This window comes from Apium graveolens, chromosome 9, assembly GCF_009905375.1.
Source record: "Apium graveolens cultivar Ventura chromosome 9, ASM990537v1, whole genome shotgun sequence".
Taxonomy (NCBI): Eukaryota; Viridiplantae; Streptophyta; class Magnoliopsida; order Apiales; family Apiaceae; genus Apium; species Apium graveolens.
The window spans coordinates 158,662,512-158,734,600 of NC_133655.1; the positions used below are offsets into that span (position 1 = coordinate 158,662,512).

Here is a 72,089-nt window from a genome sequence, read left to right on the forward strand (position 1 = left end):
TTATTTGTTTTACGGTTCGCTTATCTTTCGTTCTCGTTTATCGTTTGAGGGATCATACCCGGGATCTTATTACTTAGGTTCCCTTAACCTTTCTCAATATATTATATTCCTTTTATGATCCTCTCCTATAATCCTTTAATTTAAATCCTTTTTATCCTGTTACCTTATACTCAATTCTCTCCGTATCTTGTGAATTTCCGGGAAAAATCAAAGTGTTCGGAATTGGATTCTGACGATCTTTACATACACTTATTTACTTTATGGAATACTAATACGATCTTAGAATATCCATAACAGAACCCCTACATAGTGTGGCATGAAAAGTTTTCTCATTCAGCAAAAACACTATTCATAAGGGTTTCAAAAATTTCCAAAAATTGGGGTTATTACAGAAACCCCCAGGATAAGGAAGGAGAGATAAGTGTTTCCCAAGCTAGCCAAACCACAGTTTCTCAAAAAGCTGTGGTGGTTGAAAAGGTTACTAGCACATCCCTAGCTGCATTCTCCCAAAAGGATGTAACTATTGAAAATAGTTCCCAACCAGGAACACAGATCAAACGAGGGAGGGACACAGAAGCCAAACACTTATCAACAAAAGCTTTTATTAGAAGAAAGAGGGCTAGAACCCAATCTTCTACACAGGGTGCACACACTGCACGGATACATTCATCTGTATCTATGCCTTCTCAAACTCAGTTTGATGTGGCTCCAACAAATATGGAGTCACAGCCCCATTCTCTCACAATTAACACACATCAATCACCACACACTTCATCACCATCTCTGGATGTGGATATGTTATTCCCATCAATTCCTGATTCTCCCTCTTTACAACTCAGGGAGGAGCCCCACTCAAATACAGGTGATCATCATCTTTTAGATGATTTGTTGGATCACCCGCAAATTCTTTCAGATGTAATTGAAGGATCTGTGTCACCAAAACTCAAATCAATCCACACAGATTCAACAGTTATATCACTTTCAATTTCTACTTCTTTTCCTTCTTCAACGGATATCACTCATCCGTTGACAAGTGGTTGTTCTTCAACGGATAAGCTTAACAGCAGTTATCCGTTGATACCATCAGTGTCACCTTCAACGGCTATTTCATATTCGTTGATAGTCTCTACACACACAACTGAAACAATTCCAAGTGTAGAAGACATGATTACTGTACAATCACTTTTAGGACTGAGGGAAGGGAGTGACAATTTGAGTGAGAGGCTGGGTTGCACCCAGGCAAAAGGAGAGATTGAGAGCTCAAATATGCATGCTATTTCTTCCAGCATGACAAAAGTAAGTGAGAGGAGTACCACCTTAGTAGGTGAAGGTGAGGAAGTGAGGAGTGTGAGCCAGGGGGAGCCCCTGATGCAAGAATATAGAGAAAAAGAGAGAAAGGCAGGTACAGCAGATATAAGGGTGGATCCAGCCATTGCTAGTGAGTCAATGATTGTGGATGATGCTAAAAAGGAAAGACAATTTCAGCAACATTACAAAGCTGTAATTGATAACATTTCCTTGGATGCTAACACTTTTACTCATCCTGTGTCAGCCTATCAGTTGTTGGCTGCTCAGGGCAATGAGGAGGCAGAAAAGACACTACATCTAGTACATACAACAGAATCTCTTCAAAGGGATAAAGCTGCTATTAACAAGATGCCTTCTACAGCTGGTGAGTCATCTGAGGAATTTGGAGTAAATTCTGATGATGATGACTCTGTTTCTTTTGATGGAAGCATGAACTTAGGGGGAGATGAAAGCCCTAGTTCTATTCCAAATTTACCAGAATGGGCCCTGACAAAGGAGTCTACAACAGGGCAATTCAATGTCTCCTTAGTCAAACAAATCAGTACTATCCAACAGGCCATTCAGAAAACTTCACATGCTGGTACCAAGGCAATCCTTACAGCTCACCTGGACTCACTGCATCTCATGAAGTTGCAGCAAGTAAGACAGAATCTGAGTGTGGATGAACTCAAGAAGGATATTGCTGACTTGAAATCCTACAATTCTGAAAAATTGGATTTAGTCATGCCCTATGGTACAATGAAGGACTTATTGTTGAGATTGAAAAAGGATTCAAATACTGAAAAGAGGCTGGCTAAGTTAGAAGACAGAGTCCAAGTTATTGAAAATTCTGTGGCCAGCATTCTTCACAACCAACAATCTCAAACAAGTCTACTTATGCAGCTGACAAAGGCACAAGGGTTGACCCCTCTCCTTGATGATAACAAAAAGGGGGAGAGAAAAAGGGAAGGGGAAGGAGAGCCATCTACAAAAATCCAGATATCTAAAGTGCTAGTTCCTGCCATCACTACTTCTCCAATTATGCAAATCAAAGGAAAGCCTGATGGAATTGACCTAATCCAGCTAGCAGCAGCTGAAATTCAAGTGAAAGAGCAAAGGAGGAGAATTGATGAAAGGGTGCAATAAGTGTTTGGCTCAACACAAGATAAATCAATATCTGTGAAACATAGCACAAAGGTTGAACCAATCATTATGGAGCACAAGCCAGAAAGGAGGAATAAGGTTGGAGAGACTTCTTTCAAGAATCTAAAACCTATAGTTCTCAAGCCCAACACTAGATCCAGCAAGGACTCCACAAAGAACCCCCTAGACTTTGCTCAGATGAAAGAAGTGGACTTTCCTCTTCCAAAGCCTGATGAAGACAAAGTTTTGGGTGCTAACATCAAAAAGCACAAGGAGACCAAGGACATAGTTGAAAGAATGAAAATGGTCATTATCTTTAGAGAGGGAAAGAGTATCTGTGTGATGCAAGGACATCCCAAATTTCCAAAGGCCAAGAGGGAAGAAACCAAAAGGTTGAAGAAAGAAGCTGAAAAACTCAAGGCTGACAAAAGAGCACAAGCAAAGCTTGAACAACAGCTAAAGTCAAGTCAAGTTGAAGGAGAGAAAGGAATTGAAGTCAGGGGTAAAGACAAGATTACAAACCTAGATGAGGTTTTTGGGAGTATATTTGGTGAGAGTATGGAGGAAAGAGAGGAATGGCAGAAGGGAAACAGAAGAAAGGCCAAGGCACATAGAAGGAGTGAAGATAACACTGAAGAAACTAAATCAATATCTAAACCACTACCTTCCATACCTGAACCTTGTGTTGCTGATCCCACTATAAACATCCATGGTGAACTAATCATCCCAAAAGAGGAACCTATTGATTGGGACACCATCAAATTGCCTACCTTTTTAACCACTCTTCCACTACCAAAGAAACAGAAAAGAAAATCCAAATCTACACCTCCCCTAACCTCTAAGAAATTCACTCAAAAACAAAAACCTAAGCCTAAGCCACCCATTTCTAAAAATGATTATGTTCACATCTGTGACATAAAAGAAATTTCAGACATTGAACTCTATCTGGATGAGCTGGAGGATGTAAGGGGAATAGCTGCCTACAGACAGCTACCAGAGAGATTGGTGTTCAGATACAAAGGAGCTGGGGAAAGAACATGGCCTCTCTACAGGATTCTGAATGAAGGCTACTCTACCTTGATCAGAGTCTTTTCAGCCATACAAAAGGATTCTGGCTTTACCAGGACTGCCAAGACTGAAATTCTCAACAAGATTGCCAACATAAGGAAAACTTGGAGGGAGCCCAATGCTTTGTCCAGAACTTTACTCATTCAAAAAGGGGAATTATAATCCACAAATCACCTCATTGGTTGATGGAATTTAGAGATGATAAAGGAGTCAGAAGATTTTTCAGACTTGAAGACCAACTCAAGATTGCCAGCAATGAAACTCTCAAGGAAATGCAATCTAAGTTGGATATCAGTGATGAAGATGAAGCTGAATTCTACAGACAACTCCAACTCCAAATTGAGGAAAATGACAAAGGGCTAGGAAAGAAAATAAGGGAACAAAGAAGAAAAAAATGATTTGCTCAGACTAGAGGAGCACCCTTGGAAATTCTGTAAATCATCAATTACCTCCTAGTACATACACTTTTGCAGCACTTTTAAATTTCTACTTAGTTTCAATTCTTATATTTGTTAAGTGTTTTGTTATCAGCAAGTTAACCCTGAATTTATGTCTACAATTCTTATAGACATAAATAGGGGGAGATTGTTAGGAATATATGTGCATTAGTTTGATGATATGTTTAACAAAACACTTAAGTAGAAGTTTAGTGTTTGTAGCCTCAACGGATAAGACCACTTTGGCTATCCGTTGATGGTGCAGCTTTACTTAGAAATAAGTCTAGTGTTGTAGCACATTTCAGTCTCTGTATTTAAGATATAATTCTTAGAAGTTGAGAGAAAATATAAGTCATGTTGACTACTAGAAGATATGCAAATAGGAAGGCCAATTGTAAATATTTCATGCCTTGTAATTTTGTATAAATGAAGTGGTATCAACGGATATCTTAAAGACCTTCAACGGATGAGAAACAAAGCTTCAACGGATGTCTCTAAAGCTTCAACTGATAGAGCTTCAACTGCTAACACATCAACGGATAAAGCCATCAACGGATGAAGGCTTCAACGGATGTTCTGTTAAATAGCAGTTGATAAGTGGTAGTTGTAACAGCAGACAGAGGCACATGGGTTGACAGAGATAACTGAAATGTGGAAGCCTAATTTCAGGAACATCAGAAAAAGCAGCCGTTCTACTCTAGTACAAAGAGGCAATAGTCAACAAAGTACTTGAGTGATATGGAGAAGAAACAAGTGGAGAACTTATTTTATTATTGTATTTTTATCTTTGTCTTCACTTGTACACTTGGTGATATATAAACCAAGTAGCAGCTAGTAATTAGATAAGAATTTTTCCAGTGCTGTTTAGAAAAATCTTGAGAGAAAAATTATCTAGTTTGTACTAGGACGCAGCTGTGATCAACATCTAGAATCACAGATTTTCTGAAATACCATCTCTGGTGGAACAACAATCCATCAGAAAAGTTTTTAAGGTCTGTTGTGTTCTTTACATTAGTGCTTGAATATATATCTGTCTGTATTAGCTTAAAGCAATTCACACACTTGTTTATCTTGAACACAAAGCCTATAAAACTGCTCAAAACTTGAAAAAGTTTTGAGATTTACATTCAACCCCCCTTCTGTAAATCTCATTGTTAGTCCACTAGGAATAACACATGGTCTTTCTACAAAATTTTCAATGAAAGCTGCCATGTCTTGGTCAAAGTATTTTCTGAAATAAGAAGGACTTTGGATTCACAAAGGTTGGTTAGTCATAAATACTAAAAAATATAAGTTAAATCAGACAAAACTGGAGAGATCCTAGTACACTACCAAGGGTTCTAACTATTCCAAATACTGAGAATAGAGTGCACATGAAACCCTACTAGATCATGGAGTTTAGAGATGAGAAGTATGTTAGAAAATTTTCAGACTTGAAGACCCTCTTAAAATTTCAAGTAATGAAACTCTCAGGGAAATGCAGGAGATGCTGGATGTCAATGAAGAAGATGAAGCTGAATTTTACAGACAACTCCAACTCCAGATTGAGAAAAATGAAGAGAAGTTGGGGAAGAAAATAAGGGAATCAAGGAAAAGGAAATGAATTGCTCAGTTTAGAGGAGCACCTTGATAATGGAATGTAAACTCTTTCAACTTTCTTTGTACAGTTCTATTTTAATACAAAACTTTGCAATTTATCTACTGTTTAATGTATTATCTTTATAAGGTATTTTGTTATAATCACGTCAACCTGAATTTATGTCTATAATTCCATTAGACATAAATTGAAAGAGATTGTTAGGAATATGTTGTATTCTTGATAATAACTCACCAAAACACCTTAAGTAGATTTAGTAAGTGTCTTTTGTAGCCTTCAATGGATAATCACAGTTTCGTTGAAGGAGTAGCTTATGTTAATAAGTATGTAGCACATCTTGTACACTATAATAGCTAAGGGATTTGGGAGTGTTAGTAGTTTCTAAGTCATATTGACTACTAGAAAGATATACAAAATGCCTTGTAAATATAAAATGCCTAGTAAATATTGTATAAGTGAAAGAGTATCAACTATTATGGAAACATCGTCAACTGCTAAATTACAAGCTTCAACAGTTGACTCTACAAGTTTCAACGGATAACTCATTATGCCTTCAACGGATAAGCCAGTCAAGCCTTCAACGGATAACATATAAAGATGTCAACATATGCTATCAAGAAAGCTTCAATGGACGACACTAATATAGTGTCAACGAATAACATGTATGAAGCCTCAACGGATAATCAACAAGATAGCAGTTGATAGTGACTTGACAAAAGCTGACAGAGTCACATGAGTTGATAGTGCACAAAAGGAACGTGACGGTCTGATTGCATGTTTTAGAAGAAAATGAAGCATTTCCATTTCTATGCAAAACAAGCCCGTTCAAAGATGTTGTATCTTACTTGTATTGCATTGAAAATAAAAATGAATAAACATGTGATGGGATCTAACTGATAGGAATATTATTTTTATCTTATTGCATATGTAATCTTGGTGATATATAAACCAAGTGTAGCAAGCATCTTAAAACTAACTAGAACGACAAGTAGCAAGCAAGATGTATCTCTAGAAACACTCTCAAGTTCTAAGTTGTAATATTAACTTGTAAGCAGCTATGTGCATTTTGCATCACAGAGATTTCTTCACCATACATCTGTGGTGGAAAGACAAAACTTGTGTTTATTTACTTTGTGTTAGTTTAATACTTTTAAAGTCTTATTTGTATTCTTGCATATTCACAAACATAGTTATATGTTTCAGAATGAGTTTTTCAGAAAAGTAAAAAGTAACCAAAATTTTATTCAACCCCCTTCTGTAATTCTGTTGTTGTAGTGTTAGGGAATAACAATATGATTTGATAATAATTATACATTTGAACAATTATTTGCAAAAACATCTAACGGAAAATATTAAATTGATAGTAAATGGACCATGACTAACAAATATTTAGATAAGATCCTACTTATACATATTATATAATAAGAATATAATTTGATATTTTTATGTAGAAGTATTTATATTTGGAAAAAAATATTATTACTAATTGAAATCTATAATATTATGGTTATTTATATGCGTGTATACCAAATATATTTTTTAATTTAAACAATAAGTTTTATCTCGGTTCAATATTATACGAATCACATTTAGTTTTATTATTAATTTAATTATCCCGAGATCCATTATACTAATCAAATCCCACTAATAATATTTAGTTTGATTTAAATTTTGTTTAAAAACAAATAAATATATACTTTTATTCAACTCAAATGAGTGGTATACATTATTTTATTTTAGTTAGTCGAATATTATTTTGATTTTAATTTTGTTTTACCGTGGATTAGTTCTATAATTTTTTTTGCTTGGATAAAAAGTATAAATTATTTTGTTTTAACCTGATGCTATTATTCCGATCGACGAATTATTAGTTCAATAACATAGTTTTTAGCCAAATCAATAATAGTTATTAATTTTCTAACCCTAAATCCATTACACTAACTAAAGTCAACTAGTTATACTTTGTTTGTTTCAAATTTATTTTTACCTAGATCAATATTATAATTTTGTTTTAGTCAAGATTAATAATGTACATTATTTTGTTTTGTTTCAATGTCATTACACCAATAAACGAATAATCTCTATTTAAGTTTTGAAAAAAATTACCATTAATAACATAGATAGTTAATCAACCCGTGTATTGTATAAATCCAATTTCTATATAAACCTAAATATGGTACCGACTAATTGACTACTAAATTTTTAATATTTCGGCGTACGATGAATGTTTTATTTTTAATTTTAAAAAGTTAATTAATTTGAAATAGTTTAAAAACAAACAAAAAAAATTACCAAGTTTTGTTTGATTTTATTTCGGCTTTATCTTTAATTCTATAAATCAGATTTGGACGATTTTACAGCCCACGTGAAGCTCACGAATTAATGTTTAATTCAATGACAGTTTAAAAATTTTGTCCAAAAAATATATTATCCAGAATTTGAAGAAAAAAACTAATTACATATTTTGCATTAATATCCTATTATTCTATTCGGTCTAGGATACTTACTTCTTTTTTGTTTAAATCATTGAAAAGGTAGCATTTTCTATTCAATTTAGAAGTTCTATTAGTTATAGAATATTTATTTATTTTAAATCTAACGGTTATTATCAATTTATTTAAGGATCTAACGGTGCATATGAAATTGGCAGTATAGAGACCATAACTACCCAAAGTTTGATTAAGATCCCTCTTTTGCATATTATATTATAAGGATATAATTTGTTGTTGTGAGGATTTGTTTATCCATATATTAGGTTTATTTTTTCTTGTATTATTTCATTATGTAGATTATTTTTATTTTTCACAAGTGTGAGTTATTGGGATAGAGATGAGTAATCAAGTTTCTGCTAGAGATGCACAAAAAATCTGAATCCAAAAATCGTTCGATCCGATATAAAAATGATAAAAATCCGATCGGAAAAAACCCCGGCCCAATTTGACCCGCGGGCCTTAATGGGCCACATATTTTTTGTAAAAATCCGACCAATCCGGTAAAAGCCCGGATTTAAGCCCGATCCGGATTTAGACCCAATCCAATTAAAAGCCCGACCCGATCCAGATAATAACCCGGTCCGGCCCGATTCGGTCTTATAAAAACCCGGATTTTATGATGATTTTTTGTAAATATTCGAATAAAACTTTGAAAAAAATTATGTTTTATCCAAATTTATTTTATATTTGAATATAATTTTGAATAAACGGTCTAAATTTTTAATATAATTTTGATTTAAAGTCATAAATTGAATATATTAAGATCGAATTACCGTGATGTAAATTTTAAATTCTAAACTAATCTAAGGTATAACATGAAGAAAATGTTCCAAATTCTAATCAACAGTGTGTACGTATAAATAAAAGTCTAACCTTGCAAATACAATTAAAAAAATATTTATAAGTAATAAAAAATTAATATTATTAATATTAAATTACTAAAATAAATCTGGTGGCCCAACCCGGCCCGATCCGCGGGCCCAAACGGGCCTAGTTATTTTGAATGAAATTCGGCCCGATCCGACCCGATTTTTAAAACAGCCTAGCCCGACGTGATTTTAAAAAATTCGGATTTTTGAAAACCCGGCCCAAATCCGGCCCGATCCGGTTTTTGTGCATATCTAACTTCTATCGTTTTACATGTATTTAGAGTTCCCGGATATATTTACAACCTGACCCAGGTAAACATCTGTTAACTAAACAAATTTTTAATCTACAGTTTAACCTCGATTATATAATATCCGATAAAGTAATAATTTCGCTTAAGTAATAAATTTTCTCGGTCCTAACTTGGGTCAAGGTCGTAAAGTAATATTTTCGCTAAAAGTATAATATAATAAAAAAATTCGAAAATTATTAAGGACCCAAGTAATATAAAAAGTTATAACTTCATAAATATGTATATATATAATGTATATGAGTTGCAAAATTCATTTTTTTAAAATATGAATTTACAGTAGCTTGTTTCTTTCTTTTTTTTTCAAAAAAATCTAAATCAACCTCATCTTTTACTTTATGTAAATCATAGTAACTCCTCGAACGTTTTACTCGTATCGTAACACGTAATTGTTTAAAGTGTTTATTGTTTTAAATACTTCATTTGATGATATCCTTGAGATAACATTACTATCGTTCGGTTCATGATCAGTCGTTTCATCAATATTCATTACAAACTAAATGATTTCTTTATCTTTATGTGATTCCATAAGCGGATAATTCTCGCTTGAATAATTTAAAAGATGTTTAACATCTCTCACATTTTTATATCGTAAATAAGAGATAGTTTCATTTAATATTTCGATGCGTTCATTTGTTTCACCAAGTTTTTATAATATATAAATACAAAAATTCAGTAAAGTAATAAAATATTATTTTATCGATAAAATAATAAATTATTATTAAATCGATAAATTAATAATAGAGGTTTAAGAAGGTTTAACTGTATAGAGGTTACAATGTCTAAAACTTAAAACCTTTTTCACATGAACAACTTTATTGAAAGTGTAAAAATACACCCACAACGGTTGTCCTAGTTGATTTAGAGTCTGATTTTAGGGGTTGTTAGGTCCCAATTTGTTTGTAGAAGGGGGGTTGAATGCAAACAATACCGTTTCGTCGAATAAAATACGGAATAAAATTGTGAAACAAAATTCAAGTTAAATAAAACTTTTATTAAACTTGAAAGGTGTTACAACTACGGTATCGATTACAAGGGTTTAATCTCAAATCAATTATTACAAATTTAGAATAAATTCGACATGAACTTTTTCTATTTTTGTAATTAAGAGATCAAATGCTAAAAGCGATTTGAGATTAAGTTCTAGGGATTTTAATCCGCTAGATTGATATACAAGAACAAGATAAGTAATTCTAGTGGTTTGGATTTAACATTAACAAGCTAGAATATTTGATCTTGAATAAGCAGATGGAAGATGAAATATTTTTCTTTTGTTCTCTGCTTTTTCTTGTTCTGTGTCTTGCTGCTCTGTATTTGATAAATGTTATGCTATTTTGATAGATGATGTCTTCTGCTTCTTTTTAAATAATCACAGCCGAAGTTGTTGAGAACTGGTGTGACAATCCATTTGAGCTTGAATGACTTTCGGTGAGACAATCTAATAGAGCTAGGAAGACAATTAAAATGAACTAGCAAGACTTTCGGTATGACTATTGATTGTCATACCGATTGTCATATTAGTTCAAATGAAATTGTTTTTCTGAATACATAATTGAATTTAATCTAAGTAAAAATTCTATCAAAACAATTAACTGAATTAGTAAGACATTCGGTATGACTATCAATTGTCATACCGATTGTCATACTAGTACAATCAGTTGTCTTTTTAGAATTATCACAGATTTTAATCAATTAATATTCTGAAAATCCTCATTATTAATTCTAAATTAATTAATCAATTTAATTCAATTAATCAATAAATTAATCCTTGCAGAGTTAATTTATTTTCTTAATTAAATTATATGACTTAATTAATTAATAGAGAATTAATACTAACCCTGAGCAGCATCCATTCTTCAGACAATCTTTGAGACTTATGAATCAATTCCGTCACTTCAATGCTGACACTCGATGTACTGTCTGGTTCATGAGTGACTAACTTTCGTGACGTTTCTTCATGTCTTGACTTTTTTCTTCAGATTAAATCCTTGTAATTAATTGATACTCTGACGAGATCTCTGTCACTTGATTAAATCCACGATCTTGACTTATAACACTGAGGCATGATCAATTTCTTGAACTTCTTCCAGTGAATTAATTCCTCAAGTCTGTAGATGAACCTTGTCTCTGAATCCTTTGACAGATATTACTTTGCGAGATCTCTCTGATGGTAGTTCCACTATTTACTTATTTGAGTTGAGTTGAATCCTCGAATATACAAATAGGCTATGACATATGACTTACAATCTCCCCCTATTTGTTTGTTAGACAATAACACACAAATACCTAGAGGATAACTCAACTAACAAATAAGAAAAAGATATAAACATACATGCAAAGTAAATAGCAGAAAAGTTCTGGATGAGATTTAACATTTTCCAGATTCCAAGTAGATGTTCCTCTAGACTGAACATATCTTCAAGTAGTTCCATCTTCATTTGTACAACCACATTTCCTGTTGAGAAGCCCATATCTCTTGCTTCTCCCCCTATGAGAATCAACTGATTAAAGAAGATCACCTTCGTTTTACCACCTCTCCCGTACAATAGGATCCGCAGATAAAAACCAATGGTACTCCCCTAACAGCTTCTTCCCTTATCAGAAAATCACCTTGTGTTTACCACCTCTCCCGTACAATAGGATCCGTAGTTACAAACAACAATGGTGTGGTGTAGTGTACATTTTTAGGATCTTTTTCTTCCTCCCTACTATTTCTCCCCCTTAGTTGAGGAATCCTCCAAACTATTTCTTAAGCTTTTATCTCCCCCTTAAAGAAGGAATGTATGCCGTCGTCTGAAGGAGTTCTCATATTTCACTTGGTTGGAAAAGAAATAACAAGTAGTTTCTCTTTCTTCCTCACTGTGAGTGTGTGATTGTGTTTTAGTGTACCTCACATGTGTTTCACTCTTCTCTCCACTCGTGTTTACACTCATTCTCACAAGTGTATCACTCTTCTCTCATAGCTCCATAATCCAGCTATACCTGCAAGGAAAATCACCTTAGCCATCCTTAAAGGAGGTCACAGGTGGTGCAATGGGAGTTCACAAATCCCCATCCTTGTTAAACTCGTCAGATGAATCTGAGTCATAATTTACAAGTTGCTAGTTTCCCTTTTAGGGTTCCAGATTTGAATTCTGGGAAGGTAAACAATGATCCAACGAATTTAGCATAAAGATCAAAGTTCCCTTCTAATGTCTGTGAAGACATTTCCTTGTGACTTATCAGGTAATATCTGAATCATTGTCAACAAGTTGCCGATCTGCACCTATGTCAGATCCACTATCCGCAGATGCATCCAGGGGATTTAAGCCTGGGGAGGTAGACACTGACCACTGACATATGGCTTTTGGATCAGTATCCTCTCCTAACACCTGTAAAGGCAATTGGTCCACTAACGAACCTTGAACAATCGAATCTGACCTTAAAATGGTCGAAACTCTTGTTTCCGTTAACTCATCCTTTGTGTGTGTAACCTCTCCTTGTGCATCAAGAATTGATTATGTTTGAAGTGGTGACACTACATCGGATACCTTGGCCGACAGGCAAAATTCAATAGATGCACCCTGTTGAGAGAATGAATCTAGTAACTGATTTTGTGCCTTTTCAACCATTACATCTTTTTGAGAAGATGTATGGGGGTTAGCAGTTGTCTCGGTTTAAATACTACTCATCTATGTAGGAGACAGAGCTACTGGGTTGACTACAGAACCTTCCTTATGTGGTGCACTAAGGCACTATCTCCCTCACGCTCATTCATATTACATTTAGTGGTAAGAGAGTGTTGGTTGGTTCTGTTTTTGTGTTTGTCTTTACAGTCTGGGATAGACGTTGTGGGTTTTCAACCTCATGACTGTCAATGAAAGAAAGTCAATGGAGACTGAACCTGTATCATAGAACATATGGTAATAGAGAGAAAATGATTTACAATAGTGATTTCAAAAGATTTTACATGAAATAAGAAATCACTAATGTAGAAAGAAGTTTAATTTTGTTTTTCAATATGAATGAGTTTTTGATAAAACATTGATCACTTAGGGTAAAGTCTAAGTAATTCTCATTCATGTCAAAAGCTTATAAATATCTGCAACATAATGTTAACAACATATCATTGACCGATACTTGTCAAGTACTTTAGATACTAATTGTTATGTTGCATTATTATGACGACTCTACTAGTTCATATAAAATTACAATTTCTGTTAGAGTGCCATACCATGTCCTTGACGATTGCTTGAGCAGTATACTAGTTCATACCAACCTGAAGTGAGATTGTGAAGAAGAAATTGCATAGTCCAATAGATCTGCAGCTACAAAGTCCATGAACTGTGGTGCATTGACTTCCTCTTTTGACTTACCAATCAAGAGTACACTTGTACACATCTTACTAGAGTACAATTCCAAGTGTAATGTGCAGCAGGTGTCTGATATGTCGTAATATTCTCAAGTCTCGTCACTGGTGCTATATGTTAGATGATGCTTCCTGATAATAACCTAGCACAATATACAAAATTACAATGATAACATTCCCAGCTTGCAAACAGCCATATCCCTCAGATAAACCTTTGCTGTTATCTCCAAAGGTAACCAGGGGGCCAGCTTTCTCAATCCACATTTGATAGCAGGGCTCTATCTCCGGTCATATGTCTTGATGATCCACTGTCAAGAATCCACACTACCGGTTACACCTGTTTAATGCCCTGCACTTCAAATGGATTAGACCTTCTTCGGAACCCAAACTTGGTTGGGCCCGGCATACTTGTAGAACTGTCCTTTATCAGGCAAAACAACATTTTTAATTTTAATTGTCTCAACTTTCTCAATGACTGAACATTTGACCTTGTAAACAGCCTTAACAAATTTCTGTTTAAGCTTAGGCACAAATGTCTCCTTTCTAGCCTTAGAAGGACTAGCAGTCTTAGACCTATCATGCTTCTTGTTATTCACATGCTGACGAGGAGTAGTCTTATCATTAGACACATGCTTACCATTAAAATAAGCATACATCATATTAAAAGCACAAGACATACAATTAGCAACACCACATGCTTTATGAGAGTGATTAACAGCAGGCAATTTATGCATGGTAGACATGGCATTATTGTTATCCAACTCATGTGTGTCTGAGTTAGTCTCAGTTGCTTTCACAACTTTGACTGGAACTTTCGACTCACTTGACTTGGAAACAATCTTCTCATTAGCATGATCTTCAGCACGTATTTCTTCTTGAATAACAGAAGAGGTCGCATCAAATGGTTCAGCAATTGATGCTTTATAGAGGGGTTCATCAACACCCTTAAGCACATGTGGTACTTCCCTCCCTTTAGCACAGACATGAGGAGGGGAGTTTATGCCTAATTCTCCAATAGCAGCATTGTAATCATATCCTATTCCAGATGTTTGATTAACAGCTTGCTTACTGTAGAACTCTTTAGCCTTCGAACAAGAATTGAAGTAGGCTCTAACCTTAGTCTCAAGACCGGTGATCTTGTCTTTGAGAATAGTTTCGAGTTTTCTATAACAGTCAACTCTATTCTCTAGAAAAGATACCTGTTCTTTTAATTTGTCTTGATTAATGTGCATAAGTCTTAATTCATTGACCTCTTTCTCAAGGTCTGTGATCTGTAAACTTAACAGTTCATTATCACGACGTGCACAATCTAAGTTACCTCTTAGATGATAAACCATTTCAGCATCAGAAAGTTTTACCTCTATTCTTGACGATGAAGCTTTTCCATCAATAGCCATAAGAGCAAGATTTCCTTCATCTTCATCTTCACTGTCAGTATCATCCCAGCTTCTTCCCTTTGCCAGATAAGCCCTTTCAGAGTTCTTTCTTACTTGCTTTGGCTTCCTACATTCTGTGGCAAAGTGTCCCAACTCATTGCAGTTATAGCATCTAATGGTGCTTCGATCAACCATCCCTGTTTTGTATCCACCACTGCTGGTGTTAGAGGATGAAGATCCACCTTTCTGGAATTTGTTGTAGTTGGACTTGTACTTAAGCTTGGGATTCCTCTTGAATCTGACATGGGAGAATCTCTTGACAATTTGGGCCATTGACTCGTCTTCCAATTGCTCCAGCTCTTCCAAGGAATAAAAATCATCACTTGATTGATTTGTAGTAGGAGGATCATATTCTGCTACTAACTCATTTTCCTCACCCTTGGAAAACTGTACCATTCTTTCTAATTGTTGAGATTGTTGTTGTTGTTGACCTTCAGCTACAAGTGCATTAGATGTGCTGACCATTCTATCCTTCCCGTAGACTTCCTTCTGTTGAATCTGCTCCAACTCATAAGTTTTTAACACTCCATAGAGCCTGTCCAAAGAAATCTCACTCAGATCTCTAGCTTCTCTAATGGCAGTTATTCTATGTTCAAGATGAGCTGGCAGTGTTAAAAGGAACTTTTTGTTGACCTCCCTGATTGAATAATACTTTCCATTGATGTTCAGGTTGTTGATCAACGCATTGTACCTCTCAAACACTTCAGTAATTCCTTCTCCTGAATTTGATTTGAAATGTTCATATTCAGAGGATAGGATTTCCAACTTGTTCTCCCTAACTTCCTCTGTGCCTTCATTAATCACCTCAATAGTTTCCCACATGTGTTTGGAATTTTTACAGTTCATCACATGTCTGTTCATCAAGGGATCAAGGGAATCAATTAATATTAATTGAAGGCTGGCATCCAAGGAGGCTTCTTCCTTCTCAGCAGGAGTAAAATCTTCAGGCTCTTTTGGATAGGTTCTAGCTTCAGTAGTCACCACACCATCTATTATTACCTCCGGTTCAATAACCATCGGAGTTTTTATACCCTTCTTTAACAAGTTTGAATATTTGGGATTTGCAACTTGTAAGAATAATAGCATCTTCTTCTTCCACATGATATAATTCTCTTTATCAAATTGTGGAATTTTAACGGTTCCAACTTTATGTGAAGTCATTATGAATTTTTGAATAAATAAAAATTCAAGGAGTTGAAAAATCACAAAAGTCTAGGATCTTGATTTGTTCGTTAATCAGAAGGCTCTGATACCAATTGTTAGGTCCCAATTTGTTTGTAGAAGGGGGGTTGAATGCAAACAATACCGTTTCGTCGAATAAAATGCGGAATAAAATTGTGAAACAAAATTCAAGTTAAATAAAACTTTTATTAAACTTGAAAGGTGTTACAACTACGGTATCGATTACAAGGGTTTAATCTCAAATCAATTATTACAAATTTAGAATAAATTCGACATGAACTTTTTCTATTTTTGTAATTAAGAGATCAAATGCTAAAAGCGATTTGAGATTAAGTTCTAGGGATTTTAATCCGCTAGATTGATATACAAGAACAAGATAAGTAATTCTAGTGGTTTGGATTTAACATTAACAAGCTAGAATATTTGATCTTGAATAAGCAGATGGAAGATGAAATATTTTTCTTTTGTTCTCTGCTTTTTCTTGTTCTGTGTCTTGCTGCTCTGTATTTGATAAATGTTATGCTATTTTGATAGATGATGTCTTCTGCTTCTTTTTAAATAATCACAGCCGAAGTTGTTGAGAACTGGTGTGACAATCCATTTGAGCTTGAATGACTTTCGGTGAGACAATCTAATAGAGCTAGGAAGACAATTAAAATGAACTAGCAAGACTTTCGGTATGACTATTGATTGTCATACTGATTGTCATATTAGTTCAAATGAAATTGTTTTTCTGAATACATAATTGAATTTAATCTAAGTAAAAATTCTATCAAAACAATTAACTGAATTAGTAAGACATTCGGTATGACTATCAATTGTCATACCGATTGTCATACTAGTACAATCAGTTGTCTTTTTAGAATTATCACAGATTTTAATCAATTAATATTCTGAAAATCCTCATTATTAATTCTAAATTAATTAATCAATTTAATTCAATTAATCAATAAATTAATCCTTGCAGAGTTAATTTATTTTCTTAATTAAATTATATGACTTAATTAATTAATAGAGAATTAATACTAACCCTGAGCAGCATCCATTCTTCAGACAATCTTTGAGACTTATGAATCAATTCCGTCACTTCAATGCTGACACTCGATGTACTGTCTGGTTCATGAGTGACTAACTTTCGTGACGTTTCTTCATGTCTTGACTTTTTTCTTCAGATTAAATCCTTGTAATTAATTGATACTCTGACGAGATCTCTGTCACTTGATTAAATCCACGATCTTGACTTATAACACTGAGGCATGATCAATTTCTTGAACTTCTTCCAGTGAATTAATTCCTCAAGTCTGTAGATGAACCTTGTCTCTGAATCCTTTGACAGATATTACTTTGCGAGATCTCTCTGATGGTAGTTCCACTATTTACTTATTTGAGTTGAGTTGAATCCTCGAATATACAAATAGGCTATGACATATGACTTACAGGGGTTTAACACCCAATATCACAAGTTCGAACCCTCCGGAAAACATGGAAGTAAGTTTATTGTCATGCTTAGTGGATATGAGTGTGCTAGCAGTCATCCGGATTAGTTGAGGTGCCCGAAAACTGGTCCGAACACCGAATTAACAAAAAAAAGTGAAAAAATACCTGGAAATAGATTAATAAATTATTACTCAAAAAAAGAAATTAAGAAAAAAAATAAAATTCTGCCAGTATACAGATATTTTGGTGTTTCGAGTCGAGAGCAGGGAGCGGAAGGCAAAGGGGGGGGGGATAGTATGTATGTAAATGTTATCCACAAGGCAAGCAGGAAACAGAAGTAGCGGTTCACCAATGGAACTCAGCAGCTCTCTACTGCTCTCCTCCTCCTCTTGTACTTGTTACTTGGCAAGACCTCAGTTGAATTCTATGTTTTTATTATCTTCCTCTTCTACAATTTTCAAACCCAATATTATTAATAGAACTAGTAGTAGTTTGATACCTGAATTCATTAGATTACCATCAACCAATTTGCTACGTACTCACGCCATTGCTCTGGACGCCCTAACTACTCATGTCTCCGCACAAACTGATACTGATAAACAACAACAACTAGCCGCCCACTTGCCTAAAGTTGATAAGAGCGGAAGGTTTTGTAGTCCTAGAGCCGCCCGAGAACTTGCTCTGTATGTTGCCCCTTTCTATCCTCTACTTTATACATCCCCCAAACTATCCATTTACATATATGCAGCTTTGTGGATTCATATCATTTCTGCACCAATTATATAAGTGAGGTTTATGTCCTGTATGTTAGGTCAATTCTATATGCTTCTTGCCTACAAGGTTCAGATCCTGTTCGTCTTTTTGACCAGCGTGTTAATGCCAGAAGAGGTGGGCCTTTTCTTTTACTTCATAGGCTTGTACGTTTTTGGAGCTCGGTTATGTTCATTATTGTGTATGGACCGTGGAATTTGTTTTTACAGACGCAGGATATGAGTTTGATAAAGCCACATTGATGGAGTACAATCCTATGAGCTTTGGTGGACCTCCGGTTTCTGCTGACACTGTTGAAGAAGCTGACAAGCTTATGCAATCTGATATCAAAGTTTCTGAATTGGGTAATTTCTTAAGATCAGTTTATATTCCCACTGCCTTTGTCATTTAGGATTGTCGATGCTTCTTCTTGTTTTTACTATGTGAGAGAGTCTCTCTCATGTGACTACCGCTTATGATCATTTTTTTATGAATATTCTAATAACTAGTAGTATTTATGTATTGGATTGTGTTTACTATCAAACTAGTACATTCACCTAATACCCTTCAGAAAAATGTACTAGTACATTCACACCTAATGCCCTTAACAAAAATATATGTGCATGTCTTGCTTGTTATAATCGTACTCACTCTCAATTATATTATTAGCTACATTTTCTAAGCAATTTTCACACTTATGGAGCTTCTTAATAAAATATTTTTTTCCTAATGGCTTAGTTTTCTATTAATAACTAAAATTTCACCCTTCGTGTTTGTGATGCTACGATTTTCAGACATAAGTTGTTTTCCATTCATTCCTATTCTTGCTTATCTGCCATAAGATTCATGTGCTTTTCTTTAAGTCTTCAAAGGACAAGTGATGAATTAGTTTAGCTATTTTTAGTAAAAAAAGAGTTTCTATTTATTTTGGCCATATCTGGTCTTTTGCATTGAAAGTTTGGATTTTGTCATTTGTGCCTGCTGAACGAATGCTTTCAGGTCACTTTTCAAGTTACCTTTTCACCAAATCTGGCCAAGTTAATTCAACTGCATGGATTTTTGAGCAATTATATAAGGTTGTTTTCACCTTTAAATCAAAATTGTGTTTTCTAAGGGCTGCATTTGCAGTAAATGTGTCCATTAATTTCTCATTCCGTCGTTAGGCATAAAAAACAATAAAAACTTATATAAAATTCTTAGGAATAAGAAAGCATAGATTTCACTTGTCCTCCCTTTGTAAGTTAATAGTTAATTGTATTATGGATGCTTCTGGATGATAGATCAATGTTCAACACCAATATTGCGAGCATATTTATCTTCCATATTAAAATGTTAAGTATTACTGAATAATGAAAAGAGAACTGCCTATCTTAAGCCTTTGTCTTGCATGCGCACAGTAAGTTTATAGTGTGTTTTGAAAGATGTGATGGTGACATTTAGTGAATGAAGCTTAAAACAATGTTGTATTGGAGGTTTAGTATTTAAAAGCATGGAACTTATTTTAGTAAGAAAACTTTGTTATCTGCTTAGCATAGTGGCACAACATTTATGAAGAATATGTGTGAAATTGGTCTTTAAGTTGCTTCATAAAGAATTATCATATCTCATATTCCGAAAAAGCATAATTAATTGTGCAATTTCTCAATGCTACATCTCAGAGGCAGAGGTCCTTTCAGCTCCTCCAAAGTTGGTCTACAGCAAACTAATCTTACGGTAGGTTCGTATTGTGTAAATTATAAGTTCATTGCTTTCCTTTTGCACTAATTACTTTACTCTTCCCTTCACCATTACAGATTTACAAGGAAACTGTTGGTGGCGGTTGTTGAGAGCTGGGATGGTCACGTGCTGGTCATTGACAAAGTTGTCCCACAGAACTGGAGGGTTAGTCTTGCATTGACTTCTATTTTAATATTCCAACTGCATTACTGTATCACTGACTATATATCTACCTTAATTAAGATACACACTTGACTTATTTAAATGTGTTAGTTGCTTATAAATTTGCAGTGCTACACTGCCATTCGTCGTGCATTGATTGATTAATTAATGATGTTATATTATGAATGATAATATACCATGATACAGAAGTAAGAGAAGAAATCTACAATTCTGTATAAACTGGTGTAAGTTTATTTATTTTGTTCTTGAGTAACATTTAGGGTAACGATGCTAGTCATGTTTTAAAAAACGTTAACTACGAAATAAGGAACAGAAAAAAGTGGCTCTACTTTCTGCTTATATCTAATCTGATACAGAATCTTTTTTGTTTTAATGAACAACTAATATTGGGCTAGCGATCAACTTTTAGACGGCCATTATACTCAATTTAAAATCAACAGTGTTCTAATTCAGTCGATCCTATATACTGTAGATAGGCCAAGTGTCTCGGTATTTGTTGAACATTCTGATGTCAGAATAGGCCAAGTGAACATTATTAAAACTAAATACGGGCTCAATGGAATGGGACCAGTGTTGATAGCCTCCCATCTTACTTCTTTTGTTTGGTCCCTCAGACTCAGAATACCTATCTTCTCTTCTTTAAGAATGAAATGTATACTCCTGACCTCCAGTTTGGAGTTTTTTCTTCGTGGCATGTAGTGACTACATTTATATCCCGTTGCATTTGCAACTAGATGATTTGTTTTTAAGAATGTTTGTGTTATAATTATAAATGAGAAGATCTTCGTTATTCGGCCTTTCATGTTTCACGGGCTTCTCCTCCAATAGATATATATGTGTTGTGTTCACTTCGACCAAGTGATAGCAGTCACTCAGCCCTAGCACATTATGGTAGAGAAGCATAACATAATAAACATAAAAATGATATTTTATGTTTACAAGAAATTAAGATAAGAAATTAAGATTATCTTTTTGGGGGAATTTTATGTTCACATGACCAATGAGCTAGTCTTCCAGCTAAAACTTAGGGAGGTGGCCAGAGGTGACAGGTTCCTTACACTATTACCTTTTTCTATTGGGATAGTGCATGATGTCATTATACAGAAAATTTTGCCTCATTCCCTTGTGCGGCATTGCGGCGTATTTGAAAGATTGTCTGGTAGTTCTATGCTTGGAGTCTAATTAGTTTTTTTTGTCTAGTTGGTCACATCTATTATTACATTTAATACGGGTGACCTTCCCCAAAGAAAAAACAATTTATGCAGAAATTTTAATTCATCCCGGTGATATTTGTATAGTGAAAGTTGTCCCGGTTTTCAAATGATTATAAATTTATTTTTTAGAATAATTGATTATTTATGCGTGCATTTTCCTAGACAGTATGTGGTTGCATTATATTTTATTTGCTTTATTATGTTTGTTATTATACTTATCTCAATATATTCATGCTTTTTATTTGCAGTCGGTGCTACTAAAAGTTTGATCCCTTTAAATTTTAACTAAATGGTCATGATATTGGTTAAGTGCTTCTAAACAAAATCTTAAAGTTTTACTAAATCACAATATGACATTTTCAAGCTTCTTTAGCTCTAAAGCTGGTATTAAATATTTACTTGCGCCTAAACTTTTACAGATTGAACCAGCAGGCAGAATATTGGAGCTTTCGATTCTTCACCTAGCTATGGCTGATATATCAGTATTAGGCACACGTCACCAAATTGTGATTAATGAGGTATTCTGCACTTTTGCCTTTTAGTCCTCTATAAATTAGGATTTCTCACCTTTTAAAAATATATATAATAATTTCTGTGAAGGCTGTTGATCTCGCAAAACGCTTCTGTGATGGGGCAGCTCCCCGCATAATCAATGGATGCCTCAGAACATTTGTGAAGGAGCTTGAAGTAACAGGTGTGCCAAAGGGTTTACTAGCTAAACAGACCAATTAAGCTTTGTATCATGATTAGGTAAAAATGCCCATCCATTTTCAACTTGAGGACAAAGTGATAAGCTTGTATCAAAGAATGACAAGATAAAAAACACGATCCCGCCTTATAGCGAGTTCCACACTTCCTCCGCCACCATGCTGCATATGCTGAGAAGAATTAAGACTACAAGTCTACAAGACTACCAACTAAGAGTAAGTTTGCAATAGCAGTTGAATAATCTGGTGATACTTTTGATGTGGGGATATTGTGGTTGTACATGCAATTAGACAATGGAAATTGTAATTCAGGCTTTCAGTGTAGTTAATGTAGCTCTGGGATGCAAGTAATTCATACATTTTTATAGATTTAGAGATCGGTATCCAGCAGCGTTTGATCTTTATATTCATTAGATATGCCTAAATTTTTTATGAGTTGAAAACCGGTTAATCCTAGATAGTAAAGGTACATGACCGATTCCATTTTTGAAATCTGATTATGAATAATTATTTATTAAGATTAAAATTCTAGTTTCATTAAATAAGAATAAATATAGAATTCATAATATTGTAAATATATATATTTGTTAATAAATAGTTATAATAATTAAATAATATTTTTTTTATCAGAAAAAAATTTCATTGATATAAATATTAAGATTACAAACCGGAGGGATAGAGTTGCCAATTCAGAGAAACAAAGTTTTTTTCATTCATCGAAAGTATATCATCTAAGTAAGTAAGTACTCCGAACACTTTTATAATATCACCTTTAAATATCCGAAAAAGGTAAAACGAAGGGGAAAAAGAGTGACCTATAACAGGGGAAAAGGAGTGTCCTATAATACATACATTCCATACATAAACTAAGAATAATATTAGTATATTCTGAAAATTCGCTGACTTTTAATCTTATTAATACTTCCAATTAATCTATTATTTTCCATTAATCTTGAATCACTAGTCAACCCTAACACCGCTTATAAGTTATAATTGTTCGGATCAAATAAAAAAAAGGTCTGATTTATATATTTGATATTTTTTAAATTCTGAGATTTAATTTGCAAAAAAAAAAATAGAAATATCATATTGGAAAGAGTAAATAATGAAGTGAGGGTAGGCGCGTAAACGAGTCAGACTGTTCGTGAGCTACTCGAGCTCGGCTCGTAAAAAATTCGAATTCGGCTCGAAAATAATCGAGCTGAGCTCGAACTCGAGCTTTTCGAATTTTTAACCAAGCTGAGTTCGAGCTTCATATTATTCGGCTCGTAAGGTTCGCGAGCCTTATTGAGCCTTTATTATTTTTAATTTTTTTTATTATAAATATATTTTTATGTAAATATTTAATATTTATTATATATTATTTGTTTTTATCGAGTCGAACTCGAGCCGAACTCGAGTCGAACCGATCATATTTCGAATTTTTTGTTAATATTTAGTGAATTAATTCGAGCTTTCGAGCCAAACTTGAGCCTACCGAACCTTTTACGAACCGAGTTTTGAACTTGAAATTAAAGGCTCGATCGAGCTCGAGCTCGAGTCCGAACTATTTTAATCGAGTTCGAGCCGAGCCTGACAGTATTCGGCTCGGTTCGGCTCGATTACACCGTAAGTGAGGGTAATTTTATTTGTTGGAAATGACTAGGAAATTCTTTTACTAGCTGGTTGACAATATTATTATATATATACACACGGAAACTATACATACAATTCATTCATATATATTCTCTTTATCATCTCACCGGAACGTATCTCTGCCGGCGCCACACTTTCTCTCTCCTAGGGTTTTAATCAATATACACATATATATTAATCCGATCAGAATTAAACTCCGATGACGTCTCCGGCGACATCACCATCACCAAACACACAACAATTTCTCAGTAGCGTGCTCTCTCAACGCGGTCCCTCATCTCTCCCTTACTCCGAAGACTGCAAATGGCTGATCCGTCAACATCTCGTCTCTCTCGCCGATTCATATCCATCTCTACAGCCTAAAACGGCGACGTTTACACACAACGACGGCCGTACGGTCAATCTCCTCCAAGCTGAAGGTACGGTTCCGATGATGTTTCAGAATGTTACTTATAATATTCCTATTGTCATTTGGCTTATGGAATCGTATCCACGTCATTCTCCGATTGTCTTTGTTAATCCGACTAGAGATATGATTATTAAGCGTCCTCATCCGTTTGTTAATCCTTCCGGGATGGTTTCCATTCCGTATTTGCAGAATTGGATTTATCCTAGTTCTAATTTGCTTGATTTGTGTCGTAATTTGTCGCATTATTTTGGAAGCAATCCGCCTTTGTATTCACAACGTAGGCCTGTGCAGAATGTTAGCCCTAGTCCGAGTGTTAGTCCGAGTATGAGTCCGAGTGTTAGTTTTGATTCGAATTCGGGTGTTGTGGCTGCACGGCCTGCAATTCCACCTGGGACTTATCCTCCGTCTCCGTATAGCAGTGGAGGGAGGGTGCAGTTTCCGGTGCCAACGCAGCCGGCTCCTCCGCAGAGGATTAGCGAGGATGCTGGTGAGGTTTTTAGGAGGAATGCGATTAATAAGTTGGTTGAGAATTTGCACGGTGATATAGGGGCGATGAGGAAGAGCAAGGAAGCTGAGATGGAAGGGTTGTTTGGTGTGCAAGGGACATTGAGGCAGCGTTCTGAACATATATCGAAAGGGGTGAGGGAAATGGAAGGGGAAAAGGAGGGCTTGGAATTGCAGTTACAAATGGTTTCAATGAATACTGATGTTTTGGAAGGGTGGTTGAGGGAGAATGAGGGGAAGAAGATGGATGGTGTTGGTATTGATGATGCTTTTTTACCAGTGGATAATTTTTCTAAGCAGATTCTGGAGTGTACATCAGCTGATTTAGCTATTGAGGATGTTGTATATGCACTGGATAAAGCTGTTCAAGATGGGTCGATCCCTTTTGATCAGTACTTGAGAACTATTCGGTCATTGTCTCGTGAGCAGTTCTTTCACCGTGCCACAGCATTAAAGGTCAGGGGTGTTCAAAATCAAGCACATGTTTCCAGTATGGCTGCTAGGGCATCGCCATATCTGGCATAGTCTGGCCATTCATTTAATTTCTGTAAGAGGACAGCCTTAAGGATGAGGAGCATGTTGAAGTGGTATGTCAATCTTGGTGTCCTCAAGAACTGAATGTTTGATAATCCATATATACTCTTAAGATTGTTTGCTGTAAAATACATTTATTAAATATAGTCTTTGTTTGTCATTTTATTTCCTAAGATGTTTTTAATGGATATTGCATTATATAGCTGATTTTAATGCACATTTAGATACTACTTTTCATGTGGTTGAGATACGGTTTTGCTTTTTCGGCTTGTGCACATGTGTCAGTTCATTCTGTGTAGTAGATCTTTTTAGATTTTTTATTAGAGAAACTATGTGTTTTGCTGCCTAGACCAGTTGAACTGAACAATAAATTGCATTTTGCACCCAAACCAGATAACTGCTTTTGCTGCAATCCTGACAAATTACTCCGCGCTTTTACGTGTACAAATTTGGCAGATTTTTCTTTTAAAATAAGATTGTGATTAGTGCCTCTGCCTAATGTAGTTGTTAATTTTGGCATAACGTCCTCATGTTCCATTGCATCTTTTTAAGGTGCAAGTAGTCCAATGTTGTTGCTCTTACAAGTTCTTGACATAGTTTTTGCTTTAGAAGTTGTAATAGTACTAGGCGCTTTCAGGATGCATATCCTACTTTTCTAGTTTATCTAGAAACAGTAGAATATATGGAATGTAAAGATGTACAGCGATGACCTATTAGTCCAAAATCCGATTAGCTTAAAAGTGGACAAGAAGATTATTAAATTCTATTTTATTGTCCTCTCAGTAACTAAGCTTTGATTTCCATTAGCGAGCATGTTCAGTCATTAACAATTATGATCATGTTAAGGTATCACTTGTTTGATAAGAATGTTTTTTGCTCAAGCAATGCAATTATTAGTTTACATTCTGATCAAAGTAAAGGTTTGATGTAATTTGATGGAAAACAACTGTGATAGATTTTGTAGTCATTGTGCAGGTTACTATGTTCACATTATTTGAATATCCTGATTATTATACTTTGGTACTTATAGTTTGTAAGTTCTTGGAATTATGTTGTTTACTATACGTCCTTGCCCTTTACATTGTTTGCATTCTGCAACTATTCATTTACTCTCTCTCTCTCTCTCTGCTTTAATTACATGATATATGTGTTAGAATTATGTATAATACATAAAAGTAGTTACTTGCAATTTGTTGCCTCGCCCCCCCCCCCCCCTCCCTCTCTGCTTTAATTACATGATATATGTGTTAGAATTATGTATAATACATAAAAGTAGTTACTTGCAATTTGTTGCCTAGCCGGCTAGCCAGATCCCATAGTAAATTGTGCAACACAATGGCTCTCTCTCTCTCTCTCTGCTTTAATTACATGATATATGTGTTAGAATTATGTATAATACATAAAAGTAGTTACTTGCAATTTGTTTCCTAGCCGGCTAGCCAGATCCCATAGTAAATTGTGCAACACAATGGCTGGCTGTGGCGTGTTGTATCTGGACATCCTCGCCTTCTTTGGGATCTACAGATTATAAGGCTTACGAAGCTTTTCTTGACAATGTATACCAGACAAGTCATTTTGCATTGTATAATTTTTAGGATTCTCTGAGAAGTGGTTGACCAGTGTATTATTTGGCTGACAGCCACTCCGCCCTTTAGAAAATTCTTTAATGTCTATTTAGAATATGTTTGGATTGGAGGTCAGGAGGGGCTCGATTGGGTTGGGAGGAGTTGAAGTTTTGAGAACCATGTTTTGATCGGTATTCTGAAATGAGGGGTTGGGTTTAGAATTTGTTTTTTTTTTAGTTTAATACATTCAGAAGGGTTTATGAAGGGTTGGGAAGGAGATAATTTCAGTTTTTCGACGGTCTCTCCAACACACCCCGTTTTGGGGTGTTGCCAAGGATTGGTGGCACGTGTTGTTTATCTGTGTTGCTGGAGCAGAATTAAGTCCTCTTTTTCGTTGTACTTTAAAGTGCTAGCAGTCTGCCAAGCCTATCTGTGAAAATATGCTAGTGTTTTGTATGTCAATTATTATATTTATATTAATTATTTAGGTATTTATCATGTATCAGTTCTGGACAATATTTATAATTTTAGTTTTCAACTCACAATTTAATAGTCATGATTTATTCTTACTTCAAATAATTATTTTTATTTCAACATTTGTCAAGTATTATAACACTTCATCCAGATGTAATTGTAATGAGTCGCTTAATGATTTCACCAAGTGTTATTTTTATCATTTGCTAAGTTGGTGCTGTGTTATTGCTCTATGACTTCTGCTGTTGAACATGGGACCTTGTTTAATCATTTTTTTATATGCTAAAGTTAACACACTATTATTGCCACGAACTACTAAAGAGCAAATAACATTGAGCTTCTTTTAAATTAAGCCCGAACTTCCAAGTTGCAACTATACTGTTTCAGCAGCTTCGTCTGTTATTATTTGGGTCTATTCATATTGTATTTGGTGGTAGACATCTTAGGATATCATCATCCAGAAAATTTTAGTTCGGGTTAAGTTAATAATTTCATCTACATTTGTACGAAAGAGAAGTAATCGTAATATAGGAAGATTAACTTTCTATGTGCTTGAAGAATAGAATATACTCCCGCCGTCTCATATTATATTTCCTATTTTGACTTTTTATATTATTCATGATAAACGATTGACTACTAATTTACGTTTAATCTATAAGATCAAATATAGTCATAAGTGATCTTGTTAGATTCGTATTTATAAGTATTTTAATACATTGAAATTTTTATATTTAATATTAATACGAAATTAAAGATATCTACAATCAAAATTATGCATTCAACACAAATAGGAAAATTTTTAGGGACGAAGGGAGTATCATTCGTCATCACTGAAATGGAGGGAGATTTACCAGAAAGGTGTCATGTCAACTACCGATTTGAGTGAGAGAGAGAGAGTCAATATTATTTACAAGTCTAACATGAATTGGCCTCTGCGCTAAATCTAGAAAGAAACAAACTTTTTGGACCAACTCAAAATTGAAGTCAGAGAACGACAATAACTCGCATTTGAAATGCTTTCTTGATCTTTCATATTACTTTCTTGTTAAACCTCTTTAAGATGATGATGCTTTAAGGCCAAAGGCCTTACGGTATAACTACCGGTCTAGGACAAAAATACGAGAATTATTACAGAACCTTCAAAGTGTTATAATAATGATTATCAAATCTTATTAAGGAAGATTCATAATACTTACTAAACAAAACTCGCGATACTTATCAAAAAGAAAAGCTTAATTTAATATTGAAAATTTGTCACGAAAATCAAGATTTTATCAATTTGACTAAGAAAACTTAACTATAAATAGAAGTTTTGCCTAGTCATTTGTACTTAAACAATCATAGAAAAATTAATAATATTTTTGAGATCACTCTCTTTCCTTCTCCACTTCCTGCTCTATAGTTTATAATTTATTTAAATATAACAAGTTATCAGCACGAGTCTCTACCAACTGAATCTTGATTCTTGAAAGCACGAGTGTCAACTGAAACTTGATTCTCGAAAGAGGTACGACTTATTTTGTCTCACGAGTCTATATCAACTAAAACTATTTCATAAAAGAGGTACGATTTCTTTTACTCATTTTATTCTAATTATTGTTACATATTTATTTATGTTACTGATTGAAAACTATAAAGATGGCTATGTCGTCAAGTAATACTATAAAGATGACTATGACGTCAAATAATACTATAAAGATGGCTCTGCCGTCAAGTAATACTACTATAAAAATGGTGCGTCTGTTAAGTAATAATCAAAAGTTTTCTGGCCGGCCATGCAGTCGTAACTTTTGTATAAAGTTATTATTTCAACTTGCTTGTTTGAATATTATGTGACATATTATATCTTGTTTAAAATATAATCAGAATGGCGAATCTTGCAAAATTAGAGTTTCATGGCTTAGATGTATCTAGTAATAAATATATATCTTGAGTAGTCGATGCTGAATTACACCTTAGTGCTAACGGGTTAAAAGATACCATAGAATCGAGAAAAACTCCAAGCGTTGAACAAAATGCCAAGTCTATCATGAAAAAATTAAAATCTGAATACTTAACTGTCAAAAACCCATTCACCCTTTGGAATAATCTCAAAGATAGATTCGATCACCAAAAAAATTGTTCATCTACCTCATGCCCGACCGGTATGACTGGCTTAACATAAGGTTACAAGATTTCAAATTTGTTGCTGAGTATAATTCTGCCTTATTCAAAATAAGTTCAAAACTGATTTTGTGTGGTGAAAATATTACTGATGCTGACATGATAGAAAAGACCCTTTCAACCTTTCACCCCAACACTATAATTCTGGCGCAACAGTATAGGGAAAGCAATTTTCGGAAGTATAGAGAGCTGATATCTCTTCTTCTTGTCGCTGAAAAGAATAATGCGTTGTTACTAAAAAATCATCAGATACGTCCCACAGGCTCTGCCCAGTTACCTAAGTACATAACACGTCAATCCAGAAGAATGGGCGTGGGAAAGGGCATAGAAGAGGACGAGGTTACAGACGAAACCGTGGGCATGGAAACTTTCGAGGCCGGTTTCGTAATCATTATAATTCTAGCCACCTGAAGTGGCAGCGTGATAATTACAATAACTCTGACCACCAGAAGTGGTAACATAGAGTGCCAAATAAAAGGAATGCACCACAAGAAAAAGATACTAGGGATATTTGTCTCAGATGTGGGGAACATGGGTACTGAAGACGTACTTGGCGCACACCGAAATATCTAGTTGACCTCTATGAGGCAAATAAAAAGAATAACGGAGAAAGGGTAGAAATGAACTTCGCTAGTCATAATTTAAGTGAAGAACCAAACAACAAGACCTCAAAATGAACTAGACACTGGTGCTAACCTTTATTATGATTTAGATAATTAGATTTCATTTGTATTTCTTTGATGTTATATTTTAGACGTGCTTATTTTAATATTCTGCTTTCATGTGCTTGTTTTATGTTCTTGTATTATGTACATTGTTTGCATAAGAAAATTGTTGTTCACTTATAGATAAACAACATAAATACGAGAGATATATGCATTGCTGACTACACAACCCCTCACACAATTTTACAAAATCAGAAATATTTCTCAAAGTTGACTAAAACCAACTCACACGTTTGGACGATTTCGGGAACATCAAATATCATAGAGGGTTTTGAGAAAGTCAGTTTTATACTACCAAATGAGACACAAATTCACATAGATGATGCCCTATACTCTAGCAAGTCAATTAGGAACCTCTTTAAGTTTTAATAATATTCGTTTTAATAATTTTCACGTGAAAACTACTAATGAGGGTGGAAAAGAATATCTCCTAATCACTTCAACTACCTCAGGCTATAAGAAAATCTTGGAGAAATTACCATGAGTCTCTTCTGGGTTGTATACCACATAAATAAAGGTCATTGAGTCTTACAATGTCACTACTCCCAAAATTATAGATCCAAAATCACTCACCCTCGGGCATGAAAGACTTGATCATCCAAGAGTATCCATGATGCGTCGAATTATAGAAAATTCTACGGGACATCCCCTTAAGAATCAAAAGGTCATGCCACGTGATGAACTTTCTTGTTCATCATGTTTTTTGGGAAAATTAATTGTTCGATCATCTCCAGTTAAACTTCAAAACGAGTCTCTAGATTTCTTTGAAAGAATTCAAGGTGATTTATGTGGTCCTATTCATCCATCATCTGGACCATTTAGATATTTCATGGTCCTAATCGATGCTTCAACTAGATGGTCTCAGGTTTGTCTACTCTCGACCAGAAATACAGCCTTTTCCAAGCTTCTTGCTCAAATAATCAAATTACGAGCCCAATTTTCTGATAATCCTATCAAATCAATTCGACTTGATAATGCCACTGAATTTACATTTGCTACTTTCAATGATTATTGTATATCAGTAGAAATCTCTGTCGAACACCCCGTAGCTCACGTGCATACACAAAATGGTTTAACGAAATCGTTAATTAAAAGACTTCAGCTTATTGCACAACCCTTACTACTAAGATCTAAATTATCCACTTCTATATGGGGTCATGTAATACTTCATGCCGCAAATAGAATTAAGATAAGATCATCTGCTTACCACAAATAATCTCCTCATGAATTAGTTCTAGGTCAAACCCCTAATATTTCACATTTTAAGATCTTTGGTAGTGCCGTATATGTTCTAATTGCACCTCCACAAAGATCTAAAATGGGACCGTAAAGAAGAGTAGGTATATATGTTGATTTTGATTCACCATCTATTATAAGATATCTTGAACCATTAACTGGTGATGTCTTTACTGCTTAATATGCTGATTGTCATTTTGATGAGTCAATATTTTCGACATTAGGGAGAGATAAATTATTGCATAAGATAAACCCTGACTTGACATGGAATACATCAGGATTAATTGCTTTAGATCCGCGAACTAATCAATGCGAATCTGAAGTTCAAAGAATTATTCATATGCAAAATATTGCTAATCAGATGCCAGATGCTTTTAGTGATTCTAGGCATATTGTTAAATCACATATACCTGCTGTTAATGCACCAGAAATGATGAAATCCCTATTTATAAATCAATTCCTGAAGAATTGATTGGTAATTTAAAATCACTCCGGAAGCGTGGTAGACCTGTTGGTGCAAAAGATATTGTACCACGAAAACGGAAATTGATTGAACATGCCCCTAAAGTGGCAAGTGTTTCGGTAAAACCCCTGAAATGGTTGTAATAAAAACACCAAAAGTGGTATTTCCTCCAGAAGAGGATATTGCCCCAGAAGTGGCACATGCTTTAATAGAAGCAAAGGTACCTGAAAATTATGAGATCTCATTGAGTTTTGTACATAACGGAAAAGTATTGGATCGCGGGAGTATTGAAATTGATGATGTATATGCTTTTTCCGTGGCATGTGATATTATTATGAACTCCGATCCAGAACCACAAAGCGTGAAAGAATGACGACAAAGAGATGATTGGCCAAAATGAAAAATTGCAATCCAAGAAGAATTGCAATCCTTGCGCAAGAGAAATGTATTTGAACCTGCAGTCCGAACACCAGCTGGTGTGGTCTCCGTTGGGAACATATGGGTATTTGTACGAAAATGAAATGAGAGAAATGAAATTGTAAGATATAAAGCCCAACTTGTAGCCCATGGATTCTCTCAAAGGCCTGAATTTGATTACCAGGAAACTTACTCTCCTATGATGGATGGAGTTACTTTTCGTTTTCTTATGGGTATGGCTTGTATGGAAAAATTAGAAATACGTCTGATGGACGTTGTGACAACCTACCTATATGGATCACTTGATAGTGATATCTATATGAAAATCCCTGAAGGATTAAAATTGGATGAGACTATGACTCGTCATTTATACTCAGTTAAATTACAACGATAAATATATGGACTAACATAATCTGGTCGTATGTGGTACAACAGGCTAAGTGAATACCTATTGAATGATGGGTATGTTAATGATAAAGTATGTCCATGTGTGTTTATTAAAAGTTCTCAAACTGGTTTCGTTATTATTGTTGTATATGTGGATGATTTGAATATTGTAGGTACTTCTGAAGATATTACTAATGCTGCAAATTATTTGAAAAATGAGTTTGAGATGAAAGATCTTAGAAAGACAAAGTTCCATTTAGGTTTACAGGTGGAACACTTACCTTCAGGAATATTTGTTCATCAATCAACCTACACAGAAAAAGTTCTTGATCGATTTTACATGGACAAATCTCATCCTCTAACTACACCAATGGTGGTTCGGTCACTTGAAGTTGAAAAGGATCCATTTCGTCCCAGAAAAGAAGATGAAGATCCACTTAGACCAGAAGTTCCATATCTCAGTAAAATTGGCGCTCTTATGTACCTCGGAAACAACACACGACCTGATATTGTTTTTACTGTGAATTTATTAGCAAGATTCAGTTCAGATCCAACTAAAAGACATTGGGATGGAATCAAACATATATTGAGATATCTTCACGGGACAATTGATCTTGGATTATTCTTTCCAAATAATTCGAAATCACAGCTGGTTGGATATGCAGATGCTGGATACTTGTCAGATCCTCGTGTTGGACGATCACAGACAGGTTACTTATTCACATATTGTGGTATTGCTATCTCTTGGAAATCTACAAAACAGACCATGGCTGCAACTTCATCAAATCACGCAGAATTACTAGCAATCTATGAAGCAAGTAGGGAATGTGTCTGGCTACGATCCATTATCCAACATATTCGGCATTCATGTAGATTATCAAATATTACAGACGACCCCACTATTTTATTTGAAGATAATTCAGCTTGCATTAAACAATTAAAGGAATGATATATCAAGGGAGATCGAACAAAACACATCTTACCAAAATTCTTGTACACTCACGAATTACAAGAGAATCGAGATATTGAGGTACAACAAGTTCGATCATGTGATAATCTGACGGATATACTTACAAAGTCACTACCGACATCAACAGTTGAAAATCAACGAAAAACATCAGAATGCGAAGATTGAAGAATATATTACATCAAGATGTCAATATGTGAGATATTTTATTCAGGGGGAGACTGTACTCTTTTTCCTTCATCAAGATTTTTATCCCACCGGGTTTTTCCTTGCAAGGTTTTAATGAGGCAGTCAATCTTTGAGATACTCACATTTGACAATCAAGGGGGAATCTTATAATAATGATTGTCAAATCTTACTAAGTAAGACTCACAATACTTACTTAGGAAGACTCGCGATACTTTTCAAGAAAAACTTAATTTAATATTGGAAGTTTGTCACGAAAATCAAGATTTTGTTAACTTGACTAAGAAAACTTACCTATTAAAATTTTTTAATACAGTTGATAAAACTCTACTATAAATACAAGTTTGCCTAGTCATTTGTACTTAAACAATCACAGAAGGATTAATAATACTTTTGAGATCTCTCTTTACTTCTAAACTTCTTACTCTATAATTTATAATTTATTTAAATATAACACAAAGCCTAGTTTCACATACATCTTTTTACAAATCTTCATCACCGAACTATACCTTAAAAGCTTAACTTAGAATAAGTTAGTATGGCAGGTAATAGTCAACGTTCACAAACTACTAATAAGAATCCTATTTCCAAGTGGCAGGTACAATTTTTTCGCATGTGTCGAGTGACAGTATTATTTTCAAGCGAGAGATTTTTTCTTTTTCTTTTTTTTATAAAAAAGGCTTCTACAAATTGGGCATGTGTTATTTATAGAACCGGAAATTTCGTACATGACACAATAACACGACACAAAAATGATACGAAAATAACGGATTTTATTTGACATTTTTGGTACACGAACACGAAAGTACACGAATAAATGTAGTCTCGGTTTTGAGTTTACACTTGAGTACACGACACGAAACGAAAGTACACGAAATAAATAAATATTTAAATAAATTTATCAAAAAATATGAATACATATATCTTATAATAATATTTTACATATAATATATACATAAAATAGATTCAAATTTAATTTCCATAAAAATTAAATACACTTAAGTCTTTATAACTTATTAACTTAACACTCGACTAATAAAAACTTAATATATATATATATATATTTTAATTACCAATTTTAAATTACACGAAACACGACACGAAACTTACTCGACACGAAATGTGCTCGAAATGAAGGTATACAAACACGAAACGAATCCTTAACAGTTGGAGTGTGGGTTGAACATTTATGACACAAAACACGAATTGCCAGCTGTACTTATTTAGCAAAAGAATATTGGACCCAGCCAGCTGTACTTATTTAGCAAAAGAATATTGGGCGATACAATAGGGTATTAAAATTTAGGAGTCCCAACTCTGTATACACACTATTGCACCGTGAAATAGTTTAAGATTTTACTCCACAATTTTTAATGATTTTTTATTTCCCACTCATTATTTTACGATTTATAATTTTATCTATTTTTGGTAAATAAGAAATTATAATTTTGATTAAGAGGCATCTACACTTTCGAACTCCAAAAATATCTTACAACCCCTACTCTTTTAATCATTATCTGTGATCTTGACGGCAAAAAAAAAATCATCATCTGTGATAGCAAATTACTTCGCCATTGTGTCATTGCAATCTAGAACCTTCTGTCTGTGGGTATAAACCTTTAAACAATTAATTGTATTTAACTACTTGTACTAAAATGCATCTTGAATTGGGGATGTCATAGAAAAATTGTAGCCATAAGATTGAGCAATATTGAGCATTTCCTGTCAGAGAAGATGAGGCTCTGTTTATGCTGTCTTAACACTTAAATGCAAGTTTAAAGCTAATTTTGAAGAAGCTTGATGGTTCTTTGCTCATTAGTAGTTCACTGTGGCTTTAATTGCGTCGAGAATCTGCATTCAATAGTGAACATGTGCATGACACTGTTAGTTAAGAGTTAAACTGAAGTTGCACCATGGTACATGTAGAAATCATTACCTTGTTCTTGGTGGGCATATAAAATGGTTCAAAAACAAGAGGAAACGGAGTGTCCAAGCCACATACTCTGGCTATTGGAGCTTCCAACTGCAATGCCATTTGAGATTGTATAAATGCAAAATTTGAATATAATTTATAATGATATGGAAACAACATTTTGTTCTACAAGTAACAAGTATGGTGTAGGTAAAAAGATATCAACTGGTGTCTAAACAAATGTAAATTGATAAGGTATATGTATGGTGAGGTGGCAATTTGGAGGTTAACCATGCTGCAAGGGCAAACTCAATGATTTAACTTTCCTTCTTACATGCATGGTCCAAAATATTAGATGATAAAGTGTTAAGTAATCGGTCCATCTAAAATCTTAAGGAATATGGCCCTTTCCAGGATCTTATAGCATGTCCAATGGTGTGCTAAACTTGGTACTATATCTAAATTATAGCACCAAAAGATAAAATTTATCAATCCAATGATGGGTTAAACATTGTGCTACTATAGTTTGTCCTATATATAGAACAAAACATAGGCGTTGTGCTCCATTTGCCACCATCTCAAAAAGTTGAAACGTAGACGTAAATAGATAAGTGATCTTGAAAGTGTGGAGTAATTAAAAGTCAGATAAAAAATGTAAATTAGTTGGAAGTTAGTTAAATTTGAAACATGATTTAAAACAATACATTGGAGACATGGTGCTATTTAACATTAAAATGTACTTTTTGGTGCTAAAATAGCAATATTTGAAGACTGGATCATGGATGCACATTTTTGAGTCGCACTTAAGTCTCCGTCAGAACTCTGATATCATGTTAAGTAACCAGCCCGTCTAAACCCTTAAGGTGTTAGAGGAAGATCCTTTCCAGATCTTATATTAATATTCTAACATTAAGCATTGCACTTAACACAGTACTTGGTGGTGTATACAATGGCTTCGAAGTACTTGTTGACAATTTTAAAATGAAAAAAGTTAATTACCCTCAAGAAACAACGTTCAACAAGAGATGCAGATATTTCGGCAGCAAATCCACCCGTCACTGGAGCTTCATGACTAATCTACATTGTGAAAATAAAATATCAGTACCAGAACTCTTTGTTTTAGAAGTCATGTTAATGTCACTACAATAATTACCAGAAGTCGTCCAGTTTTCTTAACAGAGGCTTCAACAGTTTCTTTGTCCCAAGGTATAAGAGTTTTTAGGTCTATCAACTCACAACTTATTCCATCCTGCAACTTTCAAGCTTTATATAAATATATGGTTACATCAAGTCTAATAAACATAATTACATGAGTATATATAACCAAAACTCTGGTGCAAAACAGGACAAAATGGAAAGGCCATGGGGGTGTATACATCATGTAAATGCAGCAGATTTAGGAAAACAGAAATGCATACTAAATACAGATATGGTAAGGTATATGGAAGTTTAGGAACGAAGATAAAATGGTTGACATGTATAAAATCATTCAAGTCACTAAATGATTAAATGATAAGAATTTCCCAAAGAATGCTTCTTTGCAAAATTCTGGGGACATGTTGGTACTAGAAACATCAAATTAGCTTTACAAGAGTTATAATAAATAGATAAAATTCAAATAATTGTTTCAAAACACATCAGGGTTTAGAGAGGATATTGTCAAAACAATGATGCTAAATTTTGCAATAACCTTTTGAGCATCCGCGCAAGCTTGTTCCATAACGGCTAGCTGAGCTCCCCACCCAACAAGTGTTATGTCACTACCTTCACGAATCACCTAAATATAATTACCCAATATTTAAATCAACAAACTTTGGTGCCAAACTAAGATAGCAAGAATGAGAACATATTTAAGCTGAACGTTTGAAGTTGCAAATTGGAGTATCTACTGATAACATGCTACATAGATGAGCAATATCCAAGTGTTTACATGCTTTACCCAGAAAGTTTTCCGCGTGTTCAAAATTCTACAGTACTGAAAAAATTGTATTGGCACGTGATTTTTTTCTTTCCTTTTATTCATTGGGTGTGTGAGAAAGTGGTAATGTGTGAGATTATAGATTACTGCTATTACAGATATTGCTACTAAAAGCAGGTGTCATATTAGAAATTATCTGAAGCTTGTTCTGTGTCAAGACTTCTGGAAATGAAATACTGAATAAACTTTACCTTCTCTATCATTACATGACATGAATGCATTATCTCCTAACTAGGTGACTAATAAGATTTCATATAATATTGTACTGCAGAAAACATTTTAAGACTATCATGCATAATAGTTAAATTCCAATCTTCATAGGCTTATCCAAGCAAAGCTTTTAAGCGTGACTATTTAGAAAACATGACCTATATGGTTGAAGTACAGCTAATATGTAATGTAACAGTGCTTGTGTTATTTATCTATTCACTTTTATTTTTTGCTAAATAGAATTTTACAGAAACAAAGGATGGGGGCATACACCGCACAAGGTAGCTAACTGACAAGCCAGAAGCTACTACCGAGCAATGACTATAAGCTACTACCAGTCGAACAAACACAAGGACCACAAATTGCCAAAAGAAAAAGAGTTAAAAAAGCACTAGCTGGAGTAAATTTATTATACCTCTGCCTGTGAGAGAGGCAACATGTAGTCATCCTCTGGAACCTCTTCCACCGCCAAACGGTAAAGCCACTATAAATCCAATAGAAATATTTTAAATTGATTGTTGAAGTTTCCTGGTCTTACTAAGAATCCAACTAGAAGAATCTAACACCTTTGGCTCAAAAAAGACAACAGGATTTGGATCACGAATGCATGACAATAACAATCCTTTTGCTTCCCTTGGACTTCGAGGGATGACAACCTAAAAAAAATAATAATTAGAAGAAGCCATAATATCTAGGGTTCTAGCACACATGCACAGGTACATCCCTAACCAATGAGCAAGTCTTAATCTGATAGGTTTTAATAATTTTGAAAAGGAAATGGATCAATTCAGTCTTGGGCCTGTAATGTAATGTACAGACAAGTTCGTAATGTGATTTATAAACAAGCTTAACCACGTTGTAGAATATATATGTTACCATGAAGATCAATGTGAACTATCCCACAATTTGAATATTTTAGGTTTTCTAAACATGGATCCAGAATAGGACGCCAATGCAAGGACATGGGATTGGACTCAGTTGAAACAGGTACAATACAAACTAAAGATGTCCTAAGGTACTTGTCACTATTTCTCATACAAATCAGTGGCATGAGTAGGTGGGCACTGGTTCTAGCTATTGATCAAACTGGATAGCACGCATTTTGTTTCAACTCAAATTAATTTATCTTTATATATGTTTTTTTAGCAGCATTCCACATCCAAGGGAGTCATGGTAATTTAATTCTACTGAAGGTGTACAAGAATACAGAGAGTCCGATGCAATCAAACCCAAAGCAGATACAAGTACCTTGATACCGGGAACATGACAGAAAAAAGCTTCCGGGGACTGTGAATGATAGTGCCCACCATGGCCAACTGCTCCATAAGGTGCTCTTATAGTTAAACCTGCAAAACCATGTTAAAAGCTCGAGAATATAATTGAATATGTAGGGAACAAGAAAAGAGGGCTAAGTTTATCTATCGGTCGTGCATAAGCTTACCTCCGCAGTTAAACTGATTACCACTGCGATATCTGAACTTAGCAGCTTCATTTACAATCTACAAGGAGAATCAGTCAAAACAACATGCACGTGATGGGAGAAAAAAATTATAAAAGAGGCATGTACCTGATCAAAAGCAGGATATATATAATCTGCAAACTGAATCTCTGCTATTGCTCGGTTCCCCTGCAATGTGCAATTGTATATATTTTACTCAAACACGTAAATAGAGGGAAGTACAATTAAGTGGTTTGGATATAAATTCATTAAGATTGTTAAAAATCTAAACTGAATTAGTAAGAAGCTCACCATTGCTGCCAGACCAATGCCAAATCCTACAATTCCCTGTAAAGATTAAAATAAAGAAGGGACAAAAATCATATATAACATATATAGCTTGTGTTATCATTCTTATTTTAGTGATAAAGCATCAAACAAGCCAAAAGGACTGGCAAAATAGAAACTAGAAATATTTTATTATAAATGTGAAGACTGTAGACTGAATGCCTAAGCAACTGGTGGTACATGAAAATATTCAAAAAGAAACAACACAAGTATAGCTAGAATACATGACTAACTAGGATAAATGGCAGAAAGATGAAAGCTGTGTTTGTGGATTCATGCAAGAGAGGACATAAAAACAGAATATACAGTATGTTTTTTTTGAAAACACTGAAAATAAAAGACCCTAGAACTAAAAAAATATGGGTGACAGAACAAGTGAAAACTTCAACTGGAATAAATGGCTTCAATGGTACTAGAAACTTAGTAAGGGATATTTACTGAGGAATGGCCACTTTGTATTTTTTTTTTTAAAAAGGAAAGCAGAAAAGAGTGTCATTTCACATCAATATTAGATACTACCCAATTTTCTAATTTCTCAGCCATTTTAAAACAAATATCAACCAGAAAATGCCCAAAATTTTCAATGCATTTGAAAAAGTGTTTGTGCGTGTTCATATTTTGTAATTCAGCATGTTCTAAGTAGATACCTGTTCACAGAGAGGGGTGTTGAAAACCCTCTGCTTACCAAAACGATCAGCTAGGCCAGTTGTGCAGCGAAAGACCCCTCCAAAGCCCACATCTTCCCCGAATACATAAGTACTACAAAGTTCGAGTATTTTAGTAAAGATAATTAGGATATAGATTAACACGGCAAAGGAAAAACATACCTAAAATATAAAAAAAGGAACATGTATAGTCTTCATATTTTGGTAATTTCCCTAGTCTTTCTAATGTCAATGAAGTCTAAGCTTTACAGGTAACCAAGGGCTTACTAGGAATTTTAACAAAATAGCAGTATGTAGAGCACCTACTCCGTTTGATTGTATAAACAAGATCCCGAAGCATGTAGAATATATAGCAATCCACATATAGCAAGTTAGAAGAGAAATCTTTAGCTTATCAACATATATGTTCCTCAAATTTTGACACCGCCTCGTACAGACGTCATCTATAGTGATTGGTAAACAAACTAGGAAAAACTTCACCTAGCCTTACTTTCCCCCGGAAAGGCAAATAGATATCAATATTATTTAGAAGAACCCATCAACACAAGCAGCAGGAAAACTAAGGACGGATTCTCACTAGATCATGTTTGATCCTAATGCTCCATTTAGTTGGAACAGATAAAATTAGTTGAAAATGAAATAAAAATCTGTCAGATGCTATGTGGGATAATTTTCATAAATACGGAGTCCGCCCTCCATTTGTTTCCAGCAGATCTAAACCAGAGCCAAATTAAAAGAACAAATGCTTCTTCCCTACTTGTACTCATATTCTACCTAAATACACCCCCATAAACTAAAAACGAAACAGAAGGAACAAAAAATGAAAAACATAGATATGATATAAAAGTAGCAGAAATCATAAGAAATGAAAATAGTGTAATAAAGAGAAAGATACCGAGGATGAGAATCCAAAGCAATGTGAAGGGCTTGATTTATAGCTGTAAATAAATTCATTGATTTGGTGGTTCCTCCTCCTCCTTTACTACTAGTACTAGTAGTAGTTGTGTGCAGAATTTTAGTTTCATCTCGGGTGGTGGTGGTGGTGGTGTTAGCCAACGACGTCGTCCAACGACAAATATTGAAGAAACGACTGGTCCCACTGGACCTGCCAATTTTCGTCATCGCCATTGTTTTGTGATCTGATTCTGATCACCCCCAAATTATTAACTCTACATATATATATATATATATAATATATACTGTATTTATAATTGTCACATTTTGACTTATTTATATCATCCTATCCTATCATATCCTAATGTATGTATATCTGCTGCCGATGATGGTGTCGTGTGTGCGCTTAGTGTAGGATAACGTAAACTTACACGTGTTAGTTAGGCAACGCTGTTTAATAACTCAAGGGTTTTGTGTTCTTATCATTTTCCTCGGGTGTAGGTAGGCAGATGCATACACGTGTGTTCTTAATATTTTACTCATTCTTCACCTACTTCTCTCTTCTCTGTTTTTCCCAATTCCGCTCTTCACAATTTTAACATTTTCAATAACGCTTTTTCAATCATGTATCTTTTTAGTTATCCTCAAATAATGCATGAAACTTATCATCTTAACTTTCAGCGGGCACAATACCTCAGCCACCTGAATAACTTTTTATCGACTAAATTGACTCAACTTTAAATATAAACTAACTTTATAATTGTATATTCATATTATTATTTACTGGATAAATGATATATTTCTTTGTATATATAAGGAGTAGTTTTTAGGTGTGATGTTATTATTGTATGTTATATTCATCGATATTTGACATTAAGATGAAATAATATATGATGTGATATTCATGAGATCTTTAATTGCGTATAGAAACAAAACGAACCACTTCTATTCTCGGAGCTGAGAGAATGGCTTTTTGGTCCCTTTCGTCCAATGGTTAGAACACTGTCTTTTCATGTCGAAGACACAGGTTCGATTCCCGTAAGGGATAAGTACTCATTCCCGACCGCTTTCAGTTAATGTTCATTGTTGAGTGATCGTGTAACACCCCCTTCTTAAATTTAGAAGGGAGATATTACTTAAAATCCAAAAACCTGCAAACAGAGCACTAATATATTTCTAACAATAATTTAACAGTCTAAAATCTCCAAAATAATATTTAATCTCCGAAATGTCTAAACCAATAATATAAATGCTGAAATCTCTAATAAGAAATTAAGTCTAAATAATGATAGAAGTCTGAAATCCTAATAACGAAATAAAGGGAAGCTCTCCATCACACAGTTCCAGATCCCCCTAAGCACCTGCCAGAAAAAGAATACGGCATGAGCCAAATGCCCAGTGCGGATTTGAAATTACAATTTATAAAACAAGAGATCAGATATAAATAATCAGCAATTTATAATAATACAACAATTTTAAAAATAAGTAAGGCTGAAGCAACAAGGGCTAGGATATTTCATACCGAGATCAGAACAGATATAAATACACACATCATAGGGTACCTAATGCGTGCAACAGAATGGATAACGTGTACGACATATACAACATCACCATAAATCAAATCACAAATCAAACTCTGGGTGCATCCACGTATCCTGAACAAATATCAAATGCGCAAAAGCTCCTCCCAAGAGCTAACAGAAGGATACGCCGTGACCAATTACACTGTCACGGAAGTGTCATGTCACTGGTGCCGCAATGACATGGCTGTAGTACCCCTACAGCTGGTTAACTCGGTATACCCAATATCTCTAAGGGTTCAAATAAAAATATTCCTGCAAAATTTAAAAATCGCATAAACAGATATTTATAATTTTCCAAATCAATTTTAAAATAATTCTTGGAAGTCAAAACAGTCAGATCAAATATTTAATGGAACGAGCAGAATACAGAAATGAGTGAACCAGATATATCCAAATGCTAAGAGGAGTAGCGCTGAATAAAAAGGGGACAAAATCCGTACCTCAAAATCGCAAATTCTAATATTAACAAAATTCGCAAAAGATTCTCTAAAATCCCGTCCCGCGATCTAAATATAAAATTTATAATTACGATTAGTAAACATTCTATATCCATTTATTAAATTGTTTATATTCTTGTTAATCCAATTACTATTCTCTCGGTGGGAACACTATGACCATTGTTTTTAGCATGTTAGTTAATCAGGTTGACCATATCTACTTAAACATATATAATTACAAGTCTAATGCCATGTGTTAGATATATTTGATAATGTCATGTCTAATATGATTTATGTTTAGTTTTCAGATCTTACTTAAACAAGACAAATCAGTACTTAACTGAAATCAGCACTTATGCTGAAGTCAGAACTTAAGTTATCAGTACTTAAGATTCAGGAGATATTTATCAGAAGATAATATCAGGACTTAAAGGAAACGTTCAGATAAGGAAGGCGGCTGATTGAAAGGAAAAGAAGATCAAGACAAACATAAGAAGAGATATGCATGAAGAAGGAATTCTATGAAGAATATAATACTTGGAAGAAAAGATATATGATTGATATATTTTCGGAAGCAGAATTATATTCCATATCAATTAGTGATTATCTTGTAACTGTGTAGTATATAAACACAGACATAGGGTTTACACTATAAGTGTTATCGTTATCGAGAATATTATTAATTATAATCCTAGCAGCTCTCGTGATATTTGTTCATCACTGAGAGAGGACAGTTCCATACTGTAACAGAGTTTATTGCTTTGAATAAAGTCTATTTTCTGTTACTTGTGTTATTAGAATTCGATTTGATTGTGCTATACACTGTATTCACCCCCCTCTACAGTGTGTGTGACCTAACAAGTGGTATCAGAGCCTATCTGTTAACACACAAACAGTTTAAGATCCAAAAACAATCATGTCTGAAGCAGAAACTCCAACCAAGCCCACCAAAACTGAAGAACCACCAAAGACACAAATCCATAATCGATATGAGACTATTAGAGTTCCCATATTGAAATCGTCTGAATATCCCATATGGAAGGTGAGGATGACTATGTTTCTGGAAGCTACAGATCCAGAATATCTTGACAGAATCAAGGAAGGACCTCACAATCCAACAAAGCTCGCTGTTGCAGTTGCAGGTGAAGCAGCAAAGTCTATACCAAAGGAGAAGAGTGATTACACTGCTGAAGATATCGCTTCAATTGCTAAGGATGCGAAGGTACGACACTTACTGCATAGTGCCATTGATAATGTAATGTCAAATAAGGTAATTAACTGCAAGACTGCAAAGGAGATATGGGATGCCATGGAAACAAGATGTCAGGGAACTGATTCGATCAAGAAGAACAGGAAGACAATACTCACTCAAGAGTATGAACACTTTGACTCAAAGCCAAATGAGTCATTGACTGATTTATATGACAGATTTGTCAAGCTCTTGAATGATTTGTCACTGGTTGATAAGGAGTATGATCTTGAAGATTCAAACCTTAAATTCCTGTTAACTCTTCCTAAAAGCTGGGATTTGAAGGCAACAACTATAAGAGACAACTATAATCTTGATGAAACGACTCTTGATGAAATTTATGGGATGCTCAATACTCATGAACTTGAGATGGAACAAAGAAGCAAGATGAAAGGAGGAAAGTCAAGGACAATTGCTCTTAAGGCTGAAGAAGAATCTCCCAAGGCAGCTACCTCAAGGAAAGGCAAGGGTAAAGCTCTCTTCACAAAGTCTGATACTGAGTCATCAAGTTATGATAGTGATGATGACTCAGAAACTGAAAGCCTGCCTGAGACGGATGTTGATGAAGAGATGATGAAGCTGTGTGCTCTTATGGTGAAAGGAATCACGAAGATTGCATACAGGAAGTTCAGGAAGGGAAAGAAGTTTTCCAGAAGAATTTCAGAAAAACTGAAGGCAAAGGAGGAAAGTCTGACAGAGGAGATTATACAAATGCCAAATGTTACAATTGTGGTGAGAAAGGCCACATATCTCCTGATTGCAAGAAAGTGAAGAGTGACAAAGGCAAGGCTCTTGTCACAAAGAAGAAAAGCTGGACAAACACCTCAGATTCTGAAAGTGAGGAGAATTATGCCTTGATGGCAAATGCTGATATGGCAAGTGTTGAAAGCAGTTCTGAAGCTACTGAGTTAAAGGTATCTCAAACTACTTGTGCCTTTCATACTGATGATATTAATGAGTTGAGAAGATATCTTAAAACCATGTTCATTAGCTATAGAGACCAAACTTTAACATGTGAAAGATTAACTTCTGAAAATCTTGCTTGTAAAAATAGGAATGATTATTTAGAAAAAGAGTTAGTCATGTTCCATCAAACTCATAAAGATAGAGATGCTGTTTTCTATGTTAGGGATGAAGTACTTAAAATTAATGAATCTCTAAAAGCTGAGTTAGAAAAGGAAAGAGAGATTATCAGGACTTGGACTAACTCTGGCATAACAACTCAGAATTTGTTAAGTAGTGAAAAATGGAAAGAGGGCTTAGGTTATGGAGATGATAAGAATGATAAAGGAACTGTAGATATTAAGCCTATAGTTGTTAAACAAAAGCCAAAGTTAAAACCTGTTAAGTTTGTAGCTGTAAAGTCTGATACTGAGAAATCAGAAGTTAAAAAGGAATTAACTTCTGACAAACTAAAACAGGAAAAGACAACTGAAGTAAACGTAGGCTTAATGACAAAGAAGCAACTTAAGCATAAGCTGAAAGATGTTAAGAATGCAAACAAGATAAAATCACCTAAGAAAAATAGGAATGGAAAGGAAGGTGTGAATAAAAACAATGATTATAAGCCTGTTCCTGATGCTCCTAGAAAAACGTGTCATAACTGTGGAAGTTCTAACCATCTGGCTTCTTTTTGCAGGAAGAATAAGAACATAAACTCCTTACCTTCAAAGTCAGGAGTTAAGAGTCAGTCTGTTAGATATAAGCCACAAAATCCTTGTTTTCATTGTGGTAGTTTATGGCATTCCATTTATACTTGTAAGGAATATCATAGTCTTTACTATGATTATTATCAAATAAAACCTTCTTTAAAGAAAGTTAGCATTGTTCCTTCTAGTGTAAGTTCTGATTCATAGTTTGATAGTGTAAATTCTGATAAGAAAAATGTTAACATAAACTCTGATGCTAAATCCGCTGTAAATGTTAATAAACTTAATAAGGCCAAAGGATCCAAGCAAGTCTGGGTCCTTAAAACTAATCATTAGTGGTGTTCAGGACATATGACTGGAAATAAAGCCCTGCTATCAGACTTTGTGGAGAAGGCTGGCCCAAGTGTTTCTTATGGAGATGGCAACATTGGAAAAATGTTGGGATATGGCAATATCAATCTAGGGAATGTCATCATTAAAGAAGTAGCTCTAGTCTTAGGACTTAAACACAATCTGCTGAGTGTTAGTCAAATCTGTGACAGAAGTTATCATGTGAATTTCTTTGAAGAACACTGTGAAGTTGTAAGTAAATCTACAGTCAAAGTTATTCTGAAAGGATACAGGCGTGGTAACATTTATGAAGCCAAGCTTTCAACAAGTACTGATGGTTCTGCAGTCTGTCTGATTAGTACAACATCAATTGAAGAAAGCTGGAACTGGCACAAGAAACTCTCTCATTTAAATTTCAACAATATAAATGAATTAGTCAAGAAAGATCTTGTGAGAGGACTGCCAAAGTCAGTATTTGCTCCTGATGGCCTTTGTGATTCTTGTCAGAAGGCTAAACAAAGGAAATCTTCATTCAAGAGCAAGACCGAATCATCAATTCTTGAGCCTTATCACCTACTACATGTTGATCTATTTGGTCCTGTAAATGTCATGTCTATTGCAAAGAAGAAATACGCTATGGTCATAGTGGATGAGTTCACCAGATACACATGGGTGTATTTCTTGCACACAAAAAGTGAAACTGCATCTATCTTGATTGATCATGTCAGGCAACTGGATAAATTGGTCAAAGATTCTGTGAAGATTATAAGAAGTGATAATGGCACCGAGTTCAAGAATTTGATAATGGAAGAGTTCTGCAAAAACCATGGAATCAAACATGAATTTTTTGCTCCTGGAACTCCACAGCAAAATGGAGTTGTTGAAAGAAAGAATAGAACTCTTATTGAAGCTGCAAGAACTATGCTTGATGAAGCAAAGCTTCCAACCTATTTCTGGGCTGAAGCTGTGCAGACTGCTTGTTTTACTCAAAATGCAACACTCATTAACAAGCATGGAAAGACACCATATGAGACGGTGAAGAAAAAGAAGCCAAATCTGAAATATTTTCATGTATTTGGATGCAAGTTTTTTGTTCTTAAGACTTATCCTGAACAGCTATCGAAATTTGATCTAAAAGCTGATGAAGGAATCTTTGCTGGATATCCACTTTCCACAAAAGCTTTCAGAGTCTTTGTTATTCCCAGTGGACTAACAATGAGATTTACAGAAGGGGGGTTGAATGTAAATCTCAAAACTTTTTCAAGTTTTGAGCAGTTTCTAAGGCTAAGTGTTTGAGTGATCAAATGTGTGTGAATTGCTTGAAGCTGATGCAGACAGATATATATTCAAACACAAATGTAATGAACACAAAGAACTTAAAAACTTTTCTGGTAGATTTGTTGTTCCACCAGAGATGTGTTATTTCAGAAAATCCTGTGATTCAAAGAATTAAATCACAGCTGCTTCCTAGTACAAACTAGATGATTTTCTCTTTTGATATTTCTAAACAGCTCAGGAAAATTCATATCTAATTACTAGCTGCTACTTGGTTTATATATCACCAAGTTTACAAGTGAAGACAAACTGTAAAATATAATTGAAAAGATTCTTCACATGTTTCTTCTTCATTTCTCTATCCAATGCAATCTAGGATAATCTGTAAATCTTTGAATACTTCCTTGTTTGCATCAGAATGGAAATGCTGCATTTTCTTGATTCCTCCTAGAGGCTTCCACATTCCAGTAAGTCTCTGTCAACCCATGTGCCTCTGTCAGCTTGTGAATTGTCACTATCAACTGCTAATGAACTAAGCATCCGTTGAAGCTTTCATCCGTTGATGCCTTATCCGTTGAGGCTTTATCCGTTGAAGCTTTATCCGTTGATGCATTATCAGTTGAAGTCTTTATCCGTTGAAGCACTTATCCGTTGATGGATATTATCCGTTGAAGCATTAGAGACATCCGTTGAAGCTTTGTTTCTTATCCGTTGAAGGTCTTCATTATCCGTTGACACTTCTTCACTTATACAAAATTACAAGGCATGAAATATTTACAATTAGCCCTCCTATTTGTACATCCATTAGTAGTCAACATGAGTGATTATTTCCTAACAACATCCAAGAATTACAGCTTGAAACCAGAGAGTGAAATGTGCTACAATACTAAACTTATTGCTAAGTAAAGCTACTCCTTCAACGGATAGCCAAGATGGTCTTATCCGTTGAGGCTACAAACACTAGATTTCTACTTAAGTGTTTTGCTTAACTTATCATCAAACTAATACACATATTCCTAACAATCTCCCCCTATTTATGTCTACTAGAACTGTAGGCATAAATTTGGGTTTAGCTTGATGATAACAAAATACTTAACAAATATATAAACTGTAACAAAGCAGAAATTCAAAAGTGCTACAAAAATGTATATGCTGAGATGGAATTGAAGAATTACATTGTTTCCAAGGGTGCTCCTTTAGCCTGAGCAAATTACTTTCTTTTCCTTTGATCCCTGGTTTTCTTTCCTAGCCTCCTGTCATTCTCCTCTATTTGAAGTTGAAGTTGTCTGTATAATTCAGCTTCATCTTCTTCATTGATATCTAACTTAGATTGCATATCCTTGAGAGTTTCATTACTGGCAATCTTTAGCTGATCTTCAATTCTGAAAAATCTTCTGACTCCTTTGTTGTCTCTGAACTCCATCAACCAATGAGGTGATTTGTGAATTGTAATTCCTCTTTCTTGAATGAGTAAAGTTCTAGGCAAAGCATTGGGCTCCCTCCAAGTTTTCCTTATGTTGGCAATCTTGTTGAGAATCTCAATCTTGGCAGTCCTGGTAAAGCCAGAATCCTTTTGTATGGCTGAGTAGACTCTAATCAAGGTAGAGTAGCCTTCATTCAGAATTCTGTGAAGAGGCCATGTTCTTTCCCCAGCTCCTTTGTATTTGAACACTAGTCTTTCTGGTAGCTGTCTGTAGGCAGCTATTCCCCTTACTTCCTCCAGCTCATCCAGATAGAGTTCAATGTCTGAAAATTCTTTTATGTCACAGATGTGAACATAATCATCTTTAGAGGTTTGAGGTTTAGGCTTAGGCTTCTGTGTGAATTTGATTGAGGCTTTAGAGGGTGTTGATTTGATTCTTCTTTTCTGCTTCTTTGATGGTGGAGAAGAGGTTAGGAAGGTGGGCAATTTGATGGTGTCCCAATCAATTGGTTCCTCCTTGGGAATGATTGTTTCACCATGAATATTCATGAAAGGGTCAGGTATAATTGGTTCAGGAATAGAGGGTAGTGGTTTGGATATTGATTGGGTTTCTTCAGTCTTATCTACCTTCTTTCTCTTTGCATTGACCTTCTTTCTTTTCCCTTTCTGCCATTCTTCCTTACTTCTTTCCTCCATCTCAGTACCAACCATGTCCCCCATAGCTTCATCTTCACCTTTGTCTTCAATTTCTTTCTGTTCTTCAGCCTGACTTGACTTTAGCTATTTTTCAAGCTTTGCTTGTGCTCTTTTGTCAGCCTTTAGCTGTTTGGCTTCTTCCTTCAACCTTTTGGTTTCTTCCCTCTTGGCTATTGAGAATTTGGGATGTCCTTGCATCACACAAATGCTCTTTCCCTCTCTGAAGATAATAGCCATGTTTCTCCTTACAGCCTCATCCATGGTCTCTTTGAGATATGCAATACTTCTACCTAAAAGCTTGTCCTCATCAGCTTTTGGAAGAGGAAAATCCACCTCTTTTAGAGGATTCTTTGTAGAGTCCTTATTGGATCTGTTGTTGGGCTTGAGAACCATAGGTTGCAGATCTTTGGAAGAAGTTTCTCCATCCTTATGCCTCCCTACTGGCTTGAGTTCCATAATAATTGATTCCACTTTTGTGCTATGCTTCACAGATTGTGATTGAGAAGTTGTAGAACCAAATATTAGTTGCATCTTTTCATCAATCTTCTTCCTTTGCTCTTTGACTTGCAATTCAGCTGCTGCTATCTATTGGATTTTTAACGCAGCGGGGTCGTAGCAAAACACTTTTACACATACAAAATCCAAATAAAAGCATATAAATAGTGAATAAAAATTCGAGGGATCGAATCTAACCTTTAAAAATAATTCGGAGACAACGATCAGAGATCCTTAGCAGTTGCTCCTCAAGTGTGAAGCACTCCACCGGTATCCACCAAGAAAACGATGTTAAGGAGGAGGAAGGAGGTGGAGAGAATTGGGTTTTCCAAACTTTTTGGGTTTTCGGGTTTGATGTGGGTTAGAATAAAATAGGGTCTATAATAGTGTATTTATAGGCAAAATTTTCAGCTGAAATTTTTCCATAAATATTATTATTATTATTATCCCATTTATTATTCTCATTAATAATTAAAACACCTTTTAATCATTAATCCCTTTTCAAAACACTTTAGAAATAATTCTCTCTCTTGATTTAATTTCCAAAAATTAAATCCTTTAATTAATAATATTAAGAACTTTTCTTAATTAATTTATAATCAATTAAATCTCATTTAATCAATTATTAAATTTGCCAATTAATTATTTATTTCACAAATAAATAATTATTAGCCATTATTAATTAATTCCTCTACCATTAAATCATTCTCTTTTTATGGTGTGACCCTGTAGGTTCAATATTAAGCCGGTAGTAGAAATAAATAATAATAAAACTATTTTATCATTATTTATATAAATTCTCTAATTTATTAAATATGATTAATTAATTAATCACATTTATTCTACATCGTGAGTGATGCTTCTCAACATATCGCGACTATCCGGATAATATGAATTCACTGCTTAGAATACCAAGAACCTGTCAGTGAATAGTTACCGTACAATAAACTCCTTCTACCCTACAATGTTCCGATTAAATACAAGGCATGGATCTCGTGTCAAGCCTATCTAATTCAATCACTTGCTTACCATTTACTATGCGTAGTTCTATGCAAATTAGAAACTCCTTTCTGATTTCATTCACTCTGGCCAGAGATTCCTGAACTAGCATAAGTGGACCAGCCTTGAACATTCGCTTCCTTCACTGGAAGGGGTAGATCCTTTATTGATCATACACTATCTTCGTGTACAAATTCCTATACCCAGAAGAGCCCTAATAATTGTCCCTGGAGACTAAGAACTAAACCAAAGCATAGTTCAGTGTACACAAGATGACTATGATGACCTCAAGTCTAAGGATACTTGTACAACTATCACTAAGCGAACAACTGCTGACACGTGAGTGAACTCCATTAGTTGTTCAGCTGGGCGAGTCATGTTCAGTGAACTTATTCCATAATAAGCACCTACATACTAGCTATAGTGTCACCACACAAATGTCTATGAGAACAGACATCCTTCATAATGAAGCAAGCATAGTATGTACCGATCTCTACGGATTATTAATTACCAGTTAGTAATCCTATGACCAGGAACTATTTAAGTTTAGAGTTATTATCTTTTTAGGTCTCACTATTATGATCTCATCATAATCCATAAAAAGCTTTACTCTAAACTATTGTATATCTTATTTAAACACTTAAATAGATAAAGCCCGTAATAAAAACAAAACAAGTCTTTATTAATATCAATGAAATCAAAACAGATTACATAAAAGTTATTCCTAAATCCTAATACACGATTGGACTTAGGACATATTCCTTTCAATCTCCCACTTGTACTAAAGCCAATCACTCTGGTATCTAATACCCATCTTGACGATCAAAGTGACTTTCATAAAGTAGCTTTGTGAGTGGGTCTGCTATGTTGTTATGTGTGTCAACTCTAATTCAATACAATATAAGAAATGTTACCGCGCTCCCACTAACCCTTTTGTAGACGCATGGTTCATCTGCATTTTTGATAAAATCAAACTCTTTGATTGTCTCATCAAAACGAATGTTCCATCTTTCGAGAAGCTTGCTTTAAACCACATATGGTTCGCAGCAGCTTACACACTAGGTTTTCATTTCCCTTGGAAAGAAAACCATCTGGCCATCTGCCAGATTTCATAGTCGCAGTAAGCAACATTCGCAAGCAAAATCCGAACTGATTTAACAGGGCTACAGGTAAAAGGTTTCATCAAAGTCAATCCATTGCCTTTGTTTGAATCCTTTTGCCACAAGCCTGGCCTTAAAGGTCTCCACCTGGCCATCTGCTATAATCTATCTTTTGTATACCGCATACATAGATTCCATTCTGGATTTCATGGCACTATGCCATTTCTCTGAGTCAACACTACTCATAGCCTCATTATAGGTTACAGGGTCGTTATCATCAATGATCGACAATTCATTGTCATTCTCAATGACAAGGCCATACTACCTCTCAGGTTGGCGAGACACTCTCTCTGACCTACGAATGGGCTATTCCACAAAAGTTTGTTCAGTCAGAACAGGTGTTTCCACTTGATCCGTAGTAGTTTGTGCTTCTTGAACTTCATCAAGTTCAATTTTGCTCCCCCTGTTTCCTTCAAGGATAAACTCCTTTTCCAAGAAGGTAGCATGTCTGGAGACAAACACCCGATGATCGGTGTAAAAGTAATACCCTAAAGTCTCTTTAGGATATCCCACAAAACTACATTTTACGGATCGATATTCCAGCTTATCTGGGTCAACTTACTTGACATAAGCTGGACATCCCCAAATCTTAACGTGTTTAAGACTCGGTTTCCTTACTTTCCATATCTCATATGAAGTTTGAGGAACAGATTTGGAAGGCACCTTATTCAGTAAATATGCTGAGGTTTCCAATACATAACCCCATAGGAATATTGGAAGATTTGCATAGCTCATCATGGACCGAACTATGTCTAACAAAGTTCGATATCTCCTTTCAGATACTAATCTGGAGGAGTCCACTGGGAGACTATACCATTTACTTTGAGATAATCCAGAAACTCTCCATTCAAGTATTCACCACCTCGATCTAATCGAAGAATTATAATACTATGTTTGGTTGTTTCTCCACTTCATACTTATACTCTTTGAACTTTTCAAAGGCTTCAGACTTGTGTTTCATCAAACACATATCCGAATCTAGATCTATCATCTATGAAAGTAATGAAATATGAAAATCCACCAATGGCTTGCGTAGACATCGGTCCACATACATCTGTGTGTACCATTCCTAGCAAATTTGCAGCCCTCTCTCCATGTCTACTAAATGGAGACTGCAGTGCCACAACGAAGTGAGATTTTCATCATCCCTTTTCTTTTATTAGTTTGTTCAATCTGAAGTAAATTATGTCACATATATTCAGTCCATTATTTAAAGTACCACGTCCATAAAGAATATTATCTCTAAGAATAGAACATTCATTATTCTCAATAATAAATGAAAATCCAGCCAAGTCTAACATGGGAATAATATTCCTCACAATCGAGGGAACAAAATAACAATTATTTAAAATAATAGTCTTGCCCGTAGGCATATGTAAATGAAATGATTCTACATCTTCAGCAGCAACTCTTGCTCCATTTCCATCAGTAGAATCACCTCCTCTTCCTCAAGAGTCCTACTTCTCCTCGGTCCCTGCAACAAATTGCAGATTTGAGAACCACAGGCGGTATTTAATACCCAAGTAGAAATTTGATTTAATGACATATTCACTTCTATCATGAACATATCTGAATCAGAAGCGGTAGTCTCACTACCCTTCTTCTTCTTCAATTCTGCAAGGTAAACCTTGCAGTTACTCTTCCAGTGCCCCACCTTGTTACAGTGAAAGCAAACAACTTTGCTCTTGGGGTCTTCAGCTTTTGGTGGAACCGGCTTTTCTCACCTACTTTCTTCTTCTTGGAAGAGTTCCTCTTCCTTTTCTTAGGATTGGAACCTTCACCAATTAGAAGAACATAACTCTTCTTAGGGGGAAAATTCGATTTCGCAGTCTTCAACATGTTGTGGAGTTCAGGCAGGCTGAAATCCAACTTATTCATATGAAAGTTCACAACAAACTGCGAGAACGAACTCCGAAGCGATTGCAAGACCAAGCCTTGGCTCAGCTCCCCATCCATGGCAAAACCAAGTTGTCCAAGACGTTCAATCAAATTGATCATCTTAAGTACATGGTCATTCAAAGATGATCCCTCAGACATCCTACAACCGAACAACTCCTTTGATATCTCATATCGAGCTGTCCTCCCTGCCACATCATACAACTCTTGTAGATGCATGAGGATAGTGTGAGCATCCATATGCTCATGTTGCTTCTGTAGCTCAATGTTCATGGAAGCTAGCATGATGCATTGAGCAATATTTGCATCATCTATCCACTTACGATACACAACATGTTCATCATTATGTGCATCACTAGCAGGTTCAGTAGGCTTAGATGAGTCAATCACGTATTCCAGCTTCTCAATCCTGAGAACAATTCTCAAGTTTCGAAGCCAGTCAGCATAATTAGGACCAGTCAATTTATGAGCATCTAGTATGCTCCTGAGTGATAGTGCAGAAGACATAATGTATATTGTAAATCTGTAAATGATAAACACATAACAACACTTAGCAAATATTCGATTTCATTTCAAAACACTATATGAATCGGGTCTTTATTCATAAGTGGCTCCCACTAGTTTATCTAATTTATTCAACCCCCTACGTGAAAAATTAAGCATTCATAATGCTAGTGGGAATAGGGATCCTACATTCCATTACACGACCCCGACTGTAGCACGAACCGCCATGTAATGTTCAATAGGCAGACAACTCTTGTCAATTACATCTCATGTTATTCCCTAATCAAACTTTAGCCTCTTGAATAATTGAGTGTCGGCTGTAGCACGACAAACTCAATATTCGAAGTCAAGTCTAACCCAACATTCCGTACAGTTGAATCAGTCCCCAAAGGCCCACGGCTGTAGCACGTACCGACCTTTAGATTCTTATTCAATGTACACATCTCTATGTAATAGACAAGTATTTCTTATTTCGAAATCAAAGCCCTCGGCTGTAGCACGAACCGACAATGATTCAAAAATAAGAACTACTTTCTACCATGTTGGAAGGCTATGACCGACACAAGCCCGTTGTATTATTGGCCAATTACTACTTGATATTATTTAATTTTAGAGGGATTATATTACGTTACAATCATAATCATATTATAAAGAGATTCTTCCTTTTAAATTAAATATTTCAAATCAATAATCAATAATCAGACGATTCCCAGATCGGGTGGAGCATTGTCAAGAGGCGTCACTTAATAACCCTTTCTTACAGATAGAAATCTGTTGTTGAAAGAATCATCCTTTCTCTCATATCGAAAATTCATATTCAATTACATGTTTCACAAACACAAGAATCTCATCATTGTATTCATAATATTGTTCTTAAGGTTATGAAATAATTTCACTATACTAGGTTGTCTAACAAACGCCTTATGTTTATTTAAGTTCACCTAAATCTATCATCGCATGATAAACTAAGCATATATCACATATATCAACATGAATAAATATCAAGGTAGGCATGTTGTATCATCTAGCACATTATTCTAAGCATTATACATCTCTATGTATCACATGAAGCATTTAAAATCAATTAAAACAATCAAAAACAGCTTTAAAACACTTCATGGAAATATAAACAGTTCAAAACTTTTATATAAACTAAAATTGATCACTCCATTAGATCCTTCTCGGAAAAACGAATCCAACGGTATATTGCACGCCCAAAAGGGAGTTACGAAACTCCCAGAAAATCAATTTTAATATCAACAGACGGGCTGTAACGCATTACAGGAACGCGTTACAAGCCCTGTAACGCATTCTGGTGATGCGTTACACCCCTTTTAAGCCATTAAAGGGTGTAACGCATTCCGTGAATGCGCCACAGGTGTATAACGCATTCCCGGAATGCGTTACACCCCTATTTTTTTTTTGTTTTTCCTGCAGCAGCCGCCTTTTCTTTTTCCTTGGAAAACGTGCATGTCAGACCGACCTGTTCTGTGCTTTTCCTCCGTGCGGCAGCAGACAAATAGCAGCAGACGCAGACAAAGTACAGACAATACAAAACATATATATATATACTATATATACATATATTTATACTTATTTAATTACGAATTTAATTATAAAAACTTTAAAAATTCATAATAAAAAATCTATACATCATAAAATTATGAAAAAAATACCCAGACGATCTACAACACTTGTAGAACCCAGATCAACATTCAAAATTATTCTGAGAAACGATTTCTCATCAGACAAAATTAATCCATGATATAACTTGTAAAAATCATAATTAATTCATACAAGCACATAAAATTCTGAAATTTTTACCACAGATCTATATGCATACAACCTATGCTCTGATACCATTATTGGATTTTTAACGCAGAGGGGTCATGGAAAAACACTTTTACACATATAAAATCCAAATAAAAGCATATAAATCGTGAATAAAAATTCGAGGGATCGAATCTAACCTTTAAAAATAATTCGGAGACAACGATCAGAGATCCTTAGCAGTTGCTCCTCAAGTGTGAAGCACTCCACCGGTATCCACCAAGAAAACGATGTTAAGGAGGAGGAAGGAGGTGGAGAGAATTGGGTTTTCCAAACTTTTTGGGTTTTCGGGTTTGATGTGGGTTAGAATAAAATAGGGTCTATAATAGTGTATTTATAGGCAAAATTTTCAGCTGAAATTTTCCCATAAATATTATTATTATTATCCCATTTATTATTCTCATTAATAATTAAAACACCTTTTAATCATTAATCATTTTTCTAAACACTTTAGAAATAATTCTCTCTCTTGATTTAATTTCCAAAAATTAAATCCTTTAATTAACAATATTAAGAACTTTTCTTAATTAATTTATAATCAATTAAATCTCATTTAATCAATTATTAAATTTGCCAATTAATTATTTATTTCACAAATAAATAATTATTAGCCATTATTAATTAATTCCTCCACCATTAAATCATTCTCTTTTTATGGTGTGACCCTGTAGGTTCAATATTAAGCCGGTAGTAGAAATAAATAATAATAAAACTATTTTATCATTATTTATATAAATTCTCTAATTTATTAAATATGATTAATTAATTAATCACATTTATTCTACATCGTGAGTGATGCTTCTCAACATATCGCGACTATCCGGATAATATGAATTCACTGCTTAGAATACCAAGAACCTATCAGTGAATAGTTACCATACAATAAACTCCTTCTATTCTACAATGTTCCGATTAAATACAAGGCATGGATCTCGTGTCAAGCCTATCTAATTCAATCACTTGCTTACCATTTACTATGCGTAGTTCTATGCAAATTAGAAACTCCTTTCTAATTTCATTCACTCTGGCCAGAGATTCCTGAACTAGCATAAGTGGATCAGCCTTGAACATTCACTTCCTTCACTGGAAGGGGTAGATCCTTTATTGATCATACACTATCTTCGTGTACAAATTCCTATACCCAGAAGAGCCCTAATAATTGTCCCTGGAGACTAAGAACTAAACCAAAGCATAGTTCAGTGTACACAAGATGACTATGATGACCTCAAGTCTAAGGATACTTGTACAACTATCACTAAGCGAACAACTGCTGACACGTGAGTGAACTCCATCAGTTGTTCAGCTGGGCGAGTCATGTTCAGTGAACTTATTCCATAATAAGCACCTACATACTAGCTATAGTGTCACCACACAAATGTCTATGAGAACAGACATCCTTCATAATGAAGCAAGCATAGTATGTACCGATCTCTGCGGATTATTAATTACCAGTTAGTAATCCTATGACCAGGAACTATTTAAGTTTAGAGTTACCATCTTTTTAGGTCTCACTATTATGATCTCATCATAATCCATAAAAAGCTTTACTCTAAACTATGGTATATCTTATTTAAACACTTAAATAGATAAAGCCCGTAATAAAAACAAAACAAGTCTTTATTAATATCAATAAAATCAAAATAGATTACATAAAAGTTATTCCTAAATCCTAATACACGATTGGACTTAGGACATATTCCTTTCACTATCTGGATTAGATCAATTCCATCTAGCTTTCCTTTGACTTGAATAGTTGGAGAAGTTGTGATGACAGGAACTAGCACTTGAGAAATCTGAACTGTTGTAGATGGCTCCCCTTCCCCTTCCCTTTTATTCTCCCCCTTTTTGTTATCATCAAGGGTAGGGGTCAAGCCTTGTGCTTATGCCAGCTGCATGAGTAGATTTATTTGAGTTTGTTAATTCTGAAGAATGGTGACCATAGAGTCTTCAATGATTTAAACCCTATCTTCCAATCTGGCCAGCCTCTTGTCAGCATCAGATGCTTTCCTCAGTCTCCCCAACAAATCTTGCATAGTACCATAGGGTATAAGTGAATCCAATTTCTCAGCATTGTAGGATTTCAGATCAGCAATGTCCAGCTTGAGCTCATCCACACTTAGATTTTGCTGGTAATACTGCAACTGTAAGAGATACAGAGATTCCAGATGAGCTTGAAGAATTGCCTTGGTACCAGCATCCTGAGTCTCCTGAAGGGCCTGCTGAATTGTCATGACTTGTCTGACCAAAGTGACACCAAACTCTCCTGGTGTTGATGGTTTTGCCCATGCCCATGCAGGAAGATCAGGAACAGAACTTGGGCATGCTACTCCCCCTAAGTTCATGCTCTCATTCAAAGAATTAGAGTCATCATCATTAAAATTTATTCCAAATTCTTCAGATGGCTCACCAGCTTGAGAAGGCAGCCTATTGACAGCAGCTTTGTCTCTGAGAAGAGATTCTGAAGTGTGTACAATGTGTAGTGTCTGTTCTGCCTCCACATTGCCCTGTGCAGCCAATAATTAATAGGCTGAAACAGGGTGAGTAAAAATGTCAGCATCCAAGGAAATGTTATCAATGACAGCTTTGTAATGTTGCTGAAATTGTCTTTCCTCATCTGCATCGTCCACTTTCATTAACTCACTAGCAATGGCTGGATCCACCCTTATAGCTTCTGTACCTGCCTTTCTCTCAATTTCTCTCTATTCTTGCATCAGGGGCTCCCCCTGGCTCACACACACCCTCACACCCTCACCTTCACCTTCTAAGGTGGCACTCCTCTCACTCACTTTTGCCATGCTGGAAGAAATAGCATGCATTTGGTGACTCTCAACCTCTCCTTTTGCCTGGGAGCAACCCAGCCTCTCACTCAAAAGATCACTCCCTTCCCTCAAACCTAAAAGTGATTGTACAGTTGCCATGTCCTCTACAGTTGGAATTGTTTCTGTTAAGTGTGTAGAGACCATCAACGGATAGGGAGTATCCGTTGAGGTAGAAACTGATGGTATCAACGGATAACTGCTGTTAAGCTTATCCGTTGAAGAACAACCACTTGTCAACGGATGAGAGATATCCGTTGAAGAAGGAAAAGATGTAGATATAGAAAGTGACATAATTGTTGAATCTGTGTGGATTGATTTTAAGTGAGGTAACACAGATTCTTCAACTACATCTGAAAGAATTGGCTGATGATCCAACAAATCATCTAAAAGATGATGATCATCAGGTTTTGAGTGGGGCTCCTCCCTGAGTTTTAATGAGGGAGAATCAGGAATTGATGTGAATATTATATCCACATCCAGAGAGGGTGTTGGAGAGTTTGATGAATGGTGTGTTTCTATATTGAGAGAATGGGGCTGTGATTCCACATTTGCTGGAATCACATCAAGCTGAATTTGAGAAGGCACAGATACTGGTGGATGTATCTGTGCTGTGTGTGTCCCTTGTGTGGAAACTAGGGTTTTGGCCTTCTTCTTCCTTGAAAAGGCTTTAAATGGTGAATGTGTGGCTTCAGTGTCCCTCCCTCTTTTGTTCTGTGTCCCTGGTTGGGGACTATTTTCAATAGTTACATCCTTTTGGGAGGATGCAACTAGGGATGTTCTGGACTCCTTTTGAACCACCACAGTCTTTTGAGAGACTGTGGCTTGGCTGGTTTGGGTACCACTCACCTCTCCCACCTTATCCTGGGGGGGCTTTTTGATGTTCACCCCTCCCCTCACCACTCACACCCTGTTCACTCCCTTCAGGGTTTATGGTAGTTGTTACAACTGTTGTCTTTTGAGAAACAACAGAGGTAGGTTTCTTTGACTTGACTTTGGAAACTTTAGATTTGGTGGCTTTGGTAGGAGCCTGTTTGGACAAAGACACAGGTTCCATAGCCACACTAGAAGGCAAAGAAACATTGGGGTTGGAAATAGTAGGAGTTATAGAAGTATTTACCTCACTTACCTGTGGTGCATTCATGATTGGCAAGTATACCAATGGCACATGGCTGTTGAGGTTCATTCTCAAAAGGTCTGCAAGGACCCTTTTCTCTTATGCCCAACATTTGAGTTTATTATTCTCATTGGATATAACCAAACCTTCAGCAACATGGTTAGCCAATAACATAAAGAATCTAGCATAGTAGATGTTATGTGGTCTATTAGCTTTGTTACCTAATCTGGAACCTAATTCTAGCATAACACAGTTGCTAAAATTAAAGTACCTATCAGAAACTAGCATATAGAGCATATTAACAAGAGATGAAGTGATAGCATCAAAATTGCTAATCTTCCCAGAGAAAACCTTAATAAAGGCATCTCCAAGAAAACTCCATTCTTTCCTAAGGCCTTTCCTTCTAATACTACCTAAACTAGCAGAATCAAAAGCATAGCCTATGGAATCTAGCATAGCAGAGACATCTTTATCAGTGTGTGGTGTCATGGCATTATTCTCAGGCAACTTAAAGCAAGATTGTATATCATCACAATTAATGCAATTGTCCTTACCTTTGAGAGAGAAGGCAATAGTCATATCTGTGGAGTTGAACTCTGCAGTTGTCCAAATCTCCTCAATCACCTCACAGTAGATGGTTGGGGCTTCCAGCATTGCATAGCTTAGTTTGCAGTTTTTGATGAAGTCCATCATCTTGTGATAATCAGAATGGGCTTCATTCTTTTCAACCAAGGCTATGAAATTATTCTTTTCATAAACAAATCCTGTTTGAGACATAATTTTGACTACTGGTGCCATTATTGTGAGTAGAGGTTGCAGAGAAAAACTTGAGAATTTAGAGAGAAAGAGAATAAGAATTGCAAGAAAGCGTAAAGTGAGAATAAGAGTTCAATTGGGCTTTTATACTTTCTTGAATTAAAACATAAATAAAATGATTGAATGATAATTTTAAGTAAGTTACAGCCGTTCAAGAACAAATAAAACTGTAGAAATTCTGAAAACTACCTTAAATACAATTACATACAACACTGTATATCTGTATCAACGGTTGAGTAAAAGAATCAACGGCTGTGACTCACTTATAGTAACTAACGTGACACTTCAACGGATAAGGGAAATAGTTATCCGTTGATGAACAACACCATTTTATCCGTTGAAGGATAAAATTACCAGAAATGTATTTATCTTTCAACGGATAATGAGCATCCGTTGATAGAACAATTTTGGCTTTCAACGGATAGAGAATATCCGTTGAAAGGATAAGTCTTAATTAAAGCCAACTTTGTTCTTGCAGCAAATTTCATTTCAGGCTTCAAGACAGATTATATAGATGACATAGATTATGAATAATTAAGCATACCTAACTCACTTACTAATCTTGTGAATGTTGATTCATCAAGTGGCTTGGTAAATATGTCTGCAATCTGCTTTTCACTTGGAACAAAATGAAGTTCCACTGTACCTTTCATCACATGTTCCCTAATGAAGTGGTACTTGATATCAATGTGCTTGGTTCTTGAGTGCTGCACTGGATTTTCAGTAATGGCAATGGCACTTGTGTTGTCACAGAATATTGGAATTTTGTCAACAGTCAGACCATAGTCAAATAGTTGATTCCTCATCCATAGTATCTGTGCACAGCAACTACCAGCAGCAATGTACTCAGCTTCAGCTGTTGATGTGGAAACAGAATTCTTCTTCTTGCTGAACCATGATACAAGCTTGTTCCCTAGAAATTGACAGGTGCCTGTTGTGCTTTTCCTGTCTATTTTGCAACCTGCATAATCTGCATCTGAGTAGCCAATTAGATCAAAACCAGACTCTCTAGGGTACCAAATTCCTAGATTTGGAGTCCCCTTGAGATATCTGAAAATTCTTTTAATAGCCACTAAGTGAGATTCTTTAGGGTCAGCTTGAAATCTAGCACAGAGACATGTAGAAAACATTATATCAGGTCTACTAGCAGTTAAATATAAAAGTGAGCCAACCATGCATCTATAACTTATAATATCCACAGACTTTTCAGCCTTGTTTAATTCAAGCTTAGTGGCAGTGGCCATGGGAGTTTTTGCAGGTGAACAATCCATTAAGTCAAACTTCTTTAAAAGATCATAAATATATTTAGTTTGACTAATGAAAATTCCACCACTAACTTGTTTAATTTGTAAACCAAGAAAGTAAGTTAGCTCTCCCATCATGCTCATTTCATATTTACTTTGCATTAATTTAGCAAACTTTTTACAAAGCTTATCATCTGTAGATCCAAATATAATATCATCTACATAAATTTGTACAAGTATCTTAGAGCCATTAACATTTCTAAAGAAGAGAGTTTTGTCAACAGTACCTCTTGTGAAGTGATTATCTAGAAGGAACTTTGACAAAGTCTCATACCAGGCTCTAGGTGCTTGCTTTAGTCCATAGAGTGCTTTCAACAGATAATACACATGGTCTGGAAAATTTGGATCTTCAAAACCTGGAGGTTGGCTTACATAAACTTCTTCCTCCAATTCCCCATTTAGAAATGCACTCTTGACATCCATCTGATAGACTTTGAAATTGGCATTAGCTGCATAGGCTAGAAAGATTCTGATGGCTTCAAGTCTGGCAACTGGAGCAAATGTTTCATCAAAATCTATTCCCTCTTGTTGAGAATAGCCTTTAGCAACCAATCTGGCTTTATTCCTTATGACAATGCCATTTTCATCCATCTTGTTTCTGAATACCCATTTTGTGTCAATAGAACTCTTGTTCTTTGGCTTGGGTACCAGCTTCCATACTTTGTTCCTCTCAAATTGGTTTAGCTCCTCTTGTATTGCTAAAATCCAATCTGGATCCAATAGAGCTTCTTCCACTCGCTTAGGTTCCTCCTGTGATAGAAAGCTGCTATACATACATTCATCTTGAGTAGCCCTTCTAGTTTGTACTTTTGATGTAGCATCACCAATGATCAGTTCAAAAGGGTGATTCTTGGTCCATTTCCTTTGAGGTGGTAGATTAGCCTTAGATGAGGTTGCCTCAGTATTGTCATGATGTGAGATAGAATGTTGATTTGTTGAAACTCCCCCTGAGTTGCTGATCCTTTGAAAGGAATTGGGAGCTCTATCAACTGATGAAGTGAATTGATTATCCGTTGACAGACTGTGATCAACGGATGCTTCATTATGAACTTCAACGTATGATGCACTTTGTCTTTCAATGGATGCAGCATTCTGTGCATTATCCAAAGGCAGATTCTGAATTCTTCTTGAGATGCCTTCTTTATCATTCTCATCTTCACTATCATCACAGTATATCTCAATGTTGTCAAATTTGAGTCCTTCATGATGTCCCTCATCTGTTAGTCCATCAATCTTTTTATCATCAAACACAACATGTACAGATTCCATGACAATGATGGTTCTTAGATTGTAGACCCTATATGATTTTCCAGCAGAATAACCAACAAATATTCCTTCATCAGCCTTTGCATCAAACTTCCCTTTGTGATCAGATTGATTCCTTAAGATGTAGCATTTGCAACCAAAGACATGTAGAAAGTTTAAAGTTGGTTTTCTTCTCTTGAATAATTGATAGGGAGTCATGCATTTTACCTGATTGATTAGAGAAATATTCTGAGTGTAACATGCACAGTTAACAGCCTCAGCCCAAAAATAAGTTGGGAGTTTTGACTCTTCAAGCATTGTCCTTGCAGCTTCAATTAGTGATCTGTTCTTCCTTTCCACCACACCATTTTGTTGTGGAGTTCTTGGAGCTGAGAACTCATGCATGATCCCACTTTCTTCACAGAACAACTTCATGGTTGAATTCTTGAACTCAGTTCCATTGTCACTCCTAATATTCCTTACTTTGAAATCAGGATGATTGTTGACTTGCTTGATATGATTGATGATGATTTCACTAGCTTCATCCTTTGATCTAAGAAAATAAACCCATGAAAACTTTGAGAAATCATCTACAATCACTAGGCAGTATCTTTTCCTTGAAATTGACAATACATTGATTGGTCCAAAAAGATCCATGTGTAGAAGTTGTAGTGGTTCATCAATTGCAGATTCAAGCTTCTTACTGAATGATACTTTCTTTTGCTTTCCTTTCTGACAAGCATCACACAGTCCATCCCTTGTGAATTCCACTAGAGGCATTCCTCTAACTAAGTCCTTTTTGACTAGATCATTCATTGTCTTGAAATTCAAATGGGACAGCTTCTTGTGCCATAGCCAACTTTCAACTGGACTTGCTTTGCTGAGAAGACAAGTAATGGATTCTGCATCTGTAGAGTTGAAATCAGCTAAGTACACATTCCCTTTTCTAACTCCAGTTAGAACCACTTTATTGTCCTTTTTACTTGTGACAATACAGGCTTCAGAATTGAAGGAAACAGTATTCCCTCTGTCACATAGTTGACTGATGCTCAATAAATTGTGTTTGAGACCATCAACCAATGCAACTTCATCAATGATGACATTTTCTTTTGAAATCAAGCCATATCCCATAGTGAATCCTTTGCTGTCATCTCCAAAGGTTATGCTAGGGCCAGCTCTCTCCTTAAACTCTGTGAGCAGGGTGAAATCTCCTGTCATGTGTCTTGAACAACCACTGTCCAAGTACCATAGATTCCTTCTTTGTCCCTGCACACAACAAAATCAATCAAGTTGATTTTGGTACCCAAGTTTCCTTGGGTCCAGCCTTGTTAGTCTTTTTCCTAGACTTCATTCCTCCTGCATCTTTTGACTTAGGTAACTTTGGGTCAACCTTGGTCTCAGATGTGGTTGGTTGAAGTGTAGGGTTAGTCACAGAATCATTTAACACATTTGATTGAATTTGATAAGGCATAGGTTGTGCAAACATGTTATTCCACATAGGCATATTGTATGGCATTTGAGGCATACTAAATGCAGTAAAATAAGGATTGTTAATATATGACATGTTTGCAAAATGTGCATGGGGATTCTGGTGAGACATAACAGGCATAGCATGCAGAGGTGACATAGACATGTTAGGCATGGAGGGATTTGAAGGCATGGGAGCATTTTTAACAGATTTGCAATTATCAGATAGGTGATTAACACTTTTATAATGCACACAGCTTTTTCTAGGAGCATACCTATCAGGTGTGTAATTTTTATATTTATTAATCCCTACCTTCCTATTTCTTTTAGATTTTCTTTTAGTTTCCTTCTTATCCTTAACCAACTTAAGCCTATCTTTTAGCTGATCTAAAGTCATGTGTCCTATATTCACCTTACTGACATCTCTGGATGTGCTAGCTCCTTCTTTGACAAAGTTCTTGAGAGTTGAATCATTCTTTTTATTGAGACTTTTATTTTTAAAAGAACTTGCCTGTTTTAATTGATGAGCCTTCAACGGATGCTCCTTTTCTTCCTTCAACGGGTAACTTTCATCATCCGTTGATTCCACATCCGTTGACAGTCCATCAATTAATTCTAACTCCTTTTTTGTTTTTCTTCCAGGCATCCTCACAGAATGATTCAATTCCCTGAACCTTTGCAATCTGAACACTAATATCCCTAGATGTTTTCCAGGCCTTGATTACCTCTTGCTCACTTTCTAACTGTGTAGAAAGAATTTCTACTTTCTTAACAGCTTCTGCTAGTTCACTCTCAACAGTCAAGCATTTAAGTTTTATCTTTTCAAGCTCAATTACCTGATCCTCTAACACAACATTCCTATCACTTAAAAACACATTATTCTCCTTAATCCTAGTGTTTTCTTTTGCTAGTGATTTAAGGGAAACACGCAAATGATATAATTCATTGGTCATATCATTTATGGCTTCATTGCATTCATGTTTAGAAAGCTGAAAGAGATCAGTAGTAATTACCTGGTTGCTTGATGAACTAGTTTCATTTTCATCAGAATTAGCCATCAGGGCTAGGTTGACATATTCCACATCATCATCTTCATTTACCCCATCTGCTGCCCAATCATCTTGAGTGAGAAAAGCTCTTTCCTTTTGTTTGAGCAAATCAAAATACTTCTTTTTGTAATCAACTTGCTCAAATTTCTTTTTCTCAGAATTTGGCTTCCTACACTCACTTGCAAAGTGTCCACTAATGCCACAGTTGTAACATTTGAACTTTGATTTGTCTACCATGTTTTTGTTTGGCTTAGTAAACTTTGTGTTTTTCCTGAACTTCATTTTTGCAAACCTCCTGGACAGAAAGGCCAAATGTTCTTCAATATCATCAGATTCATCCTGACTGGAATTGTCTTCATCCTCAGCAACTTGCTCTTTACCCTTGCTTGATTCTGATTTGCTTGTGCCAATTTTGAGACTTGGCATTATCTTCTCCTCATTCCTGGCTTCCATCTTCTCATTGTCAGCTACAAGAGCAACTGTTCCTCCTTTTCTCTTTCCCTTTTCCAACAGCTCATCCTGCTCCATTTCAAGTTCATAAGTCTTCAGAATTCCATATAGTCTTTCAAGTGTGAAGTTCTTATAATCTTGAGAATTTCTCAAAGAAACAGTCATGGGCTTCCATTCCTTTGGCAAAGACCTAAGAAATTTTAAGTTGGAATCCTTGACTTGGTACACTCTACCATACAGCTTCAATCCATTCAACAGTTTCTGAAACCTATTGAAGGTATCATTTAATGATTCACCTTCTTCAAAGTGAAAATATTCATACTATTGAATAAGAAGCTGCATCTTGTTCTCTCTGACCTGCTCAGTACCTTCACAGATGATTTGTACAGTATCCCAAACTTCCTTTGCAGTTTGGCTATTGATGACATTGTCAAACATATCTTGATCTAAGCCATTAAACAAAATGTTCATAGCTCTCTTATCCTTGCGGATTTCTTCCATGTCTTCAATAGTCCATTCTGCTTTTGGCTTAAAAATGGACTGTCCAACATCAACTGTTGCAGTAGCAGCTGTGGCTACTTTGTGAGGGATGTGAGGACCATTTTCAATACAGTTGATGTAGCTTTCATCTTGAGAAAGAAGATGTAAATGCATCTTCACTTTCCAGTGATGATAATTATCTTTTTCCAGGACTGGGATCTTTACACCAATATCCTTCCTACTCATGATGGTAGCAGGAGGATTCTTCTGTGCACTCATGATGTTAGCAGAATAGATCTTTAAACTCTTTGTATGTTAAAAGCTTGCTCTGATACCAATTATTATTCCCAGTGGACTAACAATGAGATTTACAGAAGGGGGGTTGAATGTAAATCTCAAAACTTTTTCAAGTTTTGAGCAGTTTCTAAGGCTAAGTGTTTGAGTGATCAAATGTGTGTGAATTGCTTGAAGCTGATGCAGACAGATATATATTCAAACACAAATGTAATGAACACAAAGAACTTAAAAACTTTTCAGGTAGATTTGTTGTTCCACCAGAGATGTGTTATTTCAGAAAATCTGTGATTCAAAGAATTAAATCACAGCTGCTTCCTAGTACAAACTAGATGATTTTCTCTTTTGATATTTCTAAACAACTCAGGAAAATTCATATCTAATTACTAGCTGCTACTTGGTTTATATATCACCAAGTTTACAAGTGAAGACAAACTGTAAAATACAATTGAAAAGATTCTTCACATGTTTCTTCTTCATTTCTCTATCCAATGCAATCTAGGATAATCTGTAAATCTTTGAATACTTCCTTGTTTGCATCAGAATGGAAATGCTGCATTTTCTTGATTCCTTCTAGAGGCTTCCACATTCCAGTAAGTCTCTGTCAACCCATGTGCCTCTGTCAGCTTGTGAATTGTCACTATCAACTGCTAATGAACTAAGCATCCGTTGAAGCTTTCATCCATTGATGCCTTATCCGTTGAGGCTTTATCCGTTGAAGCTTTATCCGTTGATGCATTATCAGTTGAAGTCTTTATCCGTTGAAGCACTTATCCGTTGATGGATATTATCCGTTGAAGCATTAGAGACATCCGTTGAAGCTTTGTTTCTTATCCGTTGAAGGTCTTCAATATCCGTTGACACTTCTTCACTTATACAAAATTACAAGGCATGAAATATTTACAATTAGCCCTCCTATTTGTACATCCATTAGTAGTCAACATGACTGATTATTTCCTAACAACATCCAAGAATTACAGCTTGAAACCAGAGAGTAAAATGTGCTACAATACTAAACTTATTGCTAAGTAAAGCTACTCCTTCAACGGATAGCCAAGATGGTGTTATCTGTTGAGGCTACAAACACTAGATTTCTACTTAAGTGTTTTGCTTAACTTATCATCAAACTAATACACATATTCCTAACAGTCTTTAACTTGAGAACAAGGGTGGTCATGGAATCTATCAATGTCTCCTTTGATGATAAGAAAATTACTGGACTTGAAGATTTCAATGATCATGATCAGCTGAGATTTGAAAATGAAGACTTAAATTCTGATACTGAAAATCCTGACAGTCTAAATCCTGATATAGCAAACTCTGATGGATTAAGCTCTGAAATTATTGAAACTGTGGTGACTACGCCAAAGGAAGATGCACCTGTGCAGGGGGAGCATACTAAAGATGCAACCACATCTCAAGAAGCATCAGAACATACAACTAGCTCTTCAAGTTCTGATTCATCAAGTTCTGATAAGCCAAGTTCTGATAATTCTGAAAATTTAATTACTGAAGGATCCAACTCAGAGAGCATAGTTTCAGGGGGAGCATCAGAAGATGTTGATGAAGATAGCATGGATCATGGAGGAGCATCCAGTTCTAGAGAAAACCTTCCATCTGCAAGGAAGTGGACTAAATCATATACACCTGACTTAATAATTGGAAATCCTGATGCAGATGTTAGAACTAGAACAACTACTTCAAGTGAATGTCTTTACAATTCTTTTCTTTCTCAGACTGAACCAAAGAAAGTGGAAGAAGCTCTTCAAGATGCTGATTGGGTGCAAGCAATGCAGGAAGAGTTAAATGAATTTGAAAGAAACAAAGCCTGAACCCTAGTGCCAAGACCAAAGAACAGATCTGTTGTTGGTATAAAGTGGGTATTCAGAAACAAAACTGATATTGATGGTATAATTACAAGGAATAAAGCAAGGTTGGTTGTAAAAGGTTATTCTCAACATGAGGGAATTGATTATGATGAAACATTTGCACCAGTTGCTAGATTGGAAGCCATAAGGATATTTTTGGCTTTTGCTGCTCATAAAAAGTTTATTGTCTTTCAAATGGATGTGAAAAGTGCTTTTCTCAATGGAGAATTGGAGGAGGAAGTATATGTTGAACAACCTCCAGGCTTTGTCGATCCCAAATATCCAAATCATGTCTACAAGCTTGATAAAGCACTTTATGGCCTTAAGCAAGCTCCTCGAGCATGGTATGAGACTTTAGTTCAGTTTCTTATGGAAAGTGGATTTAACAGAGGAACTATAGATAAAACACTGTTCTACCTCAACCATGGAAAGGACTTCTGGTTCAGATTTATGTTGATGATATCATCTTTGGTTCTACAAATGACAGACTTTGTAAAAAGTTTTCTAAACTGATGCAATGAAGATATCAAATGAGTATGATGGGAGAACTTAGCTATTTTCTGGGCCTTCAAGTCAAGCAGAATGAAGAAGGCACTTTTATTTGTCAAACCAAGTACACCAGAAACTTGCTGAAGAAATTTGGAATGCAAGATTGTTCAAGTGCATCCACTCCCATGGCCACTGCAACAAAACTGGATAAGGATACTGGTAAATCAGTAGATATTACTGATTACAGAGGTATGATTGGCTCTCTACTCTATCTAACTGCTAGTAGACCTGATATCATAAATGCTACCTGTCTTTGTGCAAGATTTCAAGCAGATCCACGAGAACCTCACTTAACAACTGTGAAAAGAATATTCAAGTATCTTAAGGGAACAACTGATCTGGGATTGTGGTATCCCAGAGAATCAGATTTTAAACTAATAGGTTACTCAGATACAGATTTTGCAGGTTGCAAAATTGACAGGAAGAGCACAAGTGGAAGCTGCCAATTTCTTGGAGGCAGATTGGTTTCTTGGTTTAGCAAGAAACAAAAGTCAATTTCCACATCAACTGCAGAAGCAGAATACATTGCTGCAGGAAGCTGTTGTGCACAGATTCTTTGGATGAAGAATCAGTTACTGGATTATTGGTTAACATATTTTAAAATCCCTATTTACTGTGATAATCAAAGTGCCATTGCTATGACAGGTAATCCAGTTCAACACTCAATGACAAAGCATATCAGCATTAGGTACCACTTCATAAGAGAACACGTGGATAAAGGTACAGTGGAATTGCACTTTGTTCCAACAGATCAACAACTAGCAGATATCTTTACAAAACCACTGTGTGAAGCTACTTTTACAAGATTGGTAAATGAACTTGGAATGGTTTCAGGTTCCTTCTCTAAATCTGCTTAGTTTTGTTCTGATACATCAGACTTTATGATCAGTATTTACAGATATTACTCTCTTTGTGTATTCTGTGCCTAATTGAAAATTGCTTAAGTACTGATTGTTGTCTGATGTGAATTTTTAAACTCTGAAAGTGAAATGACTGTTTCTGTGACTATTCAATCCTATGAGGATAACTGTGCTAGATGCTAACCTATTAGTCTTTAACATACTAGAGATCCCATGTTAGAAGTAATTATTTATGTGGAAATCTATTGACACAAACAAATTCTGATATTGAGCTTAGTCACGTTTACTTTGTTTATCTTATTACTAAGTCCAAAACTAGAATAATGCTTCTCATCTGTTAAGTTCTGATGTTAGTAAATCTGCTGAATGTACTAAGTACTGATAAACCTCACTTATCAAAAGAAAAAGGAAAAAGAAAAGGGAATAAAAATCAGGTACTCCTTTGAGATCTAGAGTAAACATGTGGAAGGGACGACCCAAGTGCATTGCTGGTATTAAGTAATATGCATCAGAAAAAGCAAAAATAAATAATTTTCTTGGTGACTTTTCACACTCTATGATTACTGGAGAAATACTCTGATAATAGCATAAATTCTGATAAGCAGTCGTGACTCACTTACACTGAGAAGCCACTGTAAAATGGAATTTCAAAAGATGCAGAAAATAAGCACAAAACAGTTGAGGTGGACTCATGCATGAACTCATTCAATAGTAGGCTTCAGAATAATGACATATTTAAAGTAAAGTTCTTAGTTATGCCTTATTTCTAAGATGTACTGAAATGAATTAGACTTTACTCTTTGTCTGATATTTAGCTTAATACACACACTTACACTCCATATGAATGATAACAATTACTATGGTGATCAATGTTGTTTTAGATGAACAGTTTTTGTGTCAGATTGCATAAATTCTGAGGACAAGTTCTGATGGAAGTTCTGATGATTAAGTTCTGAAGAACCGA

At 35.3% G+C, this 72,089-nt stretch overlaps 3 protein-coding genes across 3 annotated transcripts; 2 read left to right on the forward strand and 1 right to left on the reverse strand.

Annotated features, from left to right (window-relative positions):
- Nucleotides 1-17,866: 17,866 nt before the first annotated feature.
- On the forward strand, nt 17,867-22,561 carry LOC141684681 (uncharacterized). Its single transcript, XM_074489759.1, has 7 exons — nt 17,867-18,287; nt 18,416-18,492; nt 18,585-18,719; nt 20,013-20,067; nt 20,148-20,235; nt 21,887-21,985; nt 22,068-22,561. The coding sequence occupies exons 1-7, from the start codon at nt 17,911-17,913 to the stop codon at nt 22,197-22,199; spliced, it is 963 nt and encodes a 320-aa protein (XP_074345860.1). The 5' UTR covers nt 17,867-17,910; the 3' UTR covers nt 22,200-22,561.
- Nucleotides 22,562-23,883: 1,322 nt separating this feature from the next.
- Nucleotides 23,884-25,421, forward strand: LOC141684514 (protein ELC-like). Its single transcript, XM_074489529.1, has one exon. It carries the CDS (start codon nt 24,009-24,011, stop codon nt 25,245-25,247), a length of 1,239 nt encoding a protein of 412 aa, XP_074345630.1. The 5' UTR covers nt 23,884-24,008; the 3' UTR covers nt 25,248-25,421.
- Nucleotides 25,422-35,390: 9,969 nt separating this feature from the next.
- LOC141683563 (2-oxoisovalerate dehydrogenase subunit beta 1, mitochondrial) lies at nt 35,391-41,691 on the reverse strand. Its single transcript, XM_074488309.1, has 13 exons — nt 41,286-41,691; nt 40,373-40,484; nt 39,690-39,725; nt 39,507-39,566; nt 39,381-39,438; nt 39,188-39,285; nt 38,506-38,595; nt 38,355-38,423; nt 37,442-37,528; nt 36,905-37,000; nt 36,751-36,828; nt 35,776-35,862; nt 35,391-35,690 (listed from the first exon to the last, which is right to left on the reverse strand). Exons 1-13 carry the CDS (start codon nt 41,516-41,518, stop codon nt 35,655-35,657), a joined length of 1,140 nt encoding a protein of 379 aa, XP_074344410.1. The 5' UTR covers nt 41,519-41,691; the 3' UTR covers nt 35,391-35,654.
- Between the last annotated feature and the right edge of the window lie 30,398 nt (nt 41,692-72,089).

Bases quoted from the DNA above. Each gene is read 5' to 3' on its own strand.
- LOC141683563 (XM_074488309.1), bottom strand. From the start codon at position 41,518: ATGGCGATGACGAAAATTGGCAGGTCCAGTGGGACCAGTCGTTTCTTC. The intron at 39,286-39,380 runs GTAAGCTTATGC...ATGGTTTTGCAG, and splicing joins TAATCAGTTTAACTGCGGAG to GTTTAACTATAAGAGCACCT. The intron at 35,691-35,775 runs GTAATGATTTCT...TATTGAATGCAG, and splicing joins ATATGCCCACCAAGAACAAG to ATTCTCGACGCAATTAAAGC.
- LOC141684514 (XM_074489529.1), top strand. From the start codon at position 24,009: ATGACGTCTCCGGCGACATCACCATCACCAAACACACAACAATTTCTC.
- LOC141684681 (XM_074489759.1), top strand. From the start codon at position 17,911: ATGTTATCCACAAGGCAAGCAGGAAACAGAAGTAGCGGTTCACCAATG. The intron at 18,493-18,584 runs GTGGGCCTTTTC...TTGTTTTTACAG, and splicing joins GCGTGTTAATGCCAGAAGAG to ACGCAGGATATGAGTTTGAT. The intron at 18,720-20,012 runs GTAATTTCTTAA...GCTACATCTCAG, and splicing joins TATCAAAGTTTCTGAATTGG to AGGCAGAGGTCCTTTCAGCT.